This window comes from Poecilia reticulata, linkage group LG17 (genome assembly GCF_000633615.1).
Source record: "Poecilia reticulata strain Guanapo linkage group LG17, Guppy_female_1.0+MT, whole genome shotgun sequence".
NCBI lineage: Eukaryota > Metazoa > Chordata > Actinopteri > Cyprinodontiformes > Poeciliidae > Poecilia > Poecilia reticulata.
Window position 1 is genome coordinate 17,229,943 of NC_024347.1, and position 69,823 is coordinate 17,299,765.

The 69,823-nt window shown below is 35.7% G+C and overlaps 7 protein-coding genes and 1 long non-coding RNA gene across 12 annotated transcripts in view; 3 read left to right on the plus strand and 5 right to left on the minus strand.

Annotated features, from left to right (window-relative positions):
• Window positions 1-8,011, minus strand: part of nfatc4 (nuclear factor of activated T cells 4) — a 40,338-nt gene extending 32,327 nt beyond the window's left edge. The window contains exon 1 of the mRNA XM_008434010.2: window positions 7,373-8,011. Within this exon, the coding sequence (XP_008432232.1) occupies window positions 7,373-7,559 (187 nt within the window). The 5' untranslated portion in view covers window positions 7,560-8,011. The remainder of the gene's footprint in view (window positions 1-7,372) is intronic.
• A 6,877-nt stretch (window positions 8,012-14,888) lies between these two features.
• ltb4r2b (leukotriene B4 receptor 2b) lies at window positions 14,889-21,307 on the plus strand. The gene is made up of 5 exons (XM_008434011.1): window positions 14,889-14,977; window positions 17,520-18,079; window positions 19,326-19,526; window positions 19,616-19,659; window positions 20,848-21,307. The coding sequence occupies exons 2-5, from the start codon at window positions 17,537-17,539 to the stop codon at window positions 21,089-21,091; spliced, it is 1,032 nt and encodes a 343-aa protein (XP_008432233.1). The 5' UTR covers window positions 14,889-14,977; window positions 17,520-17,536; the 3' UTR covers window positions 21,092-21,307.
• Window positions 21,308-21,927: 620 nt separating this feature from the next.
• Window positions 21,928-25,009, minus strand: LOC103479527 (uncharacterized). Its single transcript, XR_535956.2, has 3 exons — window positions 24,823-25,009; window positions 23,789-23,816; window positions 21,928-23,597 (listed from the first exon to the last, which is right to left on the minus strand). It is a non-coding gene; the product is annotated as an uncharacterized LOC103479527 (long non-coding RNA).
• A 1,072-nt stretch (window positions 25,010-26,081) lies between these two features.
• On the plus strand, window positions 26,082-30,502 carry sdr39u1 (short chain dehydrogenase/reductase family 39U, member 1). Its single transcript, XM_008434012.2, has 6 exons — window positions 26,082-26,225; window positions 26,712-26,818; window positions 26,979-27,061; window positions 28,213-28,334; window positions 28,425-28,577; window positions 29,916-30,502. Exons 1-6 carry the CDS (start codon window positions 26,210-26,212, stop codon window positions 30,347-30,349), a joined length of 915 nt encoding a protein of 304 aa, XP_008432234.1. The 5' UTR covers window positions 26,082-26,209; the 3' UTR covers window positions 30,350-30,502.
• On the minus strand, window positions 30,350-37,542 carry mettl17 (methyltransferase like 17). Its single transcript, XM_008434016.2, has 14 exons — window positions 37,354-37,542; window positions 36,942-37,083; window positions 36,705-36,857; window positions 36,227-36,314; window positions 36,033-36,114; window positions 35,875-35,948; window positions 35,704-35,798; window positions 35,554-35,624; window positions 34,224-34,331; window positions 33,511-33,579; window positions 33,374-33,424; window positions 33,201-33,293; window positions 32,072-32,268; window positions 30,350-31,113 (listed from the first exon to the last, which is right to left on the minus strand). Exons 1-14 carry the CDS (start codon window positions 37,420-37,422, stop codon window positions 31,011-31,013), a joined length of 1,395 nt encoding a protein of 464 aa, XP_008432238.1. The 5' UTR covers window positions 37,423-37,542; the 3' UTR covers window positions 30,350-31,010.
• A 277-nt stretch (window positions 37,543-37,819) lies between these two features.
• Window positions 37,820-53,210, plus strand: parp2 (poly (ADP-ribose) polymerase 2). 4 transcript variants are annotated; one of them, XR_001777532.1, is made up of 20 exons: window positions 37,820-38,018; window positions 38,653-38,862; window positions 39,719-39,892; window positions 39,986-40,056; window positions 40,625-40,675; window positions 41,299-41,395; window positions 42,249-42,324; window positions 42,404-42,506; window positions 43,703-43,856; window positions 43,942-44,080; window positions 44,162-44,225; window positions 44,787-44,921; window positions 47,322-47,449; window positions 47,765-47,864; window positions 48,826-48,924; window positions 49,062-49,186; window positions 50,239-50,355; window positions 51,587-51,736; window positions 52,862-52,993; window positions 53,107-53,210. XR_001777532.1 is itself a non-coding variant. In XM_008434015.2 (17 exons), the coding sequence occupies exons 1-17, from the start codon at window positions 37,946-37,948 to the stop codon at window positions 50,396-50,398; spliced, it is 1,959 nt and encodes a 652-aa protein (XP_008432237.1). In that variant the 5' UTR covers window positions 37,820-37,945; the 3' UTR covers window positions 50,399-51,501. The 4 variants fall into 4 exon arrangements, 1 of the variants encoding a protein (XP_008432237.1); XR_001777531.1 differs by lacking the exons at window positions 52,862-52,993; window positions 53,107-53,210 and adding an exon at window positions 52,209-52,476; XR_001777533.1 differs by lacking the exons at window positions 52,862-52,993; window positions 53,107-53,210 and adding an exon at window positions 52,209-52,476 and having other exon boundaries at window positions 51,590-51,736.
• Window positions 51,336-55,794, minus strand: LOC103479529 (protein lifeguard 1). Of its 2 annotated transcripts, XM_008434014.1 has the most exons (6): window positions 55,745-55,794; window positions 54,418-54,677; window positions 53,132-53,332; window positions 52,892-53,020; window positions 52,206-52,349; window positions 51,336-51,706 (listed from the first exon to the last, which is right to left on the minus strand). In XM_008434014.1, exons 2-6 carry the CDS (start codon window positions 54,670-54,672, stop codon window positions 51,572-51,574), a joined length of 864 nt encoding a protein of 287 aa, XP_008432236.1. In that variant the 5' UTR covers window positions 54,673-54,677; window positions 55,745-55,794; the 3' UTR covers window positions 51,336-51,571. The 2 variants fall into 2 exon arrangements, with proteins under 2 accessions (XP_008432236.1, XP_008432235.1); XM_008434013.2 differs by lacking the exon at window positions 55,745-55,794 and having other exon boundaries at window positions 54,418-55,115.
• A 4,064-nt stretch (window positions 55,795-59,858) lies between these two features.
• LOC103479533 (E3 ubiquitin-protein ligase znrf1) overlaps window positions 59,859-69,823 on the minus strand; it is a 12,459-nt gene continuing 2,494 nt past the window's right edge. Inside the window, exons 2-5 of the mRNA XM_008434017.2 lie at window positions 67,759-67,854; window positions 67,532-67,637; window positions 63,810-63,911; window positions 59,859-61,226 (exon numbers count right to left, since the gene is read on the minus strand). Coding sequence (XP_008432239.1) covers window positions 63,854-63,911; window positions 67,532-67,637; window positions 67,759-67,854 — 260 coding nt within the window. The 3' untranslated portion in view covers window positions 59,859-61,226; window positions 63,810-63,853. The remainder of the gene's footprint in view (window positions 61,227-63,809; window positions 63,912-67,531; window positions 67,638-67,758; window positions 67,855-69,823) is intronic.

The window sequence follows — 69,823 nt, forward strand, 5'->3', positions numbered from 1 at the left end:
ACAGACATTTTTTTTTTACGTTTCACTGGGAATAAAACTCAATTTAGTCTGTGAACTTTTGTTATATATGTATCCTCTATTTTTATTCAAAACCTCAGTCTGTATATTTGTGCTGGTTTACTTCTGCTTTTTTGGTTTGAGATTATTTAAAAAAAGGACGCATTAAATTTCAATCAAACTCTATTAAACAAAATTACGGATATAATTAAGATTAATTTTTCTATATGAACATGCCTTTATCATTTATTACACATTAGTTTCCCTCAATTTGCAGTAATTGTTACCGTATGGAAAATGCACTGGAGCTTTTTAAAGCAAGCCAACGAAAGCAGTGGACCAAACTGTTTAGTCTGTTTTATTACGATTATATCAATATCATGGGCTGGATTTATTTTTTTATTAAGATAACGCAGCTGACTTTGGTGTGATAACAGGTCAATTAATCCTTTTATTGTTTTTATGGATTAAGAAAATTAGCCTGTAACATTCAAGTGGGGTTCATTCCAGCTATTTTTTATTTGACAGCAGTTTTTATTAGAACAACATGATCTTATAAGATATTCAAAGAGATAAACGACTACCTAAACCTTTCTAATTGAACCACCATCTGGTGAAATAAACGTCAGTATAAACCAAACAATCGGCAGGTCAAAATGAGTTTTCAACCTTGTGGTTTATACTGAGAGGTTTTTTTAAAAAAAAGAAAAAATTAAGCTTGCTTTTTAAAAGAAACACTGCAATAATATTTTACTTTCAATAAACATTTTAAAAAGTTTTTTATATTATTATTCGGACATAAACGACTGTATGTGGGTTTACAAACCCTGACCTATTTCTTTTAGCTACGTGCTTTGTGCATCTTTATGGTCTTTCCTTTGCTAGATGCTCAGCAAAAGTCTACCAAGATGAAATACTGAATATTTCATCTTGATTGATGGATTTTCTTAACAAGATCCCTTTTATCTGAGGATACAAATTAACTGATCGTGTTTCATAAGTGTCTGTTTCCTGAAGTACAGCGGTAAATAAAAAGCTTTTTCTATCAAAGAAAACATTCAGGCCAGATTAGAACTTTATTAAACAATGTGTTTGGGTGAAACCAAACTTTAATTTTGGGCCACAAATCCAAAAGGTATGTTTGACACAAAAACAACACAGTACATCACCAACAAAACACCAAAACCCACAAGAAAACATGGTGGCGGTGCCATCATGAAATGGGGATGCATTTCTGTGTTTTTATTGAGGTGAGTGAAAATCTGAAAACAGTAACAGAACGTGACTCCAAATTATTTGTGGAAAAATTTACCACTTTGTGGAATGAAGTGAGGTTATCCCCTCCAAATTTTTCAAAACAAACATTTGTGCTGCAAATTTTTTGTTTGTGCTGCATTTCATTTAAGATATTAATAAATGTTTAAATGTTTGGAGGTTATCAACGGTCAACTTGCCAATCCACATTTACAAAATCAAACAAAATATGGTGTCCATCAGCGGTGCTACATTTGTGCAGCAGCGTTTTTTTTTGTTTGTGCTGCAATCGGTTTAAACATATTAATAAATGTTTCCAGATTATCGAAGGTCAACAAAATCAAGTGAAATATGAGATCAGTCAACAATTTTACATTTGTCCAGAAAAGATTTTGCAACTTTGCAAATCAACCAATCCAGGAGCACCATTCATTTTTCCTCAGCGCTGATTGGCTGAACCCCTAAGAGCGTAAATAAGGAAAACTGTTGATGTTAGCTTCTGCAGTAGAGCCAAGATGGCTTCCACTGTATAACTGGCGTCTGAAATTTTAAAACAGGCCACTAAAATTTGATTTTAGAAAAGGCTCTAAAGTATTTCCGAAAAATGTAAAGAGATTTTATTTTTTAGCATCGCTGTGAGTCCAAACATGCAGCAGCTATTACAGGAGGGTAGAAGTTTTAGACTGGACCAACCTGATAGATTTGCAGAACCTTTGCAAGAGAGGGTGTGTAAATATTGAGAAGTCAAGACCAAAAAATCTGAAATTTAACCAAAAGCTGCTTCAACAAAGTATTAGTTCAGTGGTACTTATAAATGCAGTCAGATTTCTCACCTCTTTAAATATTCTTTGTTGTTTTCGTAGCCGAGTTGTGCAGGATAAATACAAAATTATATATAGAAAAGATGATATACATAATAAAACCAAACACTTTAATGGGAATGTGTGCAATTTTAAGAGCTACTATAGATTTTTGGGGGGTTAAAGGTCCAAGTTATACTTTCTATTAAAAATAGTCTTTTTGTGCATGAAAAAAAAATGGCGTCACGACCAAAATGATGACGAACTCATCCGTTCCTCATTAACAGCTGCATACCAAGCTGCTAGTTTTTATAACCCGCACTAAAAGACATTTTCTTATGCATGAAATCACCAAAAGTTTTTTCAGTTTCATTTCAAACAGCCACCCAAACAAGGCCACAGCCGCGTGGGGCCACATGTAATTCCCGTCTTCCACACGGAGCATCGCAGCGGTTTTTCTGTAATGAGCGAGGCTCCATCTGATCATTGTTGTGCAATGATGGCGGTGAGCCATGCAGGCAAATTTTGGGCAACATGGACACACAACTGAAACCGCCAACAAATTACGAGTTAGGGTTTAAAAAAAAAAAAAAGAAATCTCTTCAAATGTTTCCTGGCAAAAGAAATATTTCCAAGTGATTAAAGCTGCTGTACTGAGGCAACTTTTTGTTTTAGATCTGGGCGTATGTGTGTGTGCAGACCAGTAAAGTTTATGAGCCTCGAAAGCTTACCTAACACTTATTGAACACAGTAAAAAAGCTATTCTAAAGTACAAAAGATCTTAATAACTGATTTTTTTTAAAGCAATGTATACCCCCAACCTGAGAGTTACAGCCCCCTTGAGAGATCACAAAGTATGAGATATTTAGAAAGCATAGGCCAGGATTTGTGCAATGAACCCCTAATATGCATGAAGACTGTGGCATTAACAAAAACACAGTGAGAGCTTTTCAGAAATCAAGTTTTTAGATGTAAAATGTCATAAAAGGAGAAAGTAAAATAAAAGTTTAACGTTTGAGAAATAATTGATGGAGATGCACCAATCAGTCAACTGGAGATCGGAACAGGCCGATTTTTCCTCCATCACATCTCTCACATTTCCATTTGTTTCACTCATTCCCACACTGGTATTTATGTGTGGCACCAAACTCTGAACAAGAATGTGAACTAAAAGATAAAATAGATAGAGATGTACCAAAATAAGGGAACAAAACTGGCTGACACCGATTGGTATTGGTATTTGGTATCAGTAACAAATGCCAATACCAAAAGTACCAAAAAACTAAGAAATGACGTCATTTTCTGTCTTTAAAATACAGAAAATTTATTTATTGAAAGTCACATCTGTGATAAAGAAATATGATACGATGCATAAAGTCGTACAAAACTACATATAAGCTATACCACTGTTAAAAAAACATGTTTCTGTTTTATGTGTCCTTAAGAAAAATGGAATAAATTAACATTTAAACCAGCAGATTAGAGCTCAAAAATGGAAATGGTTATCGGTTTGATTGGTGCATCGATAACAAATTTATCTGCTCAGTGATTGTCGTTGTAGGAGAATGACTCCAAACCTAAACATTTGAAATAAAATGTTATTTCCATCTTTAGTGTCCAAAAAGATTTATTTCCTAAAACAATCATCTCAATTCCTCCACATTATCCATCACAATCCAAATAGAAGATATAAATAATTTAGATTTTGTATTTGCATATTTACTTTTTGAAGTCGGATATTTTGGTTTCTGCCGTTTTGCAGAAGTTCTGCCTGAATTTGCATCTGCTGCTGAGTGACATCAAACATACCAAAAGGAAATAGTTTAGTCTAATAAAATATAATGATAAAATAAAAATCCACCAAAAGCTCCATGTTTTTGCTGTAAATTCCACTTAAATTAATTGTCACGTTTAATTGAGCAGCAGCTCATTTCTGTTTGACGTTAGTTTGCATCCTGTATGTTGAACAGATGGGCCGACAGGATAAAGTAACGCATGAACCACAAACCTTTCATTCCTGGTTCATTCCCGACATCTAAGGGACTTCGCTCCATATGTGAAATAAATCTGTCTTTGAAGTGTGAATTCACTTGTTAAAATTTATTGGCAGGAGGAATAAACATGCTGAGGTCTTGAATTAAAGATTTCTTGTACTGCCAGCCACAAGTACGCATGTGTTTTCTTAATAGATCGGCGTTTTACTTCAAGATGTCTGCATCTTCGGTTAATGTTGCTAAAGAAACTGATTTTGGGAAATAGCACTGATGCTTAATTTAGAATTGATTAAAAAATGTGGCATCAGTAAATGATTAAATATGAGTTTTTTCATGAGAAGTTTAAATACATTCTGCATGAGCAGAGAAGAAGAATGAAGACATTAAACCTCTAAAACTTGAAACTTTTTAACTTAAATGAAGACCAATCATTTTTCTGGACTTATACCAACTTAATGCTCTGATTTAATTGATTAAGTTAACTTGTGGAGGTTATAGCACATAAAAGAGAAGCTAATTTGATAAAGGTATTAATTTTTAATTCATGAACAAACAAATTAATTGAAAAATTATCTGTATTTATTCCTGCAAGATTCACAGAGTATCTGTCCCTAAATATTATTTGATTTTTATGAAATTTAAAAACTTGCATACGCATACTTGCTCCAGCATAATGCAGGGATGTCCAAAGTGTGGCCCGTGGGCCATTTGCGGCCCCCTGGATGATTTTGTTTGGCTCCTTGTTCACAATTCAAGAATGGAGCGATTAATCTGAGATGTTTTACAGACAAATAAAATCTTCTTAAACATTTATTTCGGTACAAGATACGGCTTTTTTTTTTTCTTTTATTAACAATGTTTCTGATTTTATTTATTACATTTTGTTAAATCTAGCAAGTGCTGCCAAACCTTTGCCAAAAAATAAAAAAACGAGAAAAGTTTTGGAAAATATTTACTTATTATTTAATGCAGCAACTGAGCCAGATGCTAATTCTACAACAGTTAGACTACTTTGCTTTTTAAAAAAATCATTTATTTGGAATATTATTTGAGATTTTTTTTTAAAAACAGAGAATGTTTTCAGAAATAAATCTTTTCAGTTTTAATTTTTTTTTAAAACTGCTGATCTAATGGCAAAAGGTTTGGACACCCCTTGCATAACGCATTTAGACACAAATAAATAGTTGAAGATTTTGTTTTAATATATCTAAAAAATAATAATAAGGTGAGAAACTGATTTTTCAGTGACTTCCTGATCAGAATAGAAGGGTACACTGTAAAAAAAAGTGTAGTTTTTACTGGAAAACTGTAATATAATATGTAGATTAATTTACAATGATTTAAATCACAGCTGATTTACATTAATAAACTTTTAAGTCTACAAAAAATTATGTTAATTTTACATTATTTATAAGCTCCATTTTTTCAAAAACAACTAATAAAAACTTCAGTTTTTCTACTACCTGAATATTTTTCAGTTTTTACCACATTTGTAATTTTAACAAACAAAATTTTATTATGCTCATATATAATTGCTGTAAAAACAACAAAAACATTTTGTTCAAAAGGTTTCTGTGAAATAAAACATTTATGTTTTCTACTTTACAATTTTTTCAGTTGTGATTTCACATAGTTTTTGGGTAAATTCCACGGCCATTATTAACAGTGTACCTTAAAACAAAACAGGCGGGTTCCTGATCTTTTGTCAGTGGATCATTTTTATCATTAATGTTTTGGGATTTGGGTCTGTTTTGGAAAATAATTAAGGTAAAAATAATTCAGTTGCTCCATTTTCAGCAGACGTAGTTTGAGTTGAAGTAGGAATACAGCGGGCTCAATAAATCGGGGTTATGTTTTTTGTTATTAAGATAATTTTTTTGACAATGTGTCCCACTCCATGCGAGAAGCTGTTGCTGAACTGGAAAGCTTCTTTAGTGACAAACTGTTGCATCCTTGGAGGACAAAAGAGCGTTATCATAGATCCTTCCTCCCAGAAGATGTTAGACTCTATCATTGCTACCAACATCCTGGTATTTATACAGTTTTACTCAATTTAAACAACATTCCTGCTGGTATTTGCTCATCTCTGTTTTCACATATTGTTGATACTCTGTTGTTTATTTCATTCACAAATATACATGCATATTTTTACAAATAAAAAAAAAAAACAATTTTCCTACTCAGTTGCTCATTCCTTGGATTGGACTATGCCATTTTTTATAACTGTGCAGTATTTTATGTTGTAAAATACTGTACAGTATATTAAGCTAAATCGTGTTTTATATTTTTATACCTTTATTTTTGTGTGAACATATGTGCCTCGATTACCTGTCACTTTGCAGCTGTTGTACCTAAATTTCCCCACTGTGAGACAATAAATTATATTTCTATTGTCCTTCTCTTCCTCTCTTCTAAAGACCTTTGGGTTAAAAATTTGAAAGAATATTAGTACTTTGTATATTTGACTTCAAAAGAGAAAAAGCTTTACATTTTATTGCATTGTCTCCTTTCTTCTGCTTTGTTCGTATATAGCGTGCAAAAATAGTGAAACTTAACCTAACATAAAGGTGTTATACTTAAACATTTATGCATCAAAGTGTGCCTCCAACTGAAAATAAAAGTGCAAAACTGTGATTTTTGTGCATTTTGACCTAGAGTGTCATTTAATATAAAGAAGAGAAAAGTTTATTCTTCGATAAATGGCAGATCGAAGAATAATAGAAGCAAAAATCCGCTGAATCTGATCTCCTAGGTGCATCTCTCCTGAACGTCTCCTGCAGTTGCACATTCATGCCTGGGGTTTGGTAATCCAACTAAATGCCAGTGTGGGCGTGAAACAAACGATTGGATACGATGCGTGTTTGTGAGAGTTTTGCGGTTAAAAATGAGAGGGAGATGGAGGCCGAGCGAAAGAAGGGAGGTGCGCTCAGTACACACAGAGGTTGAGGTTCCTTCCCAGATGGCAGCTGTTAACTTTGCTCACACGCACAGCTGATTAGAAACACATTGAGTCTGGGGCCGCACGCACACATGTCCAAACACATGCACACGCGCGCAAATGCGCACAACAAACAGGGAAACGGCGAGATATGCACGCAGATGCATACCATACCAAAAAACAAAGCCGCTGTGAGAATTCACCCAGGGAAACAGGCACGCATGCAGCCTGAAACACAAACACACACCACATTAGCGGATGCATATGGATGGAGGCCGTCATTACCGTGGATCATGCAACTACACAAACATGCCTAAACGTTCCCATGCATTAAGAAGAAGGCTTCCAGCTTCTTTATCTGCAGCCTGAACTGAAATTGTGACTCTAACCGAGGTTGCTGGAGTCCAGCCGCAACAGGGCGCCATCACTTTCCTCTTCCCCGCCGACGGAGCTCTCCGGCTCGGCTGTGCGCGCCGGGGACGGCCTCTGGATCTGCCGCTGAGGCGGGTCCTCCTCAAACACCAGCTTGAACTCGAACTCGCCCTCCTCCCAGCCCGAGCCCGGCGCGGCCCCCATCGTCCTCCGGATCAGGACCCAGAGATCCGATCTCAATCTCCTGCGACTCCTTAAAGGGCGCCACGAAAACAAAATAATAGTAATTTAAAAAAAAAACTTTCCCAGAGGTTTTCCAAGAAGTTTTAGCTTTCTCCCATCAGCGCGTCATTGCGCAAAAACTATCCGTCCCCCTTCTCTTTCTTTCTCTTCTTTTTCTTCGGGGTTTTGCTTCGGGCCCCCTCCAAAAAAGAAAAGTTTCTGCCGCTTCTTCTCGCTTTATTTGCAAGTTTATCCAACCGGATGCTTCGCGGTTAGCTTTAAATCATCCTTAAAGAAAAATCAGCAAAACTCCCAGTAAGCGTCGGTCTTTAATCCCAGTTCCATCGAGATCCCACGACTCCTTCCTCAGTCCCGTTTGAGGCAGAGAGAGAAGAAAAAAGTTCATCAAATATTTTTGTCGTCCTTTACCCTTAATTGCCTTTGGGTGGGTTTCCCAGCCCCGGCTGCTCCGTTACTCATTCCCCATAGGACTCTGTATGTGTCAGTCATGAATCCCCCCTGCCCAACCTCCAGCCTCCCTCCTCTGCCTCCTTCTGGGTTTTCTTTCTGTCACATTTACTTCACATTCTCTTCATACAGTCTAGTAATCCAGTTTTTTCCCAATCACCATAGCTGCCCTTTTCCATTTGGCGGCTAAATTTGCAGTCAGAATTGGAAGTTTTTCCAGATATTTGGGTTAAAAGCAGAATGATTGTTATTCTAATCATGACCAGGAGGCACGGGGAGCTGCTTAAAGTCTCTCATACCTCCATTTGTAGACCAGCTGCATGGCCACCAGGGCTGCAGTGTTAACTGTCAGTTAGTGAACATAAGAGGGCCTATTTCCTGTGGCGATGAACGCAACAACCCCCCTTTTTTGGCTGTCACTCTTCCCTCTCCTCCCCATTTTCTTTTTTTTACTTCATCTTGATTTTTGTTCTCCCCCTTGACCAAGTCTCTGTCGTCTCTTCTGCCCTCCCTCCTCTTCCTCTCCACCAAAGATCTGTTTCTCATTATCCTCTGTAGTCTGCTCTCTGTCTGAGTCAGGAGAAGAAAAACTTAAATAAACACACTCACTCTTGGTCTCTCCAACATCTCCATGCTCTGACCCCCCTCCGGTTCTCACAACCGTCGGGTGTATGCTGTGCTGGCGTGTAACCGGGGGCTCGTTTCACTCTCTGGGTCGTCCTCCGGGGCCTCGGGGTCCTGGATTGGTCTCAAAATGTTACAGTGTGGTTAGGTTGAAGGGGAAAACTGCTACCAAACAGGCAGACACAAGGATTTCCAGACCCCCCGACAAAACCCAACATCACTAAATCCAGAAATGACAGAACAAGACTGAGACATAATCAGAGGAACTTGTATTTAGTGGTTAGAAAATTAACCATGAAGTTGGCTTGTGCTGTTCTGGAAACATCTGCTTTTCTAGTTGTGGGATGATAACATAACACTATGTAGACACTGTAGAGATATTTTAATTACGTAATATGGGACAGAACAACAACAACAAAATAATCAAGCATAGATAGAGTAAGACAGCAGAGTAATGGTATGATGCAGGACAGTACAGCAATAATAAAACATTGGATAGTATGGAAATATCATAGAACACAATAGTTAAAGTATAGAGAAAGATAGCATAGTAATACTATAGTATGTAATGTGACATTGGACAGCATATAAAGTGTTAGGTGGAACATGATAGTAATAAAGTAATAAAGTAAAGTAGTTTGTATTGCGCAGTGATGTGGTGTTGTACTGTAATAGTCCAGTGTAAGACAGCAGTAGTGCCTGCAGCTGTAGGGCTGTACTCACTGTGTGTACCTTGACATTTTCCTTTAATGTAGTTTTTGGGTTTTTTTGTTATCTAATCCTCTTTACTATTAAAATTGTGGAGAAAAAAAACATCTTTTGTGTCAAAACATCTTGTACGTAGCGCACATCTGTGTGAGTCTGTGGGGGTGGGCACATGTCCGTCCTAAAAGTCTAAATATTATTGGTCTGTTTATTTTTTGTTTATTTGGCAGCTTGGAGCTTTTTCTGTAAACTAAAAATGAATGAGCGGAGTTTGAACCCTTCTGTAGCTCTAAGAGGGGTCAGCTTTTTACTATGTATGTGGTTCTGGCAGATCGCCGGTTCCACGAACTGAAGAGCTAATGGATCGACCGATTGGCCGACCGTGACATCTGCCGCTCTCTCCCTGAGTGTCGCTCTAAGACTGCAGGAGGGTTGAACAGTTAAATCTAGTGGAAACTTTGCCAAAAGAGAACAAATTAAACATTGTTGCTTCATGTTGCTTCACCGTCTCCTGCTCTGGACGTCTGATGCACCACCTGAACCTGGAATCTCCACCCTCTACTTCCCGTGGATCACACAAGTACGCTCTATTTTCATGTCTTTATTATTTATTTTGTTGTTTAGGAATAAAAAAACAACAACAGCGAAATAGGTCCGCTCTAACAGTATTGTGCGTACGCTGCGATAATATCCTGCAGGCACCTTTAGGCTAGCATGGTACACGTATAGTGAAAGATAGCATAGTAACACTCTAGTTTGAGACAATAAAATATTGTAACAGTATATAAATAGTGCCACGTGGAACAGCATAGCAACAGTACTGTGTAATGAAGGACAGTATAGTTATACTATAATGTAAAACAGTATAGTAACAGTATAGTTATAGTATTTTTGTGACCATATGGTATAGTAGGGGACAAATTAAGAGAGGTAAAGCACAATATAGTAGTAACAACATAATATATTAAAGTATAGCATTAGTACAGCGAGAATAGTATGGAAAGAGTATAGCAAAGTATAGCAGCCATAGTAACTTTGCCTCTTGACCAGTGACTGTGGAGACAGTCAACAGTGAATAGATACTTTCCTCAAAGTTCAAGATTTTCCTTAAAACTATGATCTCTAAAGCAAAGACAAAGGAGATTAGACTTTTATAAAACCTCATCTGTGGTTGAAAGGCCAATAAAAAACAAAGACTGCCACACATTAACCCAAAGCCTTATTTCAGTGGCTCACACTCCAAGTTTATGGGGCAAGCTACAGCTAGTGGGGATATGCTGCCCTCGTGTGGTGAAAGTCAGCAGTTTCATCCCTTAAAGGTCAGCAGAAAATCACTTCAACATCCTAAAGAGTTAGGAGAGCGCAAAAATAATCCAGTATAGTGAAGCTAAAGTGTATTTTTCAACTTGATGAAAGGTTTTGCTTTATTGTTGTACCTGTTTGGGAGCTTAACTTTACAGTAAAGGTTATACTCATCAAACTTAACATTAAACTGAATATATGCACAAAATACTACAAGAAGTTCTATAAAATCTTACTGTAAAAACAACAGGGGAAAATAAATATTAGCATTTCTAACATTGTTCAGCATGCTTTAAAAAATATCTGTATTTTATCACTAAATATTTGCACAAAAACAACAAAAGTGTTTTAAAAGCGCTACCTAAAATGTGATTACTGATATATTAGTGAAGAAAGGAGAGATGGGGGAAATAGGATCCCACAATGAAATGAGCATGAACTGACTTAGCCTTAAAAAAAATAATAAGACACTAATTATAAACAACACCATGGATCACCAGAAAAATGAACAGTTTAAAGCAAAAAAAAAAAAAAGTAATTTACTCAATAGAAAAATCTCTTCTGTTGATGTATTTTTTAAGAACAGTATTGTACCAGTATTGCTCATAAAAAATATTATTTCCATTTTCTTTCCTAGGTAAAATCAATACTCAAAATGTTGACCGGTATACCAGTCCCTCCTCCAGATGCTCGTCATTTACGTCAGCGAGCCACGTGGTTCGAGATTTATTATGTAGTTACACTGGTTGGCCAGTAGGTGGCAGTAAATGGCGCTACACCTAAACGTCCACTGAAGTAGCTGAAGAGAAAGTTGGCTATAAACATCCACACAAATACCAAAAAAGAGTCCTTTTGACCAGTTTTATACTAACTATACACATGAAAGGTTAGAGACAGGACGACTACACCTGAAAATGAAGTATGAATTATTTGAGAAGACATGTTACCTGTAGTAACATGACTGTGTTTCTGTTTTTAATGTTGTAAAGCACTTTGAAATACCTTGCTGCTGAAATGTGCTATATAAATTAAAATAAACAGAGTTTGAAGGAAAACATTAGCATATATGAAAATAACATTAACATTAAGTAATGAACTTTGTAGAACATTTAACTTCAGTTTTGACCTACTTTTAAAATATTATTTAAATCACATCTATTTACTTTGTATTTGTGTTACAAGCCAGATTTTCTTGTAATCTCTAAATCATCTTGAGGAATATTTCTTTTAGCTCATTAAATGTTGGTATCATTTTAACTTTGGCTTCTGTTTCACTCAGACATAAACACTTCCACTTGATCTTAACAAAACTTTATCCACTTTGTGCTCAAAGAATGAGGAAAAGGGAACAAATTAAAAAAGAAAATAGACAGAATCATCTCTGTTTTATCTTCATAGGTTCAACTAAAGAAATAATCTGTTGGTTTGCAAAAAGATTCAGTGTATGACAAGTTATTTGCCAAGTACTGGTTTTTTTCTTGAGTTATAAAGATCGGGGTCAGACGCTGTGGGCTTAACTACAAGCATTTTCTGCTATTTAAATGAAAAATAGTGAAAAATCATTTCAAAGCTGAAGGAGAAAACTCCTTTCTCTTTACATCTGTTCCTTAAACAAGAATATTGAATCAATCTTGGATTCTTGGAAGAAGTTTAAGAAAAATATCAGAGGATGACTCAGAATGTTTGCACAGTAAATGGCATCATCGGACACGAGTAATCATGCAGTCATTTTTATTTGTTGGACTGATATGGGTGCCTAAATCCAGCAGTCATTGGGTAAGACAACCCTGTATCACTCACACTGCTGGTGAACATATTTTCAAATATATCCAGCATTAAAATGCACCTTATTGTTTAGATTGTTTTGACAAAATCTATATTTTCAGTTGGGCTGAAACGATTAATCRAATTAATTATGATTAATTAATTATTGAAATAATCGTCAACTAATTTAGTAATCGATTTACACAATAAAAGGCATGACACCGGCTCTGCCTCCATGTGGAAGTAAAGCAGATGGTTAAGCTCTACTATAAAGGAATGCAATGCTGCATCTTAGGCATTAAAATGTTTATTTTCTTATTTTGAGAGCAAGAGAAAAATAATATGAGTGTTTTTGAGTTGTTCTTCAACGGTTTATCTTAAAAAATAACGGTGTGTTTCGATGTGTGGGGAACTGCACTGAATTAATATCTAGTTTTATTTTGTTAGCGGGATTATTTTACAGCGGCAGCGCAGCTGTGGATGGAAAGTAAAATAATATTTAATATTTATTTAATTTCCCTTTGGGACTAATTCAGTATTTTTGAATTTGAATTGGGTTTTTCCCCACTTTTTTGCCCTCCAGCATTGTGCGCATGCGCGAAATTTCCGGACGTTAACAATAGCATGTAACGTGTCAAATTCTCGTGAACAATTACTTATTTTAAGACTTCTTTATGTTAAACAGAGGAAAAACATGGAACCATGTGAATCAAACAGACAACACTCACAGTCTTAAATTGAAAGCGTACGTTTCCAGTTGAAAAGAAATCTGTTTGCTCTTAAAACACGGAACAAATCTGCGCGCCCACTCTCTCGCGGAATAAGAGAACAGTCACCTAGCAACCGTTCCACCCAATAGAATGACAGCGTTCCACTGGGTGCGCTTGATAACATCTCCGGGATGTGCTGCTACAATAGACGGGTTCACTTCTGGCGATGAAATAAACAACTTAATTTTTCAGCCATGGCGTCATGGCGGAATAATAGTTTGTTTTTTGTAAATTTAATGGTTTTCCAATTGGGCAAAACGTAAAGATTTTTGGCGATATCGCCTGCAATCCTTTGTGGTGTAAACGTGAAACTGATATTAGATCTGTGTCTTCTGTAGTCAATATCTTCTAAACTCATCTTAAAACGTCTGTTCCTCATTTTACTAACATTGTTTTAGACATGTTTGATCCGCGCAGAGAAAGTTTGAGGGAGAACAGGGAAAATTTGAAAGAGCACAAGTTTTGAGAGCAGAGAGATTAAATCTTGGTTAGTTCAATCACTAGTGAAATATTTCAGCCTTCATTCAGGTGTTTATGCTGGTAATAATCTGATAAATTTGGTATGTAGCTACTACATGAAGAGGTGGACAGGGCAGCCAAAGATTTTACTCAAATAATAGCAGCACTACTTCAACATATTTTTATTCAAGTAAAAGTAATTACTCTAGTGAGCAAAAAAGTACTTGGTAAAAATGTCTTTTATAATAACCAAATGGATCAAATTATAAAGCTAAGTGGAAATTTTGGTGTTTTAAGGACAAGAATGACAATAATTCATATAAGTAACAAAAAATAACAAAATCAGACAAAGAAAAAAATTTCCAAATTAGTTTCTGTCAATAACAAACTTATGAAACTTTGTAGTTTAATAACTGGTGTGTGTGTCTGGTAAAAATTCTTTTGGTTAAAGCATGTTTTTTCATTCAATGGGTAGAGAAACCAAAAATTTCACTCAAGTAAGAGTAGAAATACTTCCTAATAAAATTAGTCTAGTCATAGTAAAAAGTGCAGCCTACTAAAAATACTCAAGGAATTTCCTTTTGTCAAAAAACTTACTCAAGTAAATGTGATTGAGTAAATAGAACTAATACCCAAACCTGGTATAAGACATTTGTTAAAGTTTTACTCTATCACGTGACCTTGGTGTGTGTAAGATGAATGTCAAATCTGAAGTCAAAGATAAAGAGACAAGCAGTTCCAGTACAGAACCAAGGTGAAAAGACTCTACGTTTCTTCTGCATAAGTCGTTCTGCTAATTCACCACCCTTTCATGGAAAACTACATTCCTGTTTCAGTCAGACTTGTTGCGACTAGAGGTGCTAAGTTTTATTTGCGTGAGCCTTCTCCATGGTCGTATTTGCCTCTGCATGCTCTGCATCAATGAGGCACTGAGGTTTTGCAATCTCTCCTCATTTCATTTCACAAACACAGCAACTGAGTGAAAGTATATTTTCAGGACAACACGAATGTACACTTAGTCTCCCAACATTTGGGCAAGTTTCCACAAACATGCACGTTTGTTTATAATAAAAAAAGTGTTTGATTTTATCTGAATACTTGAGTTAATGATCATAAATTGGGATATGAAAGTGAAAAGAAGAGGGGGAGTCTGAGTGTTAGTGAAGGACACACCTCTCTGTCTGTAAAACCGCAGCATGTTACAGCCTGTGGGGAAGGACATAATCTCCTCTTTAATGAACTAACAGAGACTCAAAGCGGGACAACAGCCGGATATTTCCGTCCAACAACAAGACTCCCTACTTAGAGGTTAGTAATTCTGACTTTTCCTTTACTTTTACCCGCCATGTTTCTCCTCTGAATTTGTCCACACTACAAATCTGTGGGAAAGTATGTTAATACTTTTGGACTGCTCCGATCCACTGTAAATATTTACAAGCAAACATGGGTTCTCAGGCATGCTTTACAGGAAAAAGAAAACAAAATGATTCAAACTCTTGGCAGATTTAGGTTTTAAGTATCTACAGTCTAGATCATAAACCAGCCAGTTGTGGTCCAGTATCAATAAAACTGCCAGTTAAATTGCTAAAATGTAAATAAAAATGTGTCTCTGCATTTGATGAGTTCTTCTTAAAGTGAAATAACATTGAATTTCTTTTTTTTTTTTTTTTTTTTTTTTTTACATTTTAATCTATATTCTCTGACTGAATGTAGATTAAAAATTATTTGATGAAGATTTTAAAACACCAGTGGAAACATGAACAACCTACTCAGCAACTGAAAGCAGGGTTTTATAGTTGTTGTAAAAATATAAATATGTTTCCAATTAACTATCAAAAAGACTATAAGTAATCATTAGCATTTATTCTAAGTTGATACATTAAAATGATTTTTTTCCGTCATTGATAGAAGTTTGTCTCTTTTTATGTCAGAAACAAACTTCTTGGTTGATTAAAAATTCATTTTAAATCTAAATCTGCCATTGATTATGACTTTTTTTTTTATCCTAACTGTATTATAAAGCATTATTTACACACAAGTTAATTCAAAGAATGATCATGAAATTACTCAAATGACCAGCTTTTCCACGTGTTACATGTTCATGTACTCCTGAAGGTCAGATTATTTCAATCTGTAATCTAAACAATTATAAAACTACATATTTTATTATTACCTCATGCGAGATACATGTGAAGATAAGATCCTAATGCATTGTTTGGGTACCTGGGAATTTTAATGAAGCCATAAGAGGAAAATACATAAATGGTCTTCTTTGGATACTGGGCACAGGAAATGAGTTCTTAATAAAGAAATGAAAACTTCATCTTTCCACATCCTTCACTTTTATTGGCATGTTGTGGTCAGTCCAAGGGTCAACTAATCTCTGACCTACAAAGTTAACAAGCAAAATGATAATAAGAAAAAGATTTTTGGAGAACATTAAAAGATTAATAAAAAATTGTGTTGAAACAGTCCCCTCCTCTGACGCACTGCTGCCAGTTTTCTTGCATGCTTTAGCCTGCTGGAGATATTTCAAAGATTACATCAGGTTGGCAGACATCCTGTAAACAAATCTTTCCCATCGTTTATGATTTAAAGTGGTTGAAAAGCATCTTTTTCTTTATCTGCTTCCTCTTTTAAGATCTGTTTATACATTTCATACAAGTTTACAAAGCAAACCTTAAAAAAAGTTATTGCAGAAAGTGTCTGAATGTGCAAAAATCATAATAATAAGGCCAATACGTTGAGTTTTATAGTGGATAATGAAATTCACAACTGATTTGATGATTATGAAAAGCTTGTGTCTTCCTCACACAGAAGTCGTTATAATCTGGGTGGTTTATTGGTTTAAATCTCTTAATATTTAAATAAATGTCACTTAGCAAGTCGTGGAGAAAACTACACCATTAGAGAGCTTCTGTCTGGGTGGATATTTGATCACTTTTCTCTTCAGATGTCATTTCTTTTAAAATATATGGTTTCCCGGCACGGATGTGGCTTTTAGTCAATAATTGTTCAGAAAGGGTTAGGAGGTTTATGGCTTTGGGGAGGCCATTACAGAGGCTTCATATTTGCCTGCTTATTCTACTCTAAAACCATTATGATGTGTGATTGGCATAATTGTCCTGTTGAATAACCCTAATGCATCCTATTACGAATGTAAGCCTCCATCTTTTCTTTTTCCACCAGCTTTGTGCAGACCTCTGGTAACAAAAAAAAAAAGAAAAGCCACCCAGCATAATTCTGCCACCACCTTACTTGACAGCTAGTCTACTGTTCTTATGCTTGATGCTTCGTCTTCTACATTCACTGCAACCAAATTACTTAATTTGTGTCATATCTGACGATTTAAAAAAAAAACTTTATTGTATATGCTTGAAACATGCTTATGTTTATAATCAACATGAACCAATATTCTTTAATTGCAAAATTAATCTTTTTCCACTTTTTTATACTTCAATTTGAGTCTCAACTGCTTCTAAAAACAACCCAACTTCTTTAAAAAAAAAAACCAGTCAAGCTGTTTTTCCCCCAAATAACTTAAAGGTTTTTGGTGTTTGGAAAATGAGCCATTTCAAAAACCTCCTGACTGTTGAGTTACAATCAATGAGCACTGCTCCGTTTCTTAGCAACTGCTGTATGTGCTGTACAATGGCTGCAGGAAAATACAAGTGTTTTGTTGTTGACATTTTAGTCAATAATTTTGAGACAAATTAAATAAAAATATAAATTAAATAAGTATAGAATGAATGTTTGATTCTTCTGCTTTCAGGTCCAGAAGGACTTCTGATTGTTTTTAGAAACAAACTGGTGATGAAATGTACAATTTCTAACTACTTCTCGTTTATAGAATCAAATCATTTTAGAATGACAGCTTCCACAAATGAGGAAGACAGTGCCGTGAGCAACGACTACGCCACAGCCATCGGCACCCTCATCCTCACCCTGGTTTTCCTCCTGGGCGTCCCCGGCAACCTCTTCATCGTCTGGAGCATCCTGGCGCGCACCAGGAAGCGCTCCGTCACCACCATCCTCATCCTCAACCTGGCCTGTGCGGACGGCTTCATCATGGCCCTCACCATCTTCTTCATCATCTACCTGGCCAAGCAGACGTGGATCTTTGGACCCGTTATGTGCAAAGGCCTCTTCTACTTGTGCAACGCCAACATGTACGCCTCCATCTTCCTGATCACACTGATGAGCGTACACAGGATGGTGGCGGTGCTGTTTCCACAGAAACTGCACCTGTTAAGCAGAAAGGTTGTGACGAGGGTGATCATGGGAATGTGGGTGCTGGTCATGGTGATTTCCATCCCCTCACTGGTGTTTCGAGAACTGGAAATTGAGCCGGATTTTAGCGAGAATAATTCACGGATTGTGTGTTCACCCAACCACACCTGGCCCACTCATGTAAGTCCACTCCTCTCACAAAGTGAAAACCCTTTTTGACTTGTACTTTCTACTGATACAAAATGAGTGAAGCATCTGATTATTTCATCATGGTAGCTGGGAAAACAGAAGACACAAATTAGTAAAAAAAAAAAGAAAAGAAAAACGCTGATGTTAACTGGATCTGATGTTTACCTTTACTCAGAGTTGGGTAGTAACTAGTTGCATTTACTCAATTGTATTTACCTGAGTAACTTTTGAAAAAAAAACAAACTTTTAGGAGTATTTTTGCTACGCTGGACTTATTACTTTTACGTCAATAATTTTATTTTTGAAGTATTTCCACTCTTACTTGAATAAAATTTCTGAACTTTCTACCCACTGAATGAATAGCAAACATGTTTTAACCAAAATTTCAGCAGACACACACCCACCTGCAGTTTTTGTTAAAGTTTCATATGTTTTATTGAAAAAATTGATTTGGAAAGCATTTATTTTGCCTGATTTTGTTGATTTTTGCTACTTATATAAATTATTGTCATTTTTGTCCTTAATCCTTATATTTTGGTCCATCTTTTTATGGAATTATTAAATGTGAAATGATTGATAATTTGATCAGTTACTCGGTACTGGAGCAGACTTTTTACCAAATACTTTTTTATTGTACTAAAATGTTCGATAATTTCGAACTTCATGGGATTCTGGGAGAAGTAGGCTGCTCAACCTCTCAGGCCTCAGCCTATGCAAACTTTATGGAATCAACTTACTCTTTGGTTACCTAGCAACTCACTCACTCTTTGGTTACCTAGCAACCTGTTCAGTCACTTGAGCGATCACCACTTGGCAGTTTTTCAGATATTCAAAACAAAAAACAAATCAATAATTATCAGTATCGACTGATATGAAACGCTTGTAATGTGATCTTATTTTGTGCTTTTTCAGCCATTTTGTTTAGCCCAACTGAAAAGTATAAATAATGCGTAAAAAGTGAGTAGTTAGAAGAAAATAGCAAAATTACTATAAACTAAAAGTTGCCCAACAAAGAATGTACCTTGGGAATTTGAATGCCACAATTTTTCGAATGAACATAACGGAAAAGAGCAAACCATAGAGGTTTGTACAAGTAAAGGAAAATAAACTATTTTCACAAAAATTACAAAACCATGAACTAGAAAGGTTCAACAGTCTCAATTTTCCCCATGTAAAATATGTTTTTCAGTTTCTTTCTATTATAATTTTAACTTATTTTCCTTGCTTCTCTGGTCAGGTCCGGTTTCAGTATTCTTTAGAGACAGTTTCAGGATTCATCCTCCCGTATGCGGCCATCATAACCTGCTATGTCCTCACCCTGAGACGCCTGAGACAGACCCAGTTCCAGCGAAGGATTCGCAGCGAAAAACTCATCCTCGCTATTGTTATAACATTTGGCATATTTTGGTTTCCATACCATGTAATCAACATGGTGCAGGTGAGTAAAACGTTTTTAACCTGTAACCAAACATTTCCTTTCTCTGCTCCTGGGTTCTTGTTTTCATTAAAGCTTTTTGTGACTCCCAGGTTGCAGCTGAGTGGTATAAGAAGAAGTCAGAAACTAGAAAAAAGTGAGTAAAATGAAATTGCTTTATACTTTTACTACTCTATTAAGATGTATTACTGAATATTAAGGGTAAAATTGTTCATTATGTTCACATTTCTGTATGTTAACCATATTTACTGTGTATTCTGTTAAGGCATCATGTTTTTTTACTGGAATCTTTAATGTTTTATCACTTTTTCTGTTTTTTTTTTGTTTTGTTTTTTTGTTATCTGTGGCATTTCCTTTTTAAGGTGTAACCAGGCAATTTCAGGCTGAAGTAATTAGGTTACAGATTGGTCTAACATTGATTCAGTGTTGGCAGTTGCATTCTAAACATTCACTATTGCATAATTATGGATAATTTTCATCTACACTCTAAGTTCTCCTTTCCCAATTCTCTTACAAAATGACCTTTGTTGTAAATGTGTTTGGCAGTACAGCCCAGGAGACAGATTACAAATCTGTGCTCAATGTTACAACTTTTGTAGCGATGAGTTTGGAAAGGGAGGGAAAGGTTTTCCTTTGTTTTTCCATTTGCACAGAAATGTTTGCAAGCAACTCACATACTTCTAGCCATGCACAGGATGTAAAACTTAAGTTGTGCTATGTTTGACTAGTCATTTGACCAGATAAATGTGTCATTAGCACATAAATTAAATGTGACATTTAATGAAATAGTACAGAGATTATAGAGAGAATGGGGCCTAAAATAGAACCCTGAGGCACTTTTGGATCTATAGAGAGGAAAAGGATCCAACATATGAACAGTAATGGTAGTTTACCAAAAATAATGTGATCAAAAGCAAATTACCCAAATTTAACAGCAGCAGGGATTTTGCATGTCTTATTAATCCTTGGAAAAGCTGATTTTTTTGTGCATGTATTTCTATAGTAAACTTTTCAAAAACATGAACATTTTGCCTTGTAGTTATTAACATCTGAGGAGAGAGAATTTAAATTAGTTAAGGATTTTTTATGTATATAGGAACTGTTATTTGTTCAATTTGGATTTTTTTGACTTTTTGTTGGTTTCGAAGTTTTAATTGAAAATTGTCTTTGCTCAATTTATTATTCATATTTATTCCGTCTCTTATTTTGAGTGGAGTATTTATGTAAACATCAATGTCAGAGTGAGAGGTTTTGTCTCTACAGGATCCTAACTGTTGCTTTTTGCTGTAGTTAACATTTTTTCCCCATCTTTTTTAACCCACAGATTGGAATTGATTCATGAGTCCTGCAGAGCTGTGACCTCAGCTTTGGCTTTTCTCAGCAGCTGTGCCAATCCCATCCTTTACACCTTCGCTGGAAAGTCCTACATCAAGAAAAACGGCTTAGCCTTCATGGCTAAGCTCTTCGACGGCACGGCATCATCGGACCAAACAGCCAGTAAACAGAAAGGGAGTGCAGGAGAAATGAACAATATCTTAAACAACTCTACCATTGCAACAGTGGGCTAGATTAGAGCATTAAATGGACCACGAATTGTAAAATGTGCAAATCTACTTGTGGGAAAAACCAATTTTCACAACAGAACTTTTACTTTTTTAAACCATCATAAATGATTACAGGATAAACTCTCTGACAAACTTTAATTTCAGTGATAAAGTTGCTACATCATATATAAAGGTTTTCCAATTCTTGCTTGGATTACCAACATAGTGTGAGAAAAAAAAGACAAAATAATTCTATTTAATAACAATTCATATATTAGTAGTTTAAAACTGCAGAATGTTATCAGTCCTGATTGTTTTTGCACATCTCAGATTTTCAGGGAGTTAGCTCCAGAGCTAATCAGCACATAAACCTAAAACTGCTTCCCTCCAACAATATTTTGTTAATTTATGTAAAGGCACAACTGTCAGCTGAAAGCACTTTACATAAAAAACGGGGACATTTTTAATTAGTATGGTCACATTAATTTCAACCATAGTCAGAATATTCCTTCAAATAAGTCCAGTTTAACCAAACTGATGTTTAGCTCCAAAACAATCTAATAAACGTTAGTGGAAAAAAAAAAAAATTCTCAGATTGCATTGAATCTCATATTTGCTGCAATCGTCCTTAAACATGGAAGCACAGAAACAACTAAGGATGTTAGTAAAAACATTATTATTCAACAAGAGTTGGAATAAATGAGTATTATTCCCATTTATGTCTCAAGGACAAAAACTGAATGCTATCGTTTCACAGAAGAGGAGCTTGATAAGACATGCCTATTGTTGTATTTTAAAAAGGTTTACTGTCTATGATAAATACAATTTAAAAAATATAACAGTGTGCATACTTTTTAACTGTGAATTTTAACCAATGTTTCTGAGCAGAAATAATGTTTGTCTGAAAGACAAATTCAGTTTTAAAATGTGCTTTCATAAAGTTTTAAAAAAGAAAAATATATTCAACTAAATGAATCTAATTCCAACAATTAATTTAACTCCATATAGCAATTTTTTGCCGTGTGTCCACAAAACTTAATGCTCTAACAAAATAAGACAGTTTAACTAAACTGGTTTGACCAGTATGTAAAAAAAATAAAACTTACAAGCTGGTTTGTGATTACTCTTTAAATTGTTTAAATGGTCTTGTTTTGTATAAATGTGTTCTGTGCAACCTCACATGATTTTACAGGTTTATTTAAAATTATTTAAACTTATTACAATGACAAATTGCATCTTGAAAAAACAAAACATGATCTCATGTCTTGGGACTCCCAGGAGTAAAGGCATTAAGTTACTGACAAATTGGAAACCGTTTCCATGACAACCATCTGTGGCGTTAAGACGTTCAGCTACCTAGCATTAGCGCTGTGGCTAAATAAGCTAAAGCTGGAAACGAACTTCAATTCTACACTTAAAACTATTAGATTTAATACATTTACTCACAAAACTAGCTATATAAACTTACTGGACACGACAAATGCTGAATGAATTTTAACAGTTAACGGAATAAGTTCAGTTAGATTTGAACCAGAGTGTTCTGGCTAAAACCAGCTAGCAAAAAAGTAGCGAATGAATGGATATATACTTTATTAATCTCAGAGAGAAATTCACATTGTCTAATGTTGGATGTTACCATTATTGAACATTTAATATTCACGCTTCTTCATGCTCCAGATATTTAAGGGTGTAAGAAACAACTAAACCAACAATCAAAAGATGAGCTGCTATGGGGTATTTGGAACAATCTGGCATTTACAAAGATGGGAATCCAACTTCAGAAGATTCTGAGGAAACAAGCATGTCTCCGAGTGCTGAAACAACCTTTTTTTCTTTGAGGCAAGAGAGCCAAGTATTAATCTGCATCGATAATCTGTCCCAGTTTATGCTTTTTGTTGTAAACACGAAAAACTACTGGAATGTTTATCGTTTTCTTCTTGCTAAACATCCATTGTATTCTGTTTGTTCATATGCTCCTCTGTCAGAATTTCTTTTTACACCAAAAGTATAATCCAACATACAGTTTGGAAAACCTTTGCAGGTGAATTTGCTTTGTTCTTGAGTTTGCATCTCAACTTGCACTGTACATTTTTCATGCATTTCTTTCCCAATATAACGTTTACTTTTTTGTTTCCTGGTTTTTTAGGTGTATGAATAAAATGTGTTCAAGTCAAGAAAGAATTTTTGTACAAAGCCTCCTGCAAACTGAGTGAAAAGATGTTGAGGACATTTACAAAAGAGATCATGATCAAGTGAGGCGCAAAACTTTAGACTGAAACAATCTACACTCGAACATCTGAAGCTGTAATCCAATAGGAACTCATCTAAAAAAACTTCACACCTTGGAAAAACATTTACACAGAAAATCTGAGGCTTTACTTTTTTTGCAGAGTAGTTTATTGTCGTTTAGGCTTTAAATTAAAACTGTCTTTTTTTACAGGTAGCTCTTCCAGGATATGTAACATTTGAAATCAGTATAAATTTCTCAGATTGAGACATTGGGTCAACAAGTAGACTCCTGACATCCCACCTGTGGAGGAAAAGGAAAACAGTTAAAGATCAGTTTGTTCAACTTAATGTTACAAAAGGTAAAAATCTAACTTCTGCATCCATCTGTTACTAGACCACAAACCAAAATCAGAGTAGAAATGTACAGGACTGTAAACCAAAACTAGACGCTAGCTAGCATTTGATGCTACTTTAAAACCAGACGGTTCTTACCTCAAACGGTTTTCATAACGCATCCTTCCTAAAAAGAAGAGAAAGGAAATTTAAGTTTAGTCTCAATTGTGGTGGCCTAAACCTGGAGAGCATCAGTAAAGTCAAACCCATCAGTGCAGTGAAAGTATAATCATCAGTTTCAGGTGAAACACGGACTCACATGCAACTCATCATGCAAGGTTTGACTCTAAAAGTTCAGTGCGACACACCAACGACAAAAAGGAAACTTTCAGGATTTTTACCAAATAGCTCACAGTACAGCCACTAAGGGGAAAACTAGAGGTGCATCTCAATAAGCTTAATTTTTTTCCTAATTATATAAAAAATGTTTTTTTTTCTGAAAAGGTAAACATCTCCTAGGTCGAGAACCCAATTTCCAACAGATATGAAGGATATACCTTAATCTTTGACACAGATCGTGGCTGTGGCTCATGCACCTCTTAATACACCACACATTTTCCTTCCACTAAACTTTCATCAATATGGTAGAAATACAGCAAATACCTTAGCCAATTTGGCAACTTCTCATTGAACCCATCACCTTATGACTCAGGTAAATAACAAGTCAGTTTAGAAATGTGATAATTAAAATGTATATAATGGAAATCTTTTGAATAGGTCTGATGTGCTTATTTTTTTAGAAAAAATGAATTGAGGGTTTTCAGAAACAATAACTCAATAGTTTAGGCAATTTATCAAAATAACAAAATACCAGTTTTATAATACAACTTACAATAAATTAACTTAAATGATGATTTCAGCTTAAGTCAAATAAATATTGTGCAGCACAAATTGCCTGACCCCATTACGAATTTAGCAGTTTTACAGAAATCATCAAATGCCTCTGAGCTTTTATTTGAACGCTTTTCTTGTCGAGTATCTCCTGTGAAATCAAACCATGAGGTCGGTTTTGGCGCTAACGCTGCAACAAAGAGCTAAAGATGATCCTAAACCGCAACGATCATCCACCTGCTCAGCATCAAATGCATCACCAAAGAAGAAAACAAACCGGACACGAAAAATACGACACTTACCGCATTTTAGGCTTTAAAACTGCTGATTTCTTAGTTCTTTGTAGCCGCCACTCCTTCCTCCTGCACCGCGACAAGGAAGAGAGAATGTTAATGAGGCTGCGCCTCAATTTATCTCTTTATCAAACCACGTGTTTGGCGTCACACACGGGCAACTTCCGGTTTACGGCAACATAAAATTTGCTGTCACTACTACACGTTACTGTTGAAATCAAAGCTTCTCAGGTCCCAAATTTATAAATAATTCCAAATTAGACCAACAACTTTACAATCACATTATAGTGAATTAACTTGATATGAGTTTGTTTTACAAGATGGCCTTGTTTTATTTTTACAGGCTGAAAATAGAAAAATAAATACTGGGGAAACGTATATATTTTTTTATATTTGTATTTATCCTTCATACCCAGCCAAATACTACAAAATGTCTCAACTTTTTCATTAAGTAAACATTATATATTCATCTTGGAAACAATTATTAAGCTGCAAGATGAAATAAAAACATTTACAAAATATGGGTACAATTAAGTTTGTTCACTGCACATCATATTTAAACATTCATTGTATACAAAAACAATGTCCATAAAAATAAACCTGCTTTATTGTCTTAACAACTCCATTATAAATTGACTCCTTTGAATTAGATTGGTCAGTTCAATAATTTGAATTATGAACATTTAACTTTTTTTTCTATTACAACGATCATTTTAAGTATTTTAGATTCGTTGTTTATCTGTATGAGATAGAATATATTGGAATTATTAAACTAATACACAGGCAATATTACTTACAAGAAAATAACCAAAAATATTAATCAAAACAAAGTAAAATCAAATCTAAAATAGGAGAAAAAGAAGTAAAATTTATAAAATCTACCCAAGTCTTTTTAAATAAAAATTATCCCAAATTAGCAGTTATATATAAAAGTATTGTCATAAATATGAACACGTTTATCCATTTTAATAACATGTGGTAAACTCCCAACACATAAATAATCCAAATACACGCATACTCATAATGCACAAACTGAATGTGATAAAACACCTCAAAATACAACATAGTTTGAAGTGGAAGAAACTTATTACAAAGTTTTTAAAACATGAAAAATATGATAAATTAATCTATTGAGTTTTTATATTCAGTAATAGTCCTTCTACTACTGCATGAAATTATCACACAAAACCAGCAGGTGGCAGATGTTTTCAGCGAATAAAAGAAGGAAAAAAACTACAAAATGTAGTTTGCCATATTGTAGTACGGAACGCCCACTGGTCCAAACGTAGGAGAAAAAAGCGTAGTGAGAACTTAAGAGTGACAGACAGAGGAGAAACCTCTTACCAGCGGCGAAGTTGAGTGATTTAAAGTCAGCGCTGGGTGGAAACCCTTGGCCATGAGAGTCTTAATCGGTAAGAAAAGCTATTACAGTTATCAGTTAAATTCTCAGAAAGGTCAAAATACTTCAAGTTAGCTTGTAAGACTGCTAAGCTAAGGTTAGAGCTGCTGACAAATCCTGGATTTTATTCATATTTAATGCAACAGATAATCCAGGTGCGTCTGAAATCCTGCCATCAGTTGAAAGATAAAACGAGATCTCTGCATTTTGAATTTCGTTGTTATTTAAGCAAAATCCACGCATGTGTTTTGTTTTGTAAGCATGTAAAATGCGCATGCGCACTATTTACAGCTGCTCGATCCTTTTAGGGGGGTTGAATACGGTGTCAGCACAACTGTATGCTTTGAAGCATGAAATAATTGATTAATTAGTGTATCATGCAGCCTTTTACCATTTTAGTGAGTTTATGGTATTTTCTTAAAGTTGATATATTGCAAGATAATTTACAATTTTCCATCATGCTTACAGTCTGTATGTGTGATATGTGTCTGTCTCTCAGGAGGGGGCTCTGGCTTTGTGGGTCGTGAGCTGACACGCCTGCTCAGAGACAAAGGTCACGAGGTCACGTTGATATCCCGTCAGCCTGGTCCAGGAAGGATAACATGGGTATGACCAGGAGGTTCAGCTCCTCAATCATTACCTTCTCTTGATTGATAACAGTGAACAGGGATTTTCCTTCTCTACAACATGACTGATTACTGTGCTTCTCTATAAATCCAAATATGCCTGTAATTTCTTGAATTGTTGTAATTTTTTGCTCCTGCAGAAAGAACTGGAGTCTCGCGGACTGCCGCCTTGTGACGGTGCCGTCAACTTGGCAGGAGAGAATGTTCTTAACCCCCTTCGATGGTGAGAACCCAAAAAAAGAAAGGTTTTTATACTGTAATCTGACTTGGTTCTGAAGCCTATTTTCATCACAATGATGGAAAAACAATTGCAACTCATTTTTCTGTATGTAATAATCACAATGTAGCCACCAAATATTAAGTATAAGATAGACAAAGGTGGGAAGCGTACCTAAAAATTGTACTCAAGTTAGAGTAATACCACTTTAACATATTTTTAATCAAATACAGGTAAAAAGTAGCCGTCCAAGAAATTACTCAAGCATGAGTATACAAGTATTTGGTATAAAGTCTACTCAGGTGCTGAGTAACTGTTCAAATTATCAAAAAATAACAAAATCAGGCAAAAGAAAATGTTTCCAAATCAGTTCCTTTCAATATAAAACTTCTAAACTTTAACAAAACCTGCAGGTGTCTCTGTGTCTGGTGAAACATGTTTGTTTTTCACTCAGTAGGTAGAAAATCCAGAAATTATACTCAAGTAAGAGTGTAAATACTTCACAATACAATGACTCAATTAAGTAGTTGTAAAGGTATTTCCAAATACTTTTGAGTAGATGTAATTAATTACTACTCAACTGTGAAGAAATAAATATTTTTTGTCACAGTGACAGAGATAGGCTTTTGTAGACCCCATCCATATTTCTACCAATATTAAGAAAGACTATATTTATTTGAAAATAATTAGAAGAATTGTGAATTTTGGAAAACAAGGCTGGGAAAATTTAATTTAGACATGAACAGCATGTAAGTACTGCTTACTTAACGACAAAGCCTGATTTTAATCACTTTTAGGACTGCTCTACCTCAAGATTTGTGCTTCATAGTAACCTGCTCAAAACTTTAACATAAACCTGTTTTTATTTATTTGCATCATGTGAAAAACCATATGCTTTAGAGCTTATATTATCTGCTCACAAGAGGCTTTACTAAACCTTGTGTATGAGGGGTTAGAAGTAGTTGGAATAGTTTTTAAACTGTATAAAATAACATAGTAAAAACAACTGAATTGTCATGTTTAGTGTAAATTTGCTACCTTTCCTTTTCTGGTATCTTTAGGTATTTAAAAATGTATCCTTCTTTTGACTCCTTTATTTAGTAACACCCTTCAGTCGTGTTATGTCAAATCTATAACCTGATTTTTTGTCCTTCCAGGTGGAATGAAAGCTATAAAAAGGATTTATTCTCCAGTCGTATTGACACAACTAAAGCTTTGTCTGAAGCCATCGCTGCGTCTTCCAGCCCTCCTCACTCCTGGGTTCTGGTTTCAGGCATAGGTACGGATCTACGCTTAGCAGCTGCAAAAGCCACAAAGTGTGATTCAGATTCATGATTGATTTTGTCTGGTTTTCCTCGTTGACTCACAGCTTGCTACAAACCCAGTCTCACAGCTGAGTACACAGAAGACAGTGAGTGGATGCCCTTTGACCTCCTCTCACAACTCGTCAAAGAGTGGGAGGCTGCAGCGTTTCTTCCTGAGAACGCAGCGAAAACCACCAAACAAGTTGTCATTCGGGCCGGTACGTTCAGAGAGCGGGACGTTTAGAGGGGCAGTAGAGAAGCTGAGGGAGATTTGTTCATGCCTACTCCCATTTAGAGTAATATGCAAACGTTTTAAATCATCTCTGGTTTCTTTAGTTACTTCCAAAGAGCCAGACATTTTTGTAGACTGTGGTCTTAATCCACAAATCTCCAGCTTTTCTAAAGGTCTTTCAAAGTTTTATTTTGGGTGATTTTTTTTTGTCCAGAATATAAAGAAAGCACAGGATCTAAGATGCTTTTCAGGCACTTTCTTTGTGAATCACCTTGTTGGTGGCACAATTTAATCTTCAGTCAAGTATTGTGGAACAAGTTGTTTCTTTATTTCAAGAATATAGGACACAATTTTAAACAGGAAAGCATCAATTACAAACTTTGTTATTCTAAGGCATAAAAATTAAATTTCATTCACACAGCCTCTACTCGTTTGGTAAAGCTTATAAATATCTAAAAAAAAGAGAAAAGAATGGGGAAAAAATAACTTCTAAAAATGTTGAATTACTCCTGCAAAATAAAATATTACATTTAAAATAATATCTCAATAATATATATTGTTTCAATATATATGTTAAGCAAAAAGATATTTGTTTTTTTAGTATTAATTTTCATGTCTTTTCTAGCTGTCTGGCTACTTTTACTTATTGGATAATTACAATAATCGATTTCATTATTTGAATTTTCATTACTTAATTTTTGGCTTTTTACGTAAATCTGGCTTTTTTTCCCACCATTGCACTCCTTGGGTTTCCATTGTTTAGTTAGCTGCCATTTGTGTAATAAGCATGTTTTACACTTTCTATTAATTTAAACTTTTAATTTCAGGGCATACACAGCAGGATTGACTGAAATAAAAGCCAGCTTTTAAAGATATTTTCTATCATTTGTAATTTCATTTTAAGGAAAAAGTGAGAAAATAAATTATTAAATGATTAAAATCAGAGTCAAAAAGAAAATCATCCCCAATTCCGATTAGTTACCTATTTATTGCTGAAATCCGATTTTTATTTCGTTGGATGTGACCGCATTCAAATTTCTGTGAGCAGTTTACAACTGCTACGCGCAGGCGCAGAAGAAGAACGCTAACGTCACACAGCAGCGCACTGTTTACGGAAATAATAACGGATGCCGCCGTCTATGGGTCTACTTTTAAGTTTATTCGGCAATGGGAGCCAACAGGATTGTCAGAAAATCATAACAAGACGAATGAAGCTTCTAAAAAGAAAGCACAACTAAAAATTTGCGTCGTGTCCCCCTGCTGTGTTAACGTAGCTGTTAACGGGACAGACGTTATTTCACTCATTCCTCCTTCTGTCCACTAGGGGCAGTGTTGGGTCGAGACGGCGGTGCCATGAAGCAGATGCTGCTGCCGTTCTGGCTCGGTCTCGGAGGCACCTTGGGGTCTGGAAGACAGCCGTTCCCCTGGATCCACGTCTCGGATCTGGCAGGAATCATCGCTCGCTCTCTGGAGCCCCCAGCGAACACCGAAGCCCCGTCCCCCACACCGCAGGTGTACAACGGAGTCGCACCTGCGATCACCACTAACCACGAGTTCACCAAGGAGCTGGGTCGGATCCTGAGGCGGCCCACGATCTTGCCTGTTCCCGAGTTCGTCTTGAGCGCCATGTTGGGCTCAGAGAGGGCTGTGATCCTCACTCAGGGCCAGAAAGTCATTCCCCTGAAAACACTGGAGTCTGGATATCAGTTCATGTACCCAGACTTGACCTTAGCTCTGAAACAGATTGTAGGGAGTTAATAACTGATATTGGAACTTTATTTCATCTTCTTTTCTGTAAAAACATGAATGAAAATCATTTACTGCCTTCTATATATATTGGTAAAAATGTTGTAAGCTGCTTCATTTTAAGAAATGGGACTTTTTTCACATTCAATAAAATAACTCGCCAGATGTTTTCACTCTCATTAAAACTCCACAAATAGATGACATATACATGATTAATAATAAATAATAACAATAATAATGGATTTTATTTATAATTCCCTTCATATCTTGATATCTCAATGGGCAAATTAGATGAGATGGTTGTGCACAGATTACAAAAAATGCCATATAAATGATAACAGAAAAAACATCTTTAATTTTTGAAATTTGCACCATTAGTTCCTACTCCAGTCCATGTTGCTGCTATTACCATGTTTTACTAGTGTTATGAGTCAACAAGGTTGCAAGTAAGTTAGTTTTATTTTGACATTTTTAGAAATAAACTTTAACTGAATGAAAATCAGAATTAAAAACAGAACAATCAACAACTTATTGACCATGGCAACAAAAACATGTAAATGTGTAATAGAGGCATACCTACAAAACACAGAAAGAGGAAAATAGATTCCAATCCAAAGTGATATTTTTGTTTCCAATACTTAGGAAGTCCTAAACGTCCAGGTTTTCATCTGAATCAGCTCTCCGAGTCGCTGTGGACCTCCGTCTCTTCTTCGACGTACTCAACAATCGGCAGCTGATCTCCCCATTCGCTGTTCCGCGCGCAGCGGTACATATCTCTGACAAAACACAATTTATTTCAGATAAAAACTGCACCACAAATACTTTCCAAGCTGATCTGTCTGAAACAGTGGTGTTAATTTCTCCAGTAAGAAAAAAAATTAATCTTGAAATTTGTGGAGCATTTCTGACATTTATAGATGCCGTATTTTAACCTTTTGAGAATTAAAAAAAAAAAATGAGATGGAGATTTTTGCCCTAAAATAAAATCTAAGAATATTTTTTGCCAGTTTTTACTACATTACATCTGATTATTCCCAGGATCTTTTCTGCTCCATAAAAACATTACAAATATAATAAAAAACTAATTATTGGACCTTATAGGAAGACTCAATATTACCTAATATTATAATGGTTTCAGTACTAATAGTTTTTTATGCAAGAAATTTATAAATAAAATCTGAATAAAAACAGAAAAAAAATCAAATTTAAGAAATAATTGTTCGTAGTAGAAAAAGAGGAAATCTTGGTATCGTCAAATCTAATGTTTGAACTGTTTAATTTTAAGATTTTAAATTTATCTGATATTTTACATTGTATTTTTTAAAAGATTTATTATGATCCTCTGTCTCTATTATAACTACATTTAATAATCATTATCTAATTGTAACTGTGGAAATCATCGTTTAATCTGTAACAGTAAAAAAAATACTCAACTTTTAAAATCTAGTTCCTACGTTTACTAAAGTCATTTAATACTCTTTTTACTTTTACATTTTTTTCTGGAAAACTTTTTAATGTCACACAAACACAGCGTTACCACACAATCAAATAACATTAAAATGAATAAAATAGTTGAAGTTTTACCCCAGTTAATGTGTCTTTTGTTTCTTAAAACCACTTAACGTTTTGACATTCTGAATATTCACCGATATAAAAACGAGAGATCTGTTCATGTTTTCAACAATTCTCATAATAATTTTCACGCCGTAAACACAGCCCAGCGGTTTTTCTTACCGGCTGTGTTTCCGTGCCGTCACCACCATGTGCTGCAGCCGTCCATCGGAGCAGCAGACGTGGCAGTGGACGTGCCGCGTTCTGCACAGAACCGGCGCGATCAGCCGGCCCCAGTCCAGACCTTCTGGTGTCGGTTCTGCCGATCCGGTTCGACTCAGGATCAGGTAGCTGAACTTTTCTGTCTGACACTCATGCCTCTGAATTAAAAAAAAAAAAAAAAAAAAAACAGTGACCGGGAAGCTTTGATGAACAAAATGCTCACCTGTCAATTGTTTTTTTTATCTTCTATCATTATCTTCTATTAGAAGCTTACTTGATAAAGTAAGCTTCTAAAAAGCTTACTTTTTAGCTAAAAAAGTAAGCTAAAAAGTAAAGTAAAGCTTTACTTGATAAAGTAAAGCTTACTTTATCAAGTAAAGCTTACTTTACTTGATAAAGTAAAGTAAGCTAAAGTAATAGCTTACTTAAGTAAAGTAAAGCTTTACTTAATAAAGTAAAGCTTTACTTTACTTAATCAAGTAAAGCCTTGCTTAGTAAAGCTTTACTTTACTTGATAAAGTAAGCTTCTAAAAGCTTACTTTGACAAAAGTTTCAACAAACTGACTCAATCAGGCTTGTCACTTTAAGAAGTTTTGCTGGTTGATAAATTGCTCAGGAAATTAATGCGATAAATGATAATATTGTTGTTTTCAAGTAATATAACGATAATAATGTAAGAACATTCTCAAAAATCCATTAGTTTTACATTCTAATTATCTGGAACTGGAAGACATTTTAAATATCCAAAATAAATAAACAAAACAACAGAAACAACAACGAAGATTAATTATGAAGTCTCTGTAAACAAGATTATCCTTAAAAAAAACAGAACTAGTTGAGACCAAAGAGCCAAACTGGAGACTTTCAGTTTTTGGTAGAAAGAGAGAAAAACAATAAATAATGCAAATGGAGATTATTGATCTCATTTTAATTTACCATGCGATTAATTGATTAGTTGATGTATTGCGACAGGCCTTCTCTCTCTCAACATAAAAGTATTTACTTTCATCATCAAAATGTATTTTAAGCTCAAAACTAAACAGTTATTCCTGATGTCCTGCTTGGTGGATTAACAGATGATGAGTTTTACCCCCGGCAGAGGAAGAGGATGGTAGCGCTGGTGGAAGTTGCAGGGCGTGACGGGTTCCTTGGCCAGTTTGGGACACGTCATTTCATGAGGGCACTGACAACAGAAGCAACAAGAAGAGCCTGAAGCTGCTGCCTCAGAGGAAAACTGGCTTTTAAAGCTTATTTTAATCCTACCGGTGCAAACACTGACGCAGGTCTGGAGTCATGAACGACTTTCTCCTGTTTCTGGAGATCAATAATATGGATTACTGCACTGGACTAATATTACTGATCAAAATGACTGTGAAATGTTTTGTGAAATACTTGAGTACCTTTAGCAAAACGTCTCTGGCCTCCATCATCATCTGATGGCCTTCTTTGGTTCCATTTTCCACCAGCACCTAAATACAAACATTACAATTATTGGTTAATTATTAATCTAATCAGCAAATCTAATATCCATTTTTTTATTAAAGTACTTATTCAGAATTTAAATAAATAATATTAATATTATTCTCATGAAAACAAATACTAACCCTTATATCCTTATTATTTATTTTCCTCTTGAAATTTATATAATTAATTTATACAATAGAAATTTACAAAATAATTGTTTATTTTATTTTTATTATTTTTAGATAACAAAATATACAATAAAGAAATATTTATTTTATTTAGGTAATTATTTAAATGATATTTATTTTTATTTATGTATAACAAAAAAAATCTCTATCATTTATATTATTATTACTATGATCTTCATTATTGCTACCATTTAAATTTAATATTTATCTTCATTGATATTTTGTTTTACTTTTAAATTGATTTTTTACCTAGTTGATCAATTTATTCTGAGAATTTTATAGCTTTTCTTTATTATTGTTAGTCTTCTTCATAATATCTAGTTCTGTGTTACTTTATTCTTGTGTTTGTTTAGTTACTCATTTATTAGAAGAAACTCTTTAAATTTTGCATCAACATGATTTACATTTTTCCTTGTATATTATATAAATTTAACAGTAGATAGATCCCAGACTGTACAGACCAGGTAGGAGTTCGTCTTCCTCCAGAGAGTCGTCACGGCGTCCGCCCGGTCGTTCGCATTGAGAAGCTCTGACAGGGTAAAAGCTGCCACCACCAAATCGAACTGGACCTGCAGACAGAACCTGGACCTTCAGGGTTTCATTAAAAAAGATAACCTGCAACATTTACTTTAATAACTACAGATTTCTTTTAGGTGTGTTATAAAGCTGGTCAATTTTTTTTTATATGTTTGAGGCTTTTAATTATTCCAATTTGAAATAATTGTAATTTATTATCTTGCTTTTACTGAGGCCTCAGTCCCAGATTGGGGTTGTAAATTAGTTCTCACCTGGTTAAATAAAGGCTGAGTTGATACAAAATTAATATTTAAGAAAAACCTTCAGCTGCTGAAACGTTTTATATATATATATATAAAGACAAATATGCATCTGTATAGGAATATGGGAGTTCATTCAATGCTATAATGCATATACTATATTAAATATTTATTATCTTCCAGCATAGCAGGTCAACATACTGAACACACAGCAGTAGTAGACTTAAAAATATGTAGATAAAAAAAGATTATAATACGTTAACAACCAAAAATATTATTTATTTTACTTTCAGATTATTAATCTTGTATGGATAAGTTACAAATTTTTTTTACTAATTATCTACAATCATATTCAGTAAATTACAGATGAGCATGTCAGATTGAAAGTATTCTTTTAATTAAGCACATATTTCTGTTCTAAAAATGTTTTTTTATTGTCCTGATGTATTATTCTGATCTTAAATGTTTTATTCTCTGGAAGCAGAAAATTATAATAATTAACAGAAATACAGGCTTGAAAACATCAATCCGTGAGTCTAATTAATCTATATAATCTGTTTAATTTAACAAACTAACTTACTGGAATAAAGTAATCCATTAGAAATATTCTAATTTACTCATTTTGACTGTGTTTTAGACCTTCATGGAGAGCTCAGATACATTCTTTGTACATTATGAGCAGTTGTAGCTGTGCAGAATGAACTCAAAAATGTCAAAAACTAAAACACTTTTCCTCATTTTGTCAGAAAATGTAAATAAACAGGAAAATATGAACAGATTTATTAAGTAATGATTACTAAATACGAGGATTTAAGCAGAAATTTGAGCAATTGGACGCCAGTGGATTCAACTAATATAAAATTTTCAGGAATTGTTGAATGTGAGATTATGTTACTTCAATAAAAAAAACATTTTATTTGAAAGATTTTTGCACATACTCGGGGTGCCAATGAAAAAGGTTGGCACAAAAATCTATTAGTGGTTGGTTTAATATTTTTCTTGGACTAAAACTGACCTTAGGAGAGACGGGAAGAAACTGTCTGAAATAAATGTGTTTGATGTGTGGTTGAGCTCTTTCATCGTCTCCTGCACAAAAAAAGCAAACTAATTTAACATTTCTCACTTTAAAAAATGACACAGTTTGTTTTAAAATCCATTTCTGCACCTTTGAGAAGTTGTTCGGCCAAAACGTTCATCGCTGCAGAGCTGTCCACACACACCATCTCCTTCAAAGAGTCGCCCCAACACGAGTGAGACGCCCTGATGGACGGAGAGACACTCAACACATTATTTAAGTTTCAGCCAAACAAATAAAAGTTTCAGTTTGCACACCAACCAGGCGACGGTTCCTAAGCCAGAACCAAAATCCAGAAGTGTTTGAGGAGCAAATGAAGGATCTCGCTTCTTTATCTGAATAAAATCAACAAAAAAATAAAATATTAATTCAGGGCTGATAGAAACAGCTGGAGGAGACGTGATCTTCTGCACACTTACCTCATTTAAAGCTCTCCTCACTGCTGCATAGCCTCCAGCCAGCCGAGCCGCCATGTACACCATGCTCAGGTCTTCATCGTACCTGAAACACAAGGCGGTCAGAGACATTTATATGCCTTAAACTGAAGCTGTGAGATGTGGCTGCTCCAATAAATAACAAATCTAAGCTTAAACCAAGCAGCATGCACGGTTACTTTAGGGGCGTCCAGCGATACGTCGTTCTTCTGAGCTCCGACAAAACCTTCTTCCTGATGCGATCCTCCAGGAGTTGCTCATCGACATCTGCAAAAAGATCACAGTTAATTAATTACTCCTGGTTCTGTGTCAGCCTTCTGACACACTTTGAAAAGGAATCCCTACCCCTTAAAGCTGCAGTATGTAACTTTTATAAATAATATGGGATATGTTTTTTACATATTTGTTAAAACTCTCATCATGTTGTGACTGTGTGAGACAGATAATCTGAAAAAAATGGACAACAAAAACTATTGCCTTTATGAAACCAGGACAATTCAGATGCACAACGATTTTGGGGGGGATTTTTTATTTATAAACAATCATGTATTGTCCTTTTTTCAAAAATGCTTATTAGCCCATTTGTGCTAATTTATAAGCACATAAAATGTAAGGAACTGTATGGATTATCATCACAAATTGCCTTCAGTCCATCACCTCCTCTGATGTTCTGCACGGCTTTCTCCCACAGTTCCTTCTCCATGCTCACAGCTTTCTGCCTCAGCATCAAATCCTCGACCGCTCTCTTCCGGCTCCACAGGAAGCTTGTGAGCTTTTGAGAACGTTCTACAAGCTGAGGCACTCGAACTCCTGTAGATGGAAACATGAAGCTAATTAACGAGGAACGCAGTGAGTCTAATTTCTGGATAACCATTCTCCAGCTGGTGGACCTACTGTGAATAATGGACTGTGCAGCCAGCTGGAGCTGTTCGGGTAGCCGGACAGTCTTCAGGTTGGTCACACCTGGATGCTTCCTGTGAAGTTCTCCTTTCAGGAAATCTACCTTAGGCTGAGGAAGTGAGGCTGAACTCACACTCTGGAAAGGAAAAAACAATCAACGTATGTATTAAAACATATTTAATCAAGCATAGAAAGTTTTCTTTATTGCATTTAAAGATTTCTAGATGTCCAAATTTAGCATTAAAGATTTTTAAACTGTTTCAAAAATAATACTAGTGATAAGGTTAAATAAATTGAATTAAATAAGGTAAATACTGTTCGAAAGAGGTAAATGTTTAAGGAGTCCTATCATCTGACCTCCATTGTAAAGATGCTGCGTTCAATGACAGCTACTAATTACACCCACCCTGAACATTATATTCACCACCGCCGCTCGTTGACAAAGAAAACAGGCTCCGTAACTTCGTGACGCCATATTCTCGATATCAGAAATAAACTTTAACACCGTTAAATGAACAACTTTGCTCCACGCTTTCGTAAAGCACACCGTACGATAGCTGAGCCTCAACAAAATAAGTCCGACCCCTTAGACCGAATGTTTTGTTCCTACTCTGAAACAAATACGAAGAGGACTCACTCTTCCCTAAATTCTCTGAAGGTACTGCGATTGATGGAAACAACGCAGTTTTACGGTTTCTTTGCAAAGTTGTCTGTTCCCTTGAAAAAAATATAACTGATTATGTAATAAATGAACCAAAAATGTCGTTTTTTACTCCCAATGTAAAAAACTATGCAGCAGGACTGATTTCAGATAGCACTGTTGTCATGGTAACTGTAATAACAGTCGCGTCTACCTGCGGGGTGAGCCATCTTCTCCCTAAACGAGCTTCACTAAGACCTCCGACAAGTCCAGGAAGCAGTAGCGGAGTTTCGCGCTCTGTGTTGTCGCCTATGGACCTTACTACTACCACCTAAATTATAAAATTATCCACAACATAATGAGGAGAACCAGAGGTTCCAGAAATAAAAGCCAGAGCGCCGTAGAAAACGAGGAAGTCCCGACAAAGACAGGTTGGTGTTTGTTTTTTAGCTAGGAAGGAAGCCAACGGTTATTTCAGAATTTCCAGACATGACTGGACAAGCAACAGTGAGATCATAACAAAGACCTGGACGCAGTAATTATTGAAACAAGGCTCTGAACCTTCAATCTGGACATAAATAAACTACTTTATATGCAAAGTGTTCTTCATACCATCCACTTTCACAATCATTCTACCAGAAACCTATTTTTGTGTTTATATTAATACAATTAATAAATTGCTAATTGGGAAAAAATGACTGAAATTTCCAAATATAAAGATTTAGAATAATATTAAGCCTATAATTATGTACTAAGCAATGTTTTGGAGTTTCAGCTTGTGTAAACTGCTGCATGTTTATCAGCTTTTTCATGAAGTCTTAAAAGGTTTTCAATTTTATCTTAAAACATTTAAAAAAAGACAATTGGATCAGTCAGATTTACCTTAAATAAACACCATTGACAACATGATTTCAAGCTGATACGTAGAATTTATCGGCATTAGACTATGTTGTGCAATATTAATTTCTATTTAAATTAACTGCGTTTGGAGTTTAAATGAATGCCTTAATTATAAATCAGTAAATAAACTGAGATAAAATCCACCCATCTCTTGTTTGTGCTCAGTGTGGCAGTGGCAAGGAGATGACGGGCAGTGGGAACCGTACCCAGATGAAGCGGCCTCCATGCTGGATTCAGCTTCCTCATCAGGGAAGACGTCGGTCACTCTGACTCTTGGCGCAGGGAAGAAATATGAAGTTGATCTGAAGAAAATGGTCCAGGTTAATCCTACGACAAAGTACAAGAGAAAGATTCGCTCTCAGATAGTAAAAGAAGGTAAATACCCATCGTTTTTACTGCTTCAGTGAATCTTTATCCGTTTATCTAAGAAAATACTTTACTGATTCAGTTTTGATTAGTAGCTGCAATAGAATTAATAATTTTACATTTATAAATTAAATGTATATGTATACTTTCAGGCTGCACAGTGGTGCAGTTGGTAGAGCTGTTGCCTTGCAGCAAGAAGGTTCTGGGTTCGATTCCCGGCCCCGGTCTTTCTCCCTGTGCATGCGTGGGTTTTCTCCAAAAACATGACTGTCAGGTTAATTGGCCTCTCCAAATTGCCCCTAGGTGTGTGTGCATGGTTGTTTGTCCTGTGTGTCTCTGTGTTGCACTGCGACAGGCTGGTGACCTGTCCAGGGTGACCCCTGYCTCTCGCCCGGAACGTTAGCTGGAGAGGCACCAGCACCTCCCGACTCCAATAAGGGACAAGGGTGTAAAGAAAATGGATGGATGTATACTTTCACTGCAATTTTTGTCAGAAATGTTGACTTCATCTTATGTAAATGAGCCTGAAGGATATATTCTTTTGCTATAGCCCTTTTAAATATGCACATATTTAAGTTTGTAAGGATGCCTCAGGCTCCCGAGATATGATTTATGATTAAAGATGCAAATTTGTTTTTTTTATTTGCATGTTCAGACATGTAGAGTAGAACATGAAAAATATTGGCATGCCAGTATAAGGTGCTTTCCAACTCCCAAATTAATTTTTACAACCTACCTTGTGTTAAAAGTAATACTGAAAGAAAAAAAAAACATTTATCTTAAATTTCCATTATCTGTTTAAAGCCAGTGTTCATTTAGCTGTAGTTATGTTGAATTTAAATTTTTTTTATCTTCCTGAATTTAGAGAGTTTAAATGAAGCCGGTGATGTGGCGGCTGAAAATGGAGATTCAGTTCAAGTCAAAGAGGAAGAGGAAGAGGAGGAGACAGCGGAGCAGCCGGCAGCTAAGAGGAGAAGAGGACAGAGCAAGAGTGCAGCAAAAACCAAAGAAATGCCTAAAGAGGAAATAAAAACTGAAGGTAAAATATTTTTAAAAAATCAGAGCTTTAACTATGAAACTAGAGCTGAAAAATGATCATCAGGAATGTGTCTGGTGTGTGTTTTCTGCCCAGAGGTGGTGCGGACGGTGGTGATGAAGGGCAAAGCTCCAGTGGACTCCGAATGCAGAGCTAAACTGGGAAAGGTGCGTTTCCTGTGTACAAACCAGATGTTAAACCTCTGACTGGTTTCACACCTGCATGTTCAAAAATGTGTCACGGATTCTTCTGAAGTCAGAGAAATGTGCCAATAAAGATGGTGCATTTTAACTCAAAATATTTTAAATAATTTTTTGCTCTTAGTAAGAAAATATATCTAAAAAATGTAGATTATCCTACACAATCAAAATCTGTCATGATTTCAGTTCTGGATTGTCTCAAAATTAAAAGAGGATGATCCATATTTTTAAGTTTAGTTGTAAATTTGTTTTTTTTTTCAAGTAATTGCTGTAATTTCTGTACTTTCTTCCTGTTTTGTTTTCTGTATCAGTGCTGTGTAAGTTTTGTCTTGTTGTTGTTATTGTTCTTTTTTCCATTTTCTCTATAAATATCTAATAATGTCTAATGTCTAATAATTGTCCTGTTTGAAACATTCCCACATCTGGAGGGGCAGATAAAAAAATTGCAAGCATAAAAAACTATTTTTTTTCTAAAAGCTATTTAAGAATTTGCTGGTTTTTGTCTTTTTAAACATTCTTTATGTTTCTCTTTCAGGCTCATGTTTACAGTGAAGGGAATGATGTTTACGATGTGATGCTGAACCAGGTAAAATACTAAAAAATAAACCTCTTTTACTTCTGCTTCAACCCACCTGCAGATTTTTTTAAAAATCCCCTCTTTTGTTTTATGTTTTTTTTTTTGGTTGATTGATGCACCAGTCCATCAACCAGAAATTATAATCCATCAATTTTACTGTGATCTTCTTTTGATTGGTTGTTTGCAAGTCAAATACTGAAAAATCTTTTTTTTTCTGGTCACTAAATGCACCAAAGCAAATAAATCTTGATAACATCAATTTTTGGAGTATTAAAAATAAACCTATGAATAAATAAGAGTTCTTGTAACTCCTTAGTTTTCTGATGGATTATGGTTTATGAATTTTACTTCATAAAATAAATTAATCATAATCCATTGAAATCTGAGTCTGCAGATCAGACATAATAATAAATTAAAAACTAAACTCAATTTTATTTGTCTGTTTCTTAGCAAAAATCCCGCATAATATTTTTCATAAATCAAAGCAGTAATGTAGAAATGCTTTAGCTTGTTTTTGGTAAAATAAATAGTTCTAGAGCGCTATTTGAATTCTTGAAACCCTCATTTAATTTTTTAATTCATTAAATTTTGTAGTTTTACTTGCATTTATTTGTTATTTATTTGCCTGGCAGACCAACCTGCAGTTCAACAACAATAAATATTACCTGATCCAGCTGCTGGAGGACGACGGCGCCAAGGCTTACAGCGTCTGGATGAGATGGGGCCGGGGTGAGTTTAATATTCAGCAGCACTGAAACGATTAATCAGACTAACTGTGATTCATTATTAAAGTAGTTATCAGATAATTTAGTAACTGATTAATGATTAACAGAAGTATAGAGACTCTGAAATGTCCAGTTGCTGAAATAACCACACAGTCAGAGCTGCAATTAATCCAAAACTGTACAAAGAATAAATACATTTTCCATTTAAGATTAAAAACATTGTTTGTCTATAAATATGTTTTACCCAGAACTCCTCAAGTGGCATTTTTAGCTCCACCTGGTTCACAATTTGCAAAAAATACCTGTTAAATACATTTTGTTGTGCATTTATTAATAAAAAAATTATTAAAATATTTGTAGATAGTATTTTTTAGCTGCAGATGTATCCTTTTCTATAAATGAGACAGTATTATTAAAGGAATGCTGTGTTATTTGAGGCAATAAAATGTTTGTTTTATTATTAATTGAATTATTGCTTATTTTAATCTTTTAATGCATTTCAAATATTGCGTAAAAAAGCCTGAAGTAGTTAAATAAAAAATTTGCACCAAGTAATTAATCGTCAGAATGACCAGAAAATAGCAATAATTATTGAATAAATAAGTTTCATTAAACTGAGATAAGGGGTAGGATTAAATAAATGTTTATGTTTTCTTTTAAAACAAAAAAGTCAAGGTAAGCTAAATATTCTGTTCTCTGTTCTTAGTTATGTTTGCTCATCTTTTCTCTTGCGTTCAAAAATAAATGAATGAAATTAAAATACTGGATAAAGTGATAGATTATTAAAATAATTACAGTTCTACTGTTGCCCAGCAGGGCTGGCAGGATACATTTCTTAATCTCTTGTGTTTCCACAGTGGGTAAAGTGGGTCAGAACAGCCTCACAGTCTGCGGGGCAGATCTGCTGAAGGCCAAAGACGTCTTCAAGAAAAAGTGAGATGATCTGACTAAAACGTTTCCCAGAAGCCTCTGAAAACGCTGCTTTGGGTGAATCTTTGAAATGTTGCTGCAGGTTCTTGGATAAGACAAAGAACGAGTGGGATCGCAGGGAAAGTTTTGAGAAAGTAGCCGGAAAATATGACCTGGTGTTCATGGACTACGCCGCTAACGAGAAGGTAAGTTTGGAGGGACGGTTGGACTTTCTACCGGTTCACACAGGCCACAGTGACCCGACTGCATATCGGTATCTACACTTTCACAGAGTTTTATGGAAAGATGATTAAAAAAATATCTGGAAGAGTTTTGGTTTTGACTGTTTTAAAAGATCTGGGTAGGCTTGGAAAACAAGAGTTTATTCTTTATCCTACTTTCTAAATGTTTCATTATTCCTGCGGTCCCTCTATCTTTGTGTGTTTTCTTTCATTATCCTTCCTTTCTTTCTCTTTTCTTCTTTCCCTCCTTTTTATTTCTATAATTCTGTTGTTTTTCCCTCTCTTCTTTGCTTCCTTGTGTTTTCTCATCTTTTCTTTATCTTTTATGTCCTTCCACTCCTTTCTTGTGTCCTTCCGTAACTTTCTCTTGTATTTAATTTCTTTCCTTTCTCTCGTGTGTCCTCCATCCCTCACTTTTGTCTTTTCTCCCTACAAAAAAGAATTTTTGCTCCAGTTTTTAGTGCAAATATCTTTGTAAATTTGAAATAAAATGAAACTAACTTACAAGTAATTGTAGCTTTTCAGCAAGAAATAGAAGCTTCTTTAAAGTAAATAATTCCTTAATATTAATAAATAAAAGTACTACTTTCACTAGCAGATATTTTTACCATGCTATAAGTGAAATAATCTGCCAGTCAAACCAGTACCTTTTTATTAATATGAAGGAATTATTTACTTTTAACAAGCTCCTATCTCTTGCTGAAAAGTTACTTGTAAGTTAGTTTTATTTTATTTCAAGTGCACTAAGATATTTGCAATGGAAAATAGGCCAAAAATACTTAACGATGTTGTGTTTTTGCAGTGCTTTTCCTGTCTTCTTTCTTTCACATTGTCATTCCTTCCTTACTTACTTTCTTGTTTTTCCTTGTACATTATAACTTCTTCTGTCCTTTATGTCATTCCTTTCATCCTGATGTTTCTTTCTGATGTCTTTCCTTTCACTTTATTCCAGCTTTGATATTTTAAGTCTGAAATATTAGAATATCTGCCAAATTTCTTATTGTAAATTGAATGCAAAGGCCTGTTAATTTAGAAAATTTGAGTAGAACATCTTTTAGAAGTCTGGGAACTGTAGACATATAACCCACATTAAATCTGATGGTGTACGAACAAAGCCGGTCTGAAACGTATAAAACCAACCTTTTTTTGTTTTCTCCCAGGAGGAGAACATGACCACGGTGGACGCCGCCCCCAGAAAGCAGCCCTCCAAGCTGGACGCGAAGCTCCAGTCGCTCCTCGAACTCATCTGTGACCTCAGAGCCATGGAGGAGTGTGTGCTGGAGATGAAGTTCGACACCAGAAAAGCTCCTCTTGGTGCGCCACACTTACGGAAAAAAATAAATAACTCAGTCTTAAAGTGCATTGGATTGTTAAGCACTGTTTGTGTTCCTACCTGCAGGAAAGCTGACCTCGGAGCAGATCCGTGCAGGATACGAAGCCCTGAAGAGGATCGAGTCATGCTTGAAGAAAAAGGGAAGCAGTAAGGAGTTGCTGGACGCCTGCAACCAGTTTTACACCCGGATCCCGCATGACTTTGGGTAAGAAGCATGAAATAACCCTGCAAAGAAAACATTTAGTCTGTTCTGGTGTTTGGAAATTAAAAGGAAATAAATTTCCAGGTTAAAAACGCCTCCAATGATTCGCACAGAAGAAGAACTGAAGGAAAAAATTTCTCTGTTGGAGGTAAAATATTTCAGATTTGTTTTTCTTTCTCATCACCTCAAAGTTTCACCAATCTATAAATCCATTCATCATTTATAGAGATCGATCCGATATTAATATCTGAGGTCCTGACATTGAAAAATGTTCTAGATTAGTGACAATACGCCACTGATCTAGAATCTAGATCTATTCAGTCTGATTCTATGATTTGTGCTCTGAGCGACATCAAGCTTTATTATTTATTTTACATTATATTTAGAATTTCTAATTGCACTTTTGTTTATTTTTTTTCAACCTGTTGTTTTTGTCTGTTTCAGTTTCTTCATTACTTATTTTATTCTTGCTTTCATCGTCCTAATTGCTCTGACTGAACAAATTAATTTAGATTATTTCACTTAAGATATCCATGTTATAAGTTAAATAATAAACTAGTACGTTTAAAAAATATAATATTAAGGAATTATTTACTTAAAACAAGCTTTTATTTCTTGCTGAAAAGTTACTTGTAAGATATCGGTATCAGAAGTGAGGAAAGTGGATCGGTGCGTCCCTAATCATGTTGTCTAATGTTTTTCTTTCCAGGCGCTGAGCGACATCCAGATTGCGGTGAAAATGGCCGAGTCCAATGCAGACAGTGACGAGCATCCTTTGGACAGACAGTATCACGCCCTGCAGTGCCAACTGGAGCCTGTGGACCAGAGCAGCCACGAGTTCAAGGTTGGTTAAGTTCAATAATTACAAGATCGTCAAAATACAATAAATAAGTAAACTTTTAAATATTTATTTGACCTGTTGACTAGTTTAAAGATAACTTGAATTTGTTACTTTATAATAACTTTTCTTCTCATTATCTAAATGTGCTGTATATATTCCCATTGGGGCCAGCAGGGGGAGCTAACGCTGCTCTAGTAAAAAGTGATTGACTTGCTGCACAGCTTATAACCAGTCAGTTATATGTATATAACATGATTAGTGGTGGGACTTGATTAAAATTTTTAATCAAATTAATTTAGGATCTGTAATAAATTAATCGTATTTTAATCGAAACCACATTTTAACAAAATAAGCAAAATGTTCAATTCAAAACCCCTTTTTGGTGCTAAATAATTTAATAAAAAGACACATGAGACACATTTAATAAAAAGGCTCAGTTGTTTTTTAATTTTATTTCGGTAATTCAACCATCAGAATGATGTAAAGTGCAATTTTTTAAAAAGTTATTTTTTAGAAATGTGAACTGTGGAGGCTGACTTTAGCGTAGACTTTGCTAACTGCACCATATTTAGCATTGAGATGCTATTTTAGACTTTAATAGCTTCACTGATTGGCTAACTTGTTTTAGCACAACTTGAACATAATAAAGTATTTACCAGTCAGATCGTTTTTTTGAAGCAAAAATTAACGTCTAGTGGGCCGAGAAATGCAGTTTTGTTGTCCATCACTCTTGTTTATGGATGTCGCCTGTGCATCAGATTGACGGGCGTACCAGAAACACAGCACAAAAGTTCCTACTCAGGATTTTTCTATGTAAAGACAAAAATAAACCAAGACGATTAAAATGCGTTAAAATCCATGTAAGTAACGCGTTGACATCTCAACCGTAAAAATGATCATTTTAATTTAAATGATTCCTTGCTTGATAAAGTCCCACGCTCAATTGTTTAATATGTTTCTTTTATTAATTGATAGCTGAATCTAAATTATCTAAATAAAATTTAATGCATTCATTACCATTTTTCGTATTAAGTTAGAATACCAATAGATTTCCTATTTCATGAAATATAAAAATCAGTTTTAGAAAGTAATCTGCTCCCACCTTATTTACAGACAAACTAAAAGAAACTTCTGATGTTAGCAACCAATATTTCTGTTCTAAGTCATCATATTTTAGAGGGAAAATAATAATTATTTAATTCAAAAACATGCAAAATATAAAAATAAAGAACATTACAGCCAACCCGGAGCATCATTTTCATGAGACGGTGATACAACAACAGTGTCTTCAGTCAGAAGCTTCTTCTGAGTTCTGTAACCAGACTGTTGCAGGAGATCCTTCCTGCTCATAGCCATTAGGATCTAAAACAACTCTTTGAAAAAATTAGATAATATAAGTTATTTAGTGCAGTCACATTCAGAGATTAATCTTTTTTTCTTACTTTTTTTCTCCCAGAATAATCCAACCATAACTCCCTGCCCTGTAAAATATTTATACGTATTGTAAAAGTTATTAATTGTGCAGTGACGAGGCTGTGTAAAAAAATTGTGTAAAAGAACTACTTAATGATCTGTTTGCGGCGTGTCGGAGCTCATTGTTTGGAGGATTTTATTGGCCGAAGAGACTCAAAATCAAGTCTTTAAAGCTCAAGCAAAATTATAATCTGTTTACTTGACTGTAAATTGTGCAACCATAGACTTTTTGTGGCATTTTCTTCCACTCTTCAAAGAATGAAGAGCAAAAATGTGGTTTTCTTGACTCCAGACTTTGACAGGAAGTGGGAAGAAATTAGTTTTAGGACCGTGACAAGGCTTTTATTCCTCACATCTGTTATTTATTGTAGAAAATATAGGAAGAGAAGGAGGATCTTGTTTATTTTAGATTTGTTCTACCATATTTATTTGGCAAACATAGAAATTAGGGCTGGGTGAAATGACTTACTAACCCTTCATTATGCATTTTATTTATTGTTTTGGTTGTATTTGATTTTCATTTATTATTTTGTTGTATTTTATTTTGGATATTTAGAATATCTTCCAGTCTTCCTGTTGTAGTTCAGTGTGGCGTGTTTAATACAAAATTAAAGTTTATTTGAGAGCGTTATTATGCTATTGTTAATACATTATTTGAATATGGTCAAGAAACAATATTATTGTTTATCTCAATAATTATTGTGATAATAAAAGTATTGATATGCTTAAGCCTGGCCTTAATACGCCATCGTGGAGTTGAGCTAAAATTAAAGTCCAAATAAACTGAAGCTATAAAAACCCGCTTGTAAAACAAGATGGCTGCCTTAAGCGAACAGACAATGGTGAAAAAAATTCCAGATTTTCCAAGAACCAAATCTTTGATCAACTGATGATCAAATGTAATTTCTGTCCCCCTGTTTTGGTGTAAAGGTGATAGAACGGTACCTGCAGTCCACTCACGCTCCCACTCACTCTGACTACACCATGAAGGTCCTGGACGTCTTCTCAGTGGACCGGAGCGGCGAGAGCGACAACTTCCTGTCTCATTTACACAACAGGTGGGTCGAGCCACAACCGGAGGCTCCTTCTGCTCCACACTGCAAAAAACACAAAATATGACCACGTTTATTTATTTAGTTTCAAGCACAGTTGAGTCAATCATCACCATCATCATCTTTCCATCATCAATATTAAGGAATTATTTACTTAAAACAAGCTCTTAACTCTCGCTGAAGTTTGTTTCATCTTATTTCCAGTATACTAAGATATTTGCACTAGAAACATTAGAAAACAGTTGTTAGGTTTTGTGTTTTTGCGGCGCTCATGTTGGGTTTTTCCATCCCTATGTTTGTGTGTTGCTCTGTTTTCACCAGGACTCTGCTGTGGCACGGCTCCCGTCTGTCCAACTGGGTCGGGATCCTCAGTAAGGGGCTCCGAGTGGCGCCGCCTGAGGCCCCCGTCACCGGCTACATGGTACGAAGGCGAGGCTTTCACACACACGTCCATTCATTTTGGGCTTTTTTTCCCTGTTTTAAAACAATATTTTACATAATTATTTATATCACAACACAAACTGTTAATCTGAGCTCAAAAACCTCATTAAATATAAACTAGTTTGGCTTTTTTGTCAGAATTTCTCCATGTTTTCTGAATTTTATGATTCCTGAAAAAAAATATCTAGTTTTAATTTAGTATTATACGGGGGAAAAAAAGTATTTGTATATCCAGACTTTATTATATATTCTGTTGTTTAAATGTTCTGTTCTTTCTCCAGTGTTTCCTTCCAAATGTCTTTTCTTCCTCTGTCCAAAACATTCACAGTGATTTTCCTGACATATACATTATATAACATATTATTTACTTTCACTTTAAATTATTTGCATTTGAAAAGTTTTTAACATTTTTCCAGTGGGTGCCAAACTATAAGTCTCTAATTTATGGTAAAATACCGGCAGCTCTTCTACCATATAAATAGTGTAAACAGTGTAAATACGGATTTTGTCGTATTTACACTGTAAAATTCTATTTTACCATAAATTATAGACGTTTTGTATTTTTTTTACAGTGCAGACATTTTTTAGGGGAATTTCAACCTTTAATTCTGCGTTTAAAACTTGCAGAAAACCAAACTTAGGCAAGATTTTAGCTTTTCAAACAATAAAAGCACAAAGAGGTCAGAAAAATATAGAAAAGAAATGAAAATGACTTTTCTGTAGATCATATATATATATATATATATGATTAGATCCCTTAAATAAAAATGTGTCAGGAAAGAAATGCAAATCTAATAAAATTATTTATTTGTAAATGGATCTAGGTTTTCTCCACCTCTCTGCAAGACATAAAGACACTTTGCAACTTTTTTCCCCATCTTAAGTTTTAACTTTATTATGAAACATAAAAATAACTCGACCTTCTGCTTATTCTCTTTCAGTTTGGTAAAGGTATTTACTTCGCAGACATGTCGTCAAAAAGTGCCAACTACTGTTTTGCCAACCAGAGCCACCATGTTGGACTGCTGCTGCTGAGTGAGGTGAGAAAACGTGTTTTCAGAAGATTTGTTCTTCAAAACGGTTTTGATGTTTATTTGTTGACCCTTACTTCATTTTGGTTGCTTTGCCCACATTTTGCACCCAGCTCTGTCATATGTATCAACATGTTTGTCTGCAGGTGGCTTTAGGGGACAGTAACGAGCTGCTGGACGCCGACTATGAGGCCCACAAGCTGCCTGCAGAAAAACACAGCACCAAGGGCCTGGGCCTGACCGGACCCGACCCAAAAAACGCCGTCACGCTGTTAGTCTCGACACATCTCCACACTTAACTTAAAATCTGCCATCAAGCAATGAAATTCACAGTCTATTGCATTTTATGTAAATGTTTGAGTTAAAGCGCTTCAGTAAATATTAGTGAAGTTAAACAAGTTTATCTGTGCAGCACATTTCAGCAACGAGGCAGTTCAAAGTGGTTTACATCATAAAAACAGAAAAATACAAAGTCAGACAACAATTGAGAAAACCAGTAAGAAACTTTACTGGTTTTCATTTCACATCAAAAATGTTGGTCAATGTTTCATTTATTATGTGTCAAAAGCAACTCTAAATAGTCTTGATTTAAATGAAATCAGTGTTTTGGGTATTTTACAGTTTTCTGGAAGTTTGTTCCAGATTTGTGGGGCATAGAAGCTGAATCCTGCTTCTCCATGTTTGGTTCTGGAGACACAGAGCAGAACCAGAAGACCTGAGAGGTCTGGAAGGTTGCTATGACAACAGCAGATCTTTAATGTATTGTGGTGATAAACCATTCAGTTATTTATAAACTAACAGCAGTATATTAAAGTCTATTCTCTGAGCTACAGGGAGCCAGTGAAGCTCTGTAGAACTGGGGTGATGAGCCCTAACTTCCTGGTTTTATTGAGGACAACAGCAGCAGCGTTCTGGATCAGCTGCAGCTGGAAGGTGGATTTTTTTAGGCAAACCTGTGCAGACGCTGTTGCAATAATCAATGCTACTAAAGATAAACATATGGATGAGTTTCTGTAGATCTTGCTGAGACATTAGTCCTCTAATCCTGGAGATGTTCTTTAGGTGATAGAAGGCCGACTTTGTAACCGTCTTTATGTGGCTCTGAAGGTTCAGGCCAGAATCCAACCTGATTTGTAGTTTCTAGCTGTAGTAATTGAAGCTGCACACTGACTCTAGATCGTTCCTCTCTAGGTCCAAAGATAACAACTTCAGTTTTTTCTATACAAGTAAAAACAAAGTAATTATTAAGTATAAAAACGTAAATGCAACATGTGTAAACCAATGACCTCTGACTCCTTCTCTGTATTTTTTTTCCTCCCTCAGGAACGGAGCGACGGTTCCGATGGGTCCCGGCGTTAAAACGGGGGTTTCTAACCCCAATGGCTACTCTCTGCTCTACAACGAGTTCATCGTTTACAACCCGGCTCAGACCCGGATGAGGTACCTGCTGCGGATCCAGTTTAACTTCTCCTCTCTCTGGTGAAAACCAGTCCGACCCGGTCCAGTCTGGATCGCTGCCCTGTTGGGGAAATCTTGCTGTTCTACTGTAGGTTAGGAGATTTGAAGACGCTCCTGTTGCTAGGCAGATTTCAGAAGTTTTTATGTCAACTCATAAAAATCTACTTGGCCAACCGATTGGAGAATAATGTGGCAGCATTTTTTTAAAAACTGTTTCACAAAATTTGAATTAAATTATACTTCAACCAGTCGTACATTGTTATAAACAAAATGTTTAGTGACATTATTTCCTGATCAACCCATTGGTCAGATGCTCAACCTGATATTATGAAAGCAACTACTTCCTATTGAAGAAAATGAAAGATTTAAATCAAATAAACTTCAAAAACGTTATTTTTGCCTAGTTTTGTAGTGCAAACATTTTAGTGCACTTCAAATAAGACAAAACCAACAGAATAACTTTTCAGCAAGTCAATAATTCTTCAATATTAATGAAAAAATAATTCGCCTTAAAGATTATTTCACTTATAACACTGGCAAAATGTTTTGCCATAATTGGAATAATCTGTAAGTGGAACTATTATCAAAATTATGGAATTATTGATTCTGAACCAGCTCCTATATCTTGTTGAAAAGTTATAAGTTAGCTTTGTGTGCTAAGATATTTATATTAGAAAACACAGGAAAACTAATTGGTAGATGTTGTGTTTTTAGCGGTATAACTTAGCATCCGATTTTATATAAGGAAGCCCATCAGTGCCTCTTTAAATCATTTAAAGGCTTTAAATGATTGCAACATTTTCTAGCCTTTCTGCTCTAAAAATGATCAATGGGTGTATGATACATGACAAATGCCTAAGATGAAGAAAAAAAAAACGTTTGCACTATATTTCCTTCATGTTTTTTCTTTGTGGGATTATCCTCCTTATAATAAAAACAGTTTATTACCTTCCTTTGTTTTGTTTTTGTTTTTTTGCTCATTCTCTCTAAAACACATGTAACCTCTGTGATAAAATGCAGTCAAGAACTGCTTTAGACAACATGGATGCAATAAAATACAGAGTAACAATGCAAAATAAGCAATTGTGATGTTTATTTCTTGGTGTAAATAAAAAACTGGGAAAATTGTATTGTTCTGCTGAGTTATATACATTGTAATGCTTGATATTTCAGTTTAGGTAGTGTTTTTTACACAGCATCACCTCCTCCCCAGCAGGTAGAGGAAGATGAGGATTATGTCCAGGTAGATGGTGAGAGCAGCGTTGACGTATTCCTCCGGATTCAGCCGGTAGCTCATCTTTCCCATCATCAGCTGACAGTCGACCAGCAGGAACTGAGCCAGGAAGGGAAAGAGTTAAGCAGGGTGAGAAATTAGAGAACCACAGCTTTATTATAAAAACACTTCCCTTATTTATGCAAACAGCATTCCTAGAGTCACTGGAGATATTAATAATATTTCCCTTTTTCCTGGCTGTGAGTTTTGTGAGATTTCTCACTCCTATTCATAACCATAACTGTTACTTAAAGGGGACCAGTTATGAAAAATTCACATTTCGGACGTTTATATACTTAAATTTTGGTCTCTGTTGTTTCTAAAAGCGGTCCAAGAGATAAAAAAAAAAAAAAACACCCAGCCATTTTTTAGGCAGAGTAGGTTAAACGTTTTTGGAGAATCTCCCAATTGTTGCACCATTACCTAGAAACCCCAGACCAGCCTAATCCGTTGCCTAGCAACCCAAGCAGAGCTCCAAAGTCAAATTCTAAGTTTGGAGTGCCAGAAGGGACAAAATTAAATAAATAAACAGATGTTCTGATCGTTTCCCTGCTCTTACCAGAGAATACAGCAGCGCTCCAAGACATCCATAAATGATGCTGGCGACGTGGGAGTAGTAGAAGGTGCAGATGACCCCAAACATGATGACGTCTACAGCCATGATCAATAGGACGCCGTAATAGATAGTGAAATCATAACGAGTCTGAAAACAGAACAGAAGGACACCCAGGAAGCTCAGTCATATACTTCAGTGAAGTTTAGTGCTGCTGGATGCAAACCAGGATCTGCAAACTGGCAATCGATGTTAATTAAAGGGATATATGATTGTTTATTAAAAAATTTTAATTATGTTTTTTTCAATTGCACTTTTCTAACCCTAATCCATCAGTATTTTTGGTTCATTTTATAGGGATGTATTATTTAAAAATATATCGCTTTGTACTTCCATTTGTGTCTCAACTGCTTTCTAAAAACAGTCCAAGTGCTTAAAAAATCTGGCAATAAGTCAAGGTTTTTGTCTGAGCCGTTTGAAAAAACATCTGGAATGTAAGGACACAAATCAGGGTGCGCTGTGCCGTTCCCTAGCAACCCCAGCGAAGCCTAGCCCGTTACCTAGCAACCCCAGCAAATCCCAACTGAAAAACTAGCAAGACTCCAAATTGGCCTTCAATTGACCTCAAATCGATATTATAAATAATAATGTTCATCATTTAGGACATTTTTGAATGAAAAAGCACCGCCAACCTGTGATGCAAAGACGATAATGGCAAGAGAGATGACCAGCGTCACCGCCATGGTGATGACGACAGCGGTGGTGTTGTGGAAAGAGGCGACAGTCCCCACCATGTAAGACAAACTTAGGGTGACGATAACCTGCAGCAACAAAATTCACTTCATAAAACACCTTGCTTGTCGTCTTTGCTTTGCAGCTTTACTGTGTGACCTATTTATTTATTTAGTTTGCTTTGAGAGAAATATGCCCACCAGCCCCACGAGGTTCCAGGGGTGACGCCGGCTGAAGGACCGGCAGCAGCTGAGGGTGAAGGCCACCACGATGAAGACGATGAAGGAGCTGAGGTAGGCCCACAAGTTGTTCTGCACGGCCTCCTTCACGACGCTGGAGAAGGTGAACACGCAGACGACGCTAAAGGTGAACAGCAGCTGGAGCGTCAAGATGCTAAACACCTGCAGGAGAAAGTAAGAGATGTGTATTAAGGGTGGAAATTTACCGCGGTACTTTAGAGTTATTAACGACACAGATTTTAACGCTATTAATTGTTTTCTACGCACCAGAGCCGGAACCTTTGTGTTGCGTTTCTGGTACGCCCGTAAATCTGTCGCACAAGCGACATCCGTAAACCGTTGATTTGAAAATAACAAATGAAACTTTGGTCTTTATTTACCATAACTTTGGTAAATAAAGACTAAATGTGTGATGGTATGATTGAGCGACTTGAATCTCAAGATCCATCCATCCATCCATCCATTTTCTTTACACCCTTGTGCCTAGTGGGGTCAGGAGGGTTGCTGGTGTCTATCTCCAGCTAACGTTCTGGGCGAGAGGCGGGGTACACCCTGGACAGGTCGCCAGTCTGTCGCAGGGCAACACAGAGACACACAGGACAAACAACCATGCACACACACACACACTCACACCTAAGGACAATTTGGAGAGGCCAATTAACCTGACAGTCATGTTTTTGGACTGTGGGAGAAAACCGGAGTACCCGGAGAAAACCCACGCATGCACAGGGAGAACATGCAAACTCCATGCAGAAAGACCGGGGCTGGGAATCGAACCCAGAACCTTCTTGCTGCAAGGGAACAGCTCTGGTTAATTCTGTGGTTTCTAAAAGGATTTATTTTCTCCTTCGAAAAGAGAGGAATTATGTTCTCACACATCTCAGAATAATAGAGACACATTTTACATAAATGGTAGAAACTTATTTTTGGCCCAAAGACGATATTAACTGTCAATATTACTTTAATCGGTTAATCTAAAAAGAACTAATTCCATTTGCAGATTATTTCACTTATAGAAAGACATTTTACTCGTGTTTTAAGTGAAATGTAACTAGTACTTTTTTAGATCAATATTAAAGAATTATTGACTTAAAACAAGCTCCTGTATCTTGCTGAAAAGTTACTTGTAAGTAGTTTTATTTATTTCAAGTGTACTCAGATATTTGCAATAGAAACTAGACCCAAAAAACTTGGTAAGATTTTGTGTTTTTGCAGTGTAATAATTGAACTTTTGAGTGGAGACAAACCTTTCTAGCAAACCCTCGCCTCACAGTTTCATCCTCAAACGACGACGACACAAAGGTATTCGTGTCCGATGCGATCTCTGGGTTTATGTCTCGGAAAGACTCGTATCCGGTGACGACGGCCTCACTTTGGTGCGGACCGTACCTGACCGGGGCTGCGGAGTAAGCTGGAGGCGGCTGGTCGTGGTAGGAGTATGGCGGAGGCGAAGACGCGTCTGGAGGCGGTTTGGGTATGAGCGGCTCTCTTTGGTCGGCCATCTTGGCTGAAACAGAAAGATTCATGGATTCACGTGAAGAAGAAGTAGTTTGCCAGCAGAAGTGAGTCAATTAGGGTGGACTCTCCTTTTGCATCAATGTGGAAAAGAAATACAGAAGTAAAACTTGAGCTGTGAAGAATTATGACAAAAATCAGTTTTTCAGTTCTGTTGATTAACCATAAATCTGAATTTGAACAAAATGTACCGTATTTAGAAAGACAGTAGTTACATTCTTAACTTTCAGGAAGAAATCACTGCTTTTAGAAATTTAAGTGATGGTTTATCTTTAAAGATCCACATCAGAATGAAAAACATTGTACAGTAAATTAAACTGAAAGCAGTCATCTGTTTATCATCAAAAGGAGCATTTTATAAATTAAAAATCCTTCACCAATCATTAAATTTGGACGTTTTATTTAAAATTGTCCCATTGTGACAAATCGCAGCTGAAAAGAGGCATTTTTGTTCAACATGGCTTCTAATACTATAATAAATTATTTTTTAAATTTATTCTACCGTCTCATGTGTTGTATCCTTTTTTACTAAAGTTAAAAAAATGATTTAAAAAACTCTTTGCTTAACTTTTATCTCAGTTAAGCAAAGTTAGCCACTCGCTAGTGTGTATTGTAAAGGACTATAATAATAAGTGTATTATTTTTAATAAAACAATATAGAATTTTTTAAAATATATAATGAAAACAAATAACTTAGGTACAAGAGTGATCGTGTTTATCTACATAATTTTTGTAGAAGAGAATTTTACCTGAAGATAAAAAAAAACACGAAAAACCAATTCAATAGATTTATTTGGCTCAATCTCCGGTCTGCACATCTTTTCCCTCGTCTCCAATAGAGATGTTTCTAAATGTTCAGTTCAGTTTTATCCTTAAATTTGGATTATGTAGAACTAAAACTGTCCATCATTTTTGCATCTTTGCCCCCTTTTTGTTTCTATCAAAGAGAAATATCAGAGGAATTAATGTAGTTTGTGGTTTAAGTTGCCCTTTGAGATTTCTCTGTAAAACTTTGCAGCATTTTAAAATGCTTCAGGAAAAACCAACCGATCCTCTTACCTCTTCTGAGCGGCTCCACAGGTTGAAGCGGTTCTGCTGTTTGAGGAGGAAATGGTAAAACTCACTTTAAAGAGACTTCCTGTCTCTTTAAAGACAGGAACCGTTTCAATCTGATGACTCGCCCCATGTTAACTCAGAAAAGATCGGCAGCTATCACACCGACTACAGATTCCTGAAGGTGGCGACCTTCAGAGGTTTTTATCTGTAAAGGCATATAAAAAGGAAATAAAGAGGAAAATCCTTGAATTACCAGAACTTATTACCTTTACCATCGTCTCTAAGTGGTATCCATCTACCCAGCCATCATTTTTTCTTATTTAAAGCAAGATAATTGTGGATAAATTGTGCCTTTTTATTCACGTAAAATGCTTATGTGAATAAGCATAAGCATTTTGCTTAGGATCTATGATGTTTTAGATCTTAAAAAGATCTGAAACATCAGGAGAAGTGAGGCTGGAACTGTAGGAACGCTCTTGGCTTGGCCTGGAATACATTTTAAGGATAAATTATTAATTGGTTGTAATTTTGTCGTCACAACTCAGATTTTGGTTCTGAACTCAAACAGAAACTGAAAGTTAGGATGGATCTGACTAATTGCTGAAATAAACTTTGGTTGACACGTTTTTTTTTTTACTTCCTGTTTGTTGATGGTTATTGATCTAGTAGATAAACAAAAAGCAGCCAACAGACTTTAAAATGCGTCTTTTCCTACTGTATCAAAGTTTTTTCAGTTGGTTCAGGCACAGATATCAGATTACACATCTACCCACAGTTTCCTTTTTTCAGTTGCTTTGCAATTTTTTCCTGTTGCAGAAGCAAACTCAGAAAGTTGTTGCTGCTGTTAAACTCTGAATTTTTTACACTCTCAAGGTCACAATCGCTCACTCAAATTCATTCAAATATATGTTAATATATTTAACATGGTGGGGCAACACAGGCAGCTTTAGAAAGACAATAATGGGAAAGGAGTATTTACATTTCATCGAATTATTGCATCTAAAAATGTATTAACTCGTTTAGTTCCCAGTAAAATGCAGAAAGGCAGCAGCCACCCCACATGACCTGACGATGGACGGATAGATTAATAATATGTAAAAAAAAAAATCATGACCTTATTTCAAAAGAATAGAATTGTAAAAAAAAAAACTTACAAGTAACTTTTCAGCGGGATAGAGGAGCTTGTTTGTTTTGAGTAAATAATTCCTTAATATTGATGAAAAAGAGCAAGTTCATCTAGCAGATTATTTAATCTACAACAAGACATTTGCCATGTTAAAAGTGGAATAATCTGCTAGTGGAGGACTTTTTTAATCAATATTAAGAAATTGCAGACTTAAAACAAGCTCCTATATATTACTGAAAGTTACTTATTTCAAATGTATGAAGATATTTGCACTGTTAACTTGACCAAAACTACTTGGCAAGATTTAGTTTTTTTGCAGTGAAAACTCTTCTTTCTGCTGTAGAAGTTATAATTGATGCTAAGCGACGACATCTGGACTTTTCTGTTTGAAGGATCAGTCAGTTTGCATATTAGATGTTTTCTGGTTTTAGCTGGACTCTCATGATGACACTGACTGGGTTTGATGATCATCATAAACAACTGTTAGAAACAGGAAGGAGGAGTTAACCTAAAAACAACTAGCAAGTCTGCGAAAACATGGTTTCCTTTTGGTCACGTCTGTACAGGCAAAACAAACCATAGATTTATGCTCTGCAGTTAGTTAGCTGGAAGGGTAAAACTGAAAGTTCGGTCTGACATTAAAGCACAAAGAGGAAATGGCTGAGGGTCATTGTGTGGTTGGGTAGACTCGAAACAGCTGCTGCAGAGCAAACCTACACAGCAACAACAAACACAAAGCAGATAAACGCAGCCCGGGCTTCCCATAACCCGGCCGATGGTATCTTTCACTAGAAACGAACAAACGAAGAGCCGAGTTTTATAAATGTCACCAACGCATCTCATCAGATTCTTCAACGGCATTGTGTTTTTTTTTTTCTTTACCATCATTTAGATTCTATCTGCAGTTTGAAAACTACAAACCATGTTCCTATAAGCCGTTAATCAAAATGCTTGGCTGTTGTTGACAAACATGGAGGGAGACCAAAAATTTTTTATTCTGGATCACCATGAACACACCGACCCCTCAGCGAAACATGGCAGTCCACAGAACGGGCCGAGAACCAGGGTTTTGAACCGCTGGTTTAAAGAGAAGCACATTCATAAGTTGAAATGGTCCAGTCAAAGTCTAGACATAAACTAATCTCTATATCCAGACTGAGTTTGAGCTGTTTGGCAAACGAGAAGGGCCAACGATTACTAATACGACAGAGTATTGGGGCCATGCTAAGAAAAAAGGACAAATACAGGAATAAAGTCAAAATATTATGAGAATAAAGTCATAAAATTATAAAAATAAAGTGGCACAAGAATAAAGTTGAAATAACAAGAATGGAATCATAGTATTAATAGAATTTTTGGTTAAAACCAATAAAATTTATGTAAATGTAAAATGTACAGAGCAGTAATTCCACTTTTAGAAGTAAATTTTTTCCAAAAAGTTACTCTAGTAAATGCAACAACCCAACTCTGCAGATAAACTGATATTTTAGCATCTTTTACAGCTCAATGTGTGTTTTTGATTATAAAAGGTTTCGAACAAAAACACAAAGCCAACGATTTCTCTCACACATATTTATTGTAAAAAATACATATAAAAACAACTTCTGAGACATACAAAAGATCAGAGCTTAGAAACAGTATAATTGAACAGACAAGGACCAAGCCATTTTCTTGAATTGCATTACATATTTACAATTTAATAATAATAATAATAATAAATAAAGTTCAATTTGTTTTTATACCAGAGTCAAGGCAGATTGTCCATATCCAGAGGATGCAGATTCAGCCGTTTTGACCCATTTTTAAAACTCTCTCATCTAAAACACGGAGCCCCGTGTTTCAGAACCAAATCTTTGAGGGACGCCTTTCAAAAAAAAGAAAAGAAAAGAAAAATACACACCATCCTCGGTTGGAGAACACAGAGAGCATTTAGCTAGCATTGGTAAAGAAATAAAAACTGAGGTATTGCACCACACAGCTTAGAGAGGGTAACAGAGTAAATGAGAGTAATTTAGGGGGGTAAAATCCAACCTCCATGGCCATAAAAACAAACACCCCCCATCCAGCCCCCCCGGCCAAAGTATACGACATCATAACTGACCTCTACAACGAACGCAACGCCACCTCGACCTCTGCACACGCTCACACAACGCTCCCAATGCACAGACTCACTTTTGGCATCTTTTTTTTTCTTTCCTTTCTCCATTTTTAAAATTCTCCACTATATATTTATATGCTTCAATATAAAAAGAGAAACATGCACAGCGCTGCCCACTAGTGGTGGGGCGAGTCGTAGCACCTCATACTGCAGAGAACCGGGAGGAAATGAAAGAAAACTGGGACTAATCCAACTATTTTCGCCAAAATTGTCAGCATTAGAAGTAACGGCACAACAAAAAAAATATATTTATTAAAAACTGAAATCACCAAAATGTTGATTTTTTTTTTTCTCTGATTTTTATGGGATTGTAAATCCAAAACCTCCTTATTAAACAAAAGGCATCCAGTTTGCTTAACATTTTGGGCTCGATTGAATAATACTGAGAGAATAAAAAAAGTTTTAAAACAGCAAATAAAGGCAGGTTGTACTTTAGAGCAAAGTCAATGAGCAGATGTGGTCCTGGTTACCCATGACAACGGAAGGAAACCAGAAAAGTTGCAAATACGCTGCAAAAACAAAATCTTGCCAAGTATTTTGGTCTAATTTCTAGTGCAAAAACCTTAAAGACAAAACTAACTTACAAGTAACTTTAGCAAAATATAGGAGATTTTAAGTGAATAATTCTCTAATATTGATGAAAAAGTACTGGTTCCACTGGCAGATTATTTCACCTATAATATGAAATGTATCCTAAGTTTTAAGTGAAATAATCTGCCAGTGAAAATAGCACTTACTGACTTAAAAAAATGCTAAAACATACATCTGAAATAAAGACAAAACTAGCTCACATGTAACTTAGATATTTGCGCTAAAAACTAGACCAAAAATACTTTTTTTTGCAGTGTAACATTTTTGTAAGATTTTTATTTAAAAGTAATAAATTATAATTATCGAATTTTGGTCTGACGGCCTCACAAAATCAATCCAGGAGCCACAAGTGGCCCCCGATCCCTACTTTGAACACCCTTGCTCTAAAACTGAACCGTCTGGGTTGAAAATTTGTGAAACAGATGAAAAAAAAAAAATCAAGTTGTTTGTTCCGCTGGCTCAATTCAAGAGCCCAAAAAAAGGCAAATCAGCATAAAAAAGGCAAAGGAAAGCCACTTGACACATTTAGCAATAATCACGACAATATGTCAGCCACAAATGCTCAAAATAAACAGGCAGGGTGGAAAAGGAAGGGGGTGCCTGCTGCTTATGTAATTATTAACCATCAGCTGTCCATCGCCCCCAGTGCTGTGAAGAGGAGGCAGATGCCACATGGCGTAAACATGCCCCCAAAAATCCGTCCATTTGTCCCGGCGCGATCCGGCGAAAAAAAAAAAAAAAGACAAAAAACCCAGAGATTATTTAAAAAAATAAAAAGAAACCGCATTCATAGAAAGTACCAACCAACCTCGCCAACCAACCAGACATCTGCGAAGTTTACAACAAACACAAACACACTCTAATGTATATACAAACAAACACAGGACAGATCCACCCCTCCGTCGCTCACCGTCATAACAGAAAAGAGCTCCAGCTGGCGCCAAGGCGGTGCTACTGTCCAAATCTTCCTGAACAATCCCCATGGTAACAAGGAGACGAAACTGGCCGACTTTAAATGAAACAAAACACAAAGGCCCAAAACTTCCCCTGAAATGTTTAAAGGTAACAGAAAGCAAGAAAAATAATAACAAAAAACAGAAAGAAAGAGTAGCAGCAGCCCCCTTTCCACCACACACAGGTCCTCATCGCATCAGAAATAAACGTAACGGCTGAATATTTGGTAAATTTGGGGTTGGGGGGAAGCAGAGAAGAAGAAACATTCATCCGATGTAGGACTTGTAACAATACTTTGTTTTTGTTTGTTTTGTTTTTTGCAAAAATACTTGATAAAATTCAGAGACAGAAACACACAGGAGAGGCACCGGTCACTGAAACTCCATCTGGTTTTCTTAGATGATAATATTTAAATGACCCCCGGTGATACGAGTCCACACACACACACGCACACACACACACACGCACACACACACACACACGGACATCTCTGTTATTAGACGGAGCAGCTGGTTTCTACGTCGGCGTTTGGCAGGTCGAGTTTAAATCGATAGAGGAAGATCCCGCTGACCTTTTACATCGGAAAAGGAAATATGAATTTTGCTCGTTCAATTCTTGATTCTTATTGTGGTTTCGTTGGGATTCGGTGTAGTCTCCTGTAAAAACACAGAAAAAGAGAATATTTAACCTCAACTTCTCACACTGCAAAAACACCAAATATTACCAAGTATTTTTGGTCCAGTTTCCAGCGAATGTTTCATTTCTCAGTCATTTTTTCTTTGCCTGTCGCAGATCTGTGCCAGAAGAACCAAACTTTGGGCAGGTTTCTTCTTGCATCCTTAATTTTATCCAGTAAAAACATTTTACTACGTTTGTGTTGCAGCTTCAATTTGCCTTGAATAGTTATGCAACTTCTAGTTGATTCAATTGTACCTTTAAAAAATGAGGAAGGAGTTAAAAGCCTTTCGTTTCTTCTGCGCTGCAAAAACAAAATCTTATCGTATTTTTGGAAATATTTTGGAACACATAAAAGAAAATCTAATTTAAAACTTTGTAGCAAGATATCTGAGCTCAATTTATGTCAATAATTCCTCAATGTTGATAAAAGTTTTAGTTCAGTGGAACTTGTACTTTTTAATTAAGGAATTGTTCACTTCAAACAAGCTCCTATGTCTTGCTTAAAAGTTACTTTTAAGTTACTTTTGTCTTATTTTAGGTGTGCTGAGACATTTGCACTAGAAACTAGACAGAAATAGTTGGTAAGATTTTGTGTTTTTGCAGTGCATCTCAGTAAATATTATCATCATCATTAAGTTGCACACTGAGGTAAACGGCGTCTCTGAGGAGGATGAAGCACTTCCTGTTTTTAAGTAATGACTGTAAAGCAGAGAAAGTTATTTTCTCTGCTTTACAGCTGAAGTCACTTCGGTGGAGAAATCCAACAGGTTTCTCTTTATTAAGACATAAATAAATTCTCCTTATAGCGGCCCAGCTTCCAGTCTGTGAAGGTTCATGTTTGTCGTTAAGTTCAGTGAACTTTAGCTTTGTGGAGGATTATCCCAGCAGTCGTTAAAGTTTCAATATCTGCTTTTAAAATTATGACTTTGACTTGAGTCACTGTCTGAACAAAGTGAGAAAAGATGAGGCAATCCCCAAAATTTCAGATCAAGTTGATGACGTTTAAAATTATAGAACGAGGAAATGGGTCAGAAAATATTTTAATGACATGAAACGTGTTATTTTTGCTGCTCAGCTGCTGACATGAGCAGGCAGACAGATGAAGCTGCTGGTCGGATGAGTCATGTTTTTTAAATAAATAACCGCTTTAGGTTGGAAAAACAGCTAGAGTCAATATTATTATTTTTTTTTTTTAACCAAATGAAACTTGCAGAATGTATAAGGAAACATAAAATGCGATGAAGATGTTAAAAGTGTTAAAATTAGTTCAGTAGCAGCAGCAAAATCTGACTGAAAAATGTCAGGAAAAACAACCTTTAATATAAAAACATTTACATTCAGAAATAATTTCTTTAACTCAATTATTGTTACCAAACAGTTTCTGTAAATGGTACATATGAACAGTTTTTAAAATGTATTCTGATTACATTTTTCTGACTGTCTAGGAACGTTTAATTCACAAGTCTTTGTTTCTCAGGGGTGTGAATATGATGCAACATCGGCCTCACTTCCCGATGTTATGTCTAGCAACCATGACAGCAGTAAACACAAGCTAATTCATTAAATTAATTAATTTTACACATAAATATATATTTTTTTAAAAACGCCTAAATGCAAATAAAAAAACTTAAACAGCACAACCAGTTTATGTTTGTTACCTTTTGTGGCGCCAGATTTTAATTTATTTTCTTTAGAACTGTCCATAATAACATTTAGACTTTATCTGCCAGAATGAGGGTGGAGAACCCTTTCGTTCCTACCATCACAAACGTAAACATGCACTTTGCTGAGCCTCACTCTTCAACTGGAACTTTATGTTGAGCTTCTCAAAAACAAAAACAATCTATGTGGTTTTGACATGAACATGTAAAAAAATTTATAAAAAACATCCAATCTGCTTTAAATTATAGTAAAAAAAAATCTGTCATGCTGTGGGCCTTTTTCATTTTCGGGGAACATTTGCCAGAACCTTTAACACCAAGAACTTATTTAGGAATTTGGTATTTAATCAGGATAACAATGAATTGTTCCCAAAGTTAAAGGACGGAGCTCCACAAATTAAAGAATAGTATTTAATTGTATATAAAACCAAAACTAGCTGTTTGTTTTCACACAGTAAAATGCCAAGTTTTTCTACATTTCAGTGCGAAATTATGCAATTGGATTACAACAGTATTTATATTTTCAAGGATGTTTACAAACAAACAAAAAAAAAACCCACAAAAATCTTACCAAGAATTTTTTGTCTAGTTTCTAGTGAAAACATCTCAGTTCACTTGAAATAAGACAAAACTAACTTATAGAAAACGTTTCAGTAAGAAACAGGAGCTTGCTTTGAGTCAATAATTCCTTAATATTGATCTTTAAAAAGTAGATTATTTCACCAACATGGAAAAAAACGTCTTTTTATAAATGAAATAATCTGATGTGCATCTATTAGTTTTTCCTTTATTTCAAGTGTTTTAAGACATTTGCAGTAGAAACTAGACCAACAATGCTGAGTAAAATTTGCCAACATTTCCAGACATGTCTGATCCGAGTCACCGGTAGCGTGGGCTTACCTGAGTCGATCTGGTCGCTGGGCTGGAAGCGCCTGACCTGCGAGTCAATCGAAGGGATGCTCGGGGCAGCAGGGCTTCACCTTGGACCAGGAGTCGATGCAGCTGCACAAACACAAAACCCTCTGATTAGCCGACGCTAATGAGGCAAACTGGGGAGTCGCCCACAAGCTTTCATCCACTTCCTGAATCTCTGGGTAGAAACCAGGAAGCCGGTGGAGGGCAATGAAAGATAAAACCTATCAACTCCTGCTTTTTGATTAAGAAACCAAACAATTAAGAGATATAGCTGCATTTTTAGTGCAAATGCAACATTTGTTTGCTTTAGAAATGTAAGATTTGCTTAGCAGGAACTGTTGCATTATGTCCTCATAATACCACAAATTAGAGAAGCAAAATAATGACAGATAAGAAAAGGAGAAGTGAGTGAAAATATGTAATTTTATCACAATATTTCACAACAACAACAGACTGGATGGTTTTTTAATACATTATGCATCCCTGATAAACTGAACCAAGGCTGAATGTGATTTAAATCGTGTTTATTTTATATATTATCACATATCCAAAGTCTTTGTCATCGTCAAAACTAAAATCACAGCAACTTTTTGTTGTCATTTTAAACTTTTTTCTCACCAATAAACTAAATGTGCAATATTTCAAAACACCTAAATTAATATCGGTTATTGGCCATAACGACAATATTAACAACGGATATCAATATTGGCCCAAATTGTGCATCCCATAAAGAAGTGTGTTCTTTTTTTAGTGTGTCCATAATCCAGTTAACGATTAGTCAACTACTAAATTAGCTTATAAATATTTCAGTAATCGATTAATCCAATTAATAATTTCATCCCCAAAATTTACTCTTAGTTATGAGATCAGGATTTGTGCCACTTTCTTCCAAAATGCTCGTTATATTTAGTAACATTTAACAATGTAATAAAAGCTGATTTGGGTGCAGCACAGTCAGTTTTCAACAAACGTCTCGGGATAAATGTCGCACTAATTATTAGAAAAACTTCGTGTTGTACTTGAAAATAGGAAAAATCTGTATCAGTAATAATTTTACTCTGATTAAATAAAAAATAAGTAAATCTAACTGCATCAAAATGGCCCCCGAACCGCACCTTGGACATCCTTTCCTCATACATTTTCTTCTATTATCAAACATGACAAATCATGTAATCATTTTCAGCTGTTTCACTCTCAGATTCCCTTCCTTCCCCCAATCTCTACTGCTCCGTGGGGAAAATTAAAACTTTCCTCCACGCAATCCAACGGCCACACCTTGAAGAAAAAAAAAAAAAAGTCTGGAGGCGAGCCCGCCTGCGACCAGAGCCGAGGTGAAGTCAGTCATCCGTCTGATCTTGTGTGAAGTTCCCTGGAAAGTAGCGCTAAATTCCAACGCGCTCAGCTTTTCCGTGTGAGGAAATTACACGGACTTTGAGCCCGAGACGTTCTTGTATCTGCTTGCCTCGACGGCTCAGCTGTGAGGCAACTTTGACGGAGAAAAATAAATAAATAAAGAAGGAGCTGAGCGGCGTTATCCCTGCAGAAGCTCGCACTTAAAAACCCGAAGGAGTCGGCGACGGCTGGAAAACGAGGGGGAAATCCAAGAGAGGCTAATTACAGCACACTGCGAAACGCCGGCGTAAATGTGCTGGAACCAGGCAAACACACCAGAGGTCCTTTAACAGATTCATAATTATTAAACCTCCAAGAGGTTTCTGAACATCTGAGGGTGTGCCGAGTTCACTTGTAACGACGTTTTTAACAGTTGGAGAAACATTTGTGGTTCAGTTTAAAGCTGCGAAATTCCAGAGAAGCACATTTGATTCTCTAATAATAATCCAAGTTTAATTTACAAAGCTTTTAAGATGGAACAACCAGTCACACTGTAAAAACAGGATCTTCCCAAGTAACTTCAGTCTAGTTCTGGTGTAAATGTACATTTGAAATTAGACAAACTATTAAAGTAGCTTTTCATCGAGGCTTAATAAGTTAACTTAAAACACGGGAAAAATATCTTGTTATAAGCAAAATAATCTGCCGATGAAACTAGAACGTTTTAAGGAATTATTTACTTAAAACAAGCTCCCATTTCCTGCTGAAAAGTTATTTGTAAGTTCATTTTGTCTTATTTCAAGTGAAACTAGACCAAAATTACTTTGTAAGATTTTGTGTTTTTGCAGTACAGAAGAAACGAATACATTTCCAAGTCAGTGGCGAACCAAACTCCTTCCTCATTTTTTAAAAGCGTAGTTTTGTTGCATCACCTTCCCAAAAGGTCAAATTAAAGTAATTAAAAGTTGCATAACTATTTACAGCAAATTGAAGCTACAAGACAACCGCAACAAAGGTTTTCTTCAAAGCTTTGCTTTGGGTTTAACCAGGATCTGTTAATGACTTATAATTTGAGATCATTTTATATGAAGTGCTATTTAGAGATGTAATTGTTATTTAATAGAGATTTAGTTAATATGTGGTTCAAAGCAGACTATGAACCTCTAAGAAGAGATTACATGTCCAATGTATATCATAGCTATTATGTTTGATTCATTCATCCATTTTTTTTTTAAGTACACTAACATTCATAATACGTCTGGCTCCTTCTTGTCTTCAGATTAGCCAAATGTAGAAAAGGTTTTACTGGATCAACAGAGTCTGGAAAAGATGTGAGGGGAAATGTGCTGTTGACCAAATCGCAAAGCATGTTGTGAATGCTAATGCTAGTTAGCAAAGCCGGTGACGGCGGCAGTGGATAAATAGTTTCCCTCTAATGTTAAGTAGTTTCTCAGTCATTAGCACATTTAGCAGCAACTACATGAGGTTGATTGGTTGTTTTTGCATTTCTTCAGACTCCCACAGCAGCTGAGGGAGGAGAGCAATCTGTTCACAGATCATCTGTCTCATATTAAACTGCTACGAAATGGTGACAGTTTTAACAAATATGTAAAAAAACAAAAACAAAAAAACATATGTTGGTAAAAGTTACAAACTGAAGGAGAATTAACTAAAATAATATTTAGCTGCAGCTCTAAAATCTGAAAATTTATCTATCAGGTGTTTTTGTCAGAGGAGGGCAGCGTACCTAAAAATTTAACTAAAGTAAGAGTCGCACTACTTCAACATACTTTTAATCAAGCAAATGTAAAATGTAGCCATCCAGGTAATTACTCAAGTAAGAGTAAAAAAGTATTTGGTCAAATGTTTACTCAAGTACTGAGGAACTGATCAAACTATCAATCATTTAATATTTAAAAATTACATAATCAGACGGATCAAAAAAATATATATGTATGTTTTTTGGTATTTTAAGAACCAAAATAACAATAATTCATATAAGTAACAAAATAAAGCGAGAGAAATGTTTCCAAATCAGTTTCTTTCAATAAAAAAATCATAAAACTTTAACAAAAACTGCAAGTGTGTTTCTGTGTCTGGTGAAGTTTTGGTTAAAACATGTTTGTTTTTCATTCAGTGGGTAGAAAATAAAGAAATTTTACTCACGTTAGAGTCGAGATACTTCATAATAAAATGACTCAAGCAAAAGTAGAAAGTACAACATAGTCAAAACACTCCTAAAACAAATTTTTTTCAAAACATTTACTCAGGTAATCATAATTGAGTAATTGTAACTAGTTACTATCCAGTTGTGGTTTCTGAGAAACGTGTTAAATACTGAAACAGTTTCCATGGACGTGCTGAACTCTAAATACCTTTTGTGGTAGACGCAGAGGCAGGCCAGCCTGGCGATGGTCTCCCCCTGCACCAGATCCTCCAGACAGATCGAGCACTCCCCGCTGTCTTTGCTCAGCACGTCCGCTGCGAACAAACGCACACACACAAGGCGACAGACAGCGTCATCATCGGCCTTTAAAAACAGAAACAACGCGCGCGCACACACACACACAGCTGTCAGAGCGTCAAGTTACTGGACGCTTACTGTTGTAAGGTAGCGGAGGAGACGTGAGGCAGCTCAGCAGGTGATCCTCGATCCGACCGCCTGGGAAAGGCTTCGAGCAGAAAGGGCAGCGAATACCTGCAGAGGGCAGAGCTGGGATTAGCACAACGGCGTCACTTTGGACAGAGACGAGCAAATAAAACTGAACTCAGATGATGCTACCTCGACTGGGCTGACCTGAAATAGCATCATTCGACTGCGTGCATCCGTATGAAAACAGTGAGTCATGCCTGAGGGAAAGCCAGCACTCAGCCATTCACGGATGTGACAGTCAGGCAGAAACAGCGCCTTGCTGCCCTACATCCCCCCCCCACCTCCTCCTCCATCTGTGAGCCGCTGCCAGCTTGTGAAGTTGTGACCCATTTCCCTACTCTGGCTGAAGGGCTGGCCCAGGAAACCCACCACTCTGCAGCGTTCTGGATCAAAATGTCATGTTTTCAGTCACAACACCACCATCTGCTTGCATCTGATTATCCTGAATGTAGGGCTGAAACGATTAATCGTGATTAATCGGCTACTGAAAGACTATTCTGTTTTTAAATCACCCAGACAGAAGGAAAGTATATTGTTGTCTTTTATCGCTCCAAAAGAAAAACAAGGGGAGGGGGGTCTGACTTTTACGGAGTATAAAAAATCTGGTAGAGCTGCAACGGTCAATTGTGATTAATCGATAACTGAAAGACTGTTCTGTGTTTAAATTAGTCAGACAGTAGGTAAGTGTATTGTTATCACTCCAGAAGAAAAATCATAAAAACCGATAACCAACATCTACATCTGACTTCAATGGAATAGCCAAACGCTGGTAGGGCTGAAATGATTAATCGGATTAACTGTGATTAATCGGTTATTGGGAGACCTTTCTGCTTTCAAATTATTCATACAATAGGGAAGTATACCGTTGTCTTTTACCGCTCCAAAAGAAAATGAAAAAAAACCAACCACAAACCTATGACCAGAACAACTTTTATCAACTTTCTGAGGGGATTCTCACTCTTGTGCAACAGTAAAAATCTAGTGAAACTGAAAGAAATACCTGAATTAATCGTGATTAATCGGTTATTGAAAGGCTGTTCTGTTTTTAAGATATATAAACAGAAGGACAGTATATTATTATCTTTTACTGCTCCAAAGTTGCACCTCTAAATGGTGCAACGTTTAGTGACTTTTTGAGGGGATTATGAATCTTATGGAGTAGTAAACATTTAGTAGGACTGAAATGACTAATCGTGATTAATTGATTCCTAAAACACTGTATAGTGTTTAAACACTGTTTAAACTATTCAGACAGTAGGAAAATATATCATCTTCTACCACTCCACAAGAATGAGAAAAACCGACCACAAACCTCTAATCGGTGCAACTGTTAGGTAATTTCAGAGGGGATTCTGACTTTTATGCAATAGTAAAAATTTGGTAGGGCGGAAATTATTAATCGATTGTTGAAATAATGGTCAACTGATTTTGGAGTCGCTTAATTGCTAGCTGGACTCAAATTGTCATTTGCTGAAAGAACAACCCAGTCAAAGCAGTAATTTAGCCAAATCTGTAAAAAATATCACTGTAAAATTTTAACTTCAGGTGAAGAACCTTCTTTAGCGGTAAATATGTTCTACCCAAAACAGCTTGTGAAATGCCAATTTTAGCTTCACCTGGTTCAAATTCTGTCAAAAAATCATTTAAGTATCTTTAGAAGGAGTTTTATTTACATAGCACTTTTTCAGCAACAAGGCAGTTATTAAAAAAAAAAAAAGAAAAGATCTGCAGATGTACCTTTTACTATGAATAATGAAGTGTGCACTAAAGAAATGCTACATTATTGCACTTTAGGCAATAAAATGCTTATTTTCTTATTAAAAAAGTAATCATTTGCATGTTTTAATGCATTTCTAATGTATCAATAAAAGGCTTAAAAGGTTAAATTAAATACCTGCAGGACATGTAGATTTTTTAAAAATCAAATTAAATTGATGGTCAAACTAATCGATTATTAAAATAACCGTTAGTTGCATGTACAGCTTCACCTCTTTTGCAAACTCATCCCCCCTCT

What these genes read in the sequence shown, in the direction of transcription:
- ltb4r2b (XM_008434011.1), top strand. Translation starts at nt 17,537, where the DNA reads ATGACAGCTTCCACAAATGAGGAAGACAGTGCCGTGAGCAACGACTAC. An exon ending in ACCACACCTGGCCCACTCAT is followed by an intron (nt 18,080 to 19,325) that starts GTAAGTCCACTC and finishes TTCTCTGGTCAG; the next exon opens with GTCCGGTTTCAGTATTCTTT. An exon ending in AAGTCAGAAACTAGAAAAAA is followed by an intron (nt 19,660 to 20,847) that starts GTGAGTAAAATG and finishes TTTAACCCACAG; the next exon opens with ATTGGAATTGATTCATGAGT.
- sdr39u1 (XM_008434012.2), top strand. An exon ending in GTTCTTAACCCCCTTCGATG is followed by an intron (nt 27,062 to 28,212) that starts GTGAGAACCCAA and finishes TTGTCCTTCCAG; the next exon opens with GTGGAATGAAAGCTATAAAA. An exon ending in GGTTCTGGTTTCAGGCATAG is followed by an intron (nt 28,335 to 28,424) that starts GTACGGATCTAC and finishes GTTGACTCACAG; the next exon opens with CTTGCTACAAACCCAGTCTC.
- mettl17 (XM_008434016.2), bottom strand. Translation starts at nt 37,422, where the DNA reads ATGGCGTCACGAAGTTACGGAGCCTGTTTTCTTTGTCAACGAGCGGCG. An exon ending in TTCTTCCCGTCTCTCCTAAG is followed by an intron (nt 34,332 to 35,553) that starts GTCAGTTTTAGT and finishes TTCTGTCTGCAG; the next exon opens with GTCCAGTTCGATTTGGTGGT. An exon ending in CTGCGTCAGTGTTTGCACCG is followed by an intron (nt 33,294 to 33,373) that starts GTAGGATTAAAA and finishes TTCTGTTGTCAG; the next exon opens with TGCCCTCATGAAATGACGTG.
- parp2 (XM_008434015.2), top strand. Translation starts at nt 37,946, where the DNA reads ATGAGGAGAACCAGAGGTTCCAGAAATAAAAGCCAGAGCGCCGTAGAA. An exon ending in CTGGATGAGATGGGGCCGGG is followed by an intron (nt 41,396 to 42,248) that starts GTGAGTTTAATA and finishes GTGTTTCCACAG; the next exon opens with TGGGTAAAGTGGGTCAGAAC. An exon ending in ACTACGCCGCTAACGAGAAG is followed by an intron (nt 42,507 to 43,702) that starts GTAAGTTTGGAG and finishes GTTTTCTCCCAG; the next exon opens with GAGGAGAACATGACCACGGT.
- LOC103479529 (XM_008434013.2), bottom strand. Translation starts at nt 54,696, where the DNA reads ATGAATCTTTCTGTTTCAGCCAAGATGGCCGACCAAAGAGAGCCGCTC. An exon ending in GGCGAGGGTTTGCTAGAAAG is followed by an intron (nt 53,333 to 54,417) that starts GTTTGTCTCCAC and finishes TTTCTCCTGCAG; the next exon opens with GTGTTTAGCATCTTGACGCT. An exon ending in GAGCGCTGCTGTATTCTCTG is followed by an intron (nt 51,707 to 52,205) that starts GTAAGAGCAGGG and finishes TTCCTGGCTCAG; the next exon opens with TTCCTGCTGGTCGACTGTCA.